Source organism: Halichoeres trimaculatus, unplaced genomic scaffold, assembly GCF_033239565.1.
Source record: "Halichoeres trimaculatus isolate MK-OKI-2021-1 unplaced genomic scaffold, fHalTri1.1 fHalTri1_scaffold_8, whole genome shotgun sequence".
In the NCBI taxonomy this organism is placed as follows: Eukaryota; Metazoa; Chordata; class Actinopteri; order Labriformes; family Labridae; genus Halichoeres; species Halichoeres trimaculatus.
In genome coordinates, this window is record NW_027437186.1 from 8,539,756 (window position 1) to 8,600,385 (window position 60,630).

General features: G+C 41.1%; 4 protein-coding genes across 5 annotated transcripts in view; 2 read left to right on the forward strand and 2 right to left on the reverse strand.

Annotated features, from left to right (window-relative positions):
• Positions 1-3,195: 3,195 nt before the first annotated feature.
• On the reverse strand, positions 3,196-16,167 carry lrrc73 (leucine rich repeat containing 73). The gene is made up of 7 exons (XM_074676546.1): positions 15,862-16,167; positions 14,068-14,368; positions 13,800-13,960; positions 9,902-10,024; positions 9,452-9,552; positions 7,665-7,908; positions 3,196-3,817 (listed from the first exon to the last, which is right to left on the reverse strand). The coding sequence occupies exons 2-7, from the start codon at positions 14,337-14,339 to the stop codon at positions 3,747-3,749; spliced, it is 972 nt and encodes a 323-aa protein (XP_074532647.1). The 5' UTR covers positions 14,340-14,368; positions 15,862-16,167; the 3' UTR covers positions 3,196-3,746.
• A 5,063-nt stretch (positions 16,168-21,230) lies between these two features.
• LOC141795484 (calcium homeostasis modulator protein 2-like) lies at positions 21,231-25,117 on the forward strand. Its single transcript, XM_074676386.1, has 3 exons — positions 21,231-21,346; positions 21,510-22,120; positions 24,095-25,117. The coding sequence occupies exons 2-3, from the start codon at positions 21,569-21,571 to the stop codon at positions 24,506-24,508; spliced, it is 966 nt and encodes a 321-aa protein (XP_074532487.1). The 5' UTR covers positions 21,231-21,346; positions 21,510-21,568; the 3' UTR covers positions 24,509-25,117.
• Positions 25,118-28,983: 3,866 nt separating this feature from the next.
• ncapd3 (non-SMC condensin II complex, subunit D3) lies at positions 28,984-53,805 on the forward strand. 2 transcript variants are annotated; one of them, XM_074676572.1, is made up of 35 exons: positions 28,984-29,102; positions 29,913-30,085; positions 30,361-30,523; positions 30,735-30,907; positions 31,060-31,233; positions 31,314-31,375; positions 31,502-31,589; positions 34,078-34,211; positions 34,453-34,525; positions 34,749-34,874; positions 34,985-35,237; positions 35,348-35,386; positions 36,291-36,383; positions 36,540-36,616; positions 36,704-36,838; positions 38,501-38,721; positions 39,029-39,220; positions 39,314-39,411; positions 40,838-40,947; positions 41,188-41,295; positions 42,403-42,517; positions 43,815-43,910; positions 44,074-44,312; positions 46,124-46,203; positions 47,011-47,148; positions 47,264-47,397; positions 47,635-47,843; positions 49,071-49,181; positions 49,461-49,625; positions 49,750-49,859; positions 50,131-50,195; positions 51,553-51,600; positions 53,262-53,324; positions 53,435-53,483; positions 53,582-53,805. In XM_074676572.1, exons 1-35 carry the CDS (start codon positions 29,003-29,005, stop codon positions 53,637-53,639), a joined length of 4,272 nt encoding a protein of 1,423 aa, XP_074532673.1. In that variant the 5' UTR covers positions 28,984-29,002; the 3' UTR covers positions 53,640-53,805. The 2 variants fall into 2 exon arrangements, with proteins under 2 accessions (XP_074532673.1, XP_074532674.1); XM_074676573.1 differs by having other exon boundaries at positions 36,543-36,616.
• A 2,575-nt stretch (positions 53,806-56,380) lies between these two features.
• Positions 56,381-60,630, reverse strand: part of calhm3 (calcium homeostasis modulator 3) — a 9,613-nt gene continuing 5,363 nt past the window's right edge. Inside the window, exons 2-5 of the mRNA XM_074676350.1 lie at positions 58,928-59,257; positions 57,306-57,433; positions 57,091-57,218; positions 56,381-56,854 (exon numbers count right to left, since the gene is read on the reverse strand). Coding sequence (XP_074532451.1) covers positions 56,405-56,854; positions 57,091-57,218; positions 57,306-57,433; positions 58,928-59,214 — 993 coding nt within the window. The 5' untranslated portion in view covers positions 59,215-59,257 and the 3' untranslated portion in view covers positions 56,381-56,404. The remainder of the gene's footprint in view (positions 56,855-57,090; positions 57,219-57,305; positions 57,434-58,927; positions 59,258-60,630) is intronic.

A 60,630-nucleotide genomic window follows, 5' to 3' on the forward strand; every position in this document is an offset into this window, starting at 1 on the left:
TCTGAAACAGACTTTTGAAGCAGATCAGCTTTAGCCACCATTTTAGAAGTGGTCAATCTCAAAAGGCGTTTCAGAGGATTTGGCAGTACATCCAACCAGCCGTACAACCACAGACCATGTGGAACCACACCAGCCCAGGACCTCCACATCCAGCGTTATCACCTCCAAGTTCATCTGAAAGCAACCACCTGGACAGCTGGACAGCAAAGAATTTCTGCACAGACCTGTCAGGGAAGCTCATCTGCATGCTCATCTTCCTCATCGGGGTCTCGACCTCACTGCAGTTCATTGTAGCAATCAGCTTGAGTGGGTAACAGCACACATTTGACAGCATCTGACACCTTGGAGAAGTGTTCTCTTCACGGATGAATCCTAGTTTTCACTGTATAGGGCAGATGTTATGCAGTGTGTATGGCATAAAGTGGCCCATGATGGTGGTGGTGTTATGGACAACAAACACAGGTGCGGTTTAATGATGGCATTTTAGCAGAGATACAGAGAGATAACCTGACGAGATCCAGAGACCTGTTGTCGTGCCATTCATACACTGGTGTTTTAGAAAACTCTCAATCCAGCCTCCATCTGAAACACTTCATTTTGGCAGTTGACTCTCCACAAACCTCCTCTCCAATTGGTCAAAATTTGAAAGTGCATTGTTTACCTGACATGTGCAAACCTCTCTTTGATAAAATAAAGGAAACAAACTTGCTCTCACATTTTATCAGCTCTGGTAAAATCAGAATACAAATGCAGGTTTAAAGCAAAAATTCAAATCCTTAACCGCTGTGAAGGAGTCAGATCAGTGAGAGGAAACAGTTTTTCTTCACAGTTTGCACAACAAATATTTACAAGGAGTGACACAATTCACTGATGAGTCAGTGAGAAATTGATGAGTCATGAAGAAACCCTAGAGAGAGACGAGGTACCACTTTGTCCACAGAGGGCGCCAAAACAAACTCAAGTTCCTCACAGAAGCTTTGAACTGATTCCTTTCATCACTTTAATAATCGATATATTGATTTGTGGATCTTTGTTTGAAGCTTCGTGCCCCTGACTGACCCCATGGTTTGTCACGCGGTGTGTTCTGAATGTATTACAGCAGTCATTTCACCTTTCTCCGCAGTTTTTCCCTCTGAGCTTCATCCTCATTCAGAGCTCGTCCTCTGGGTCGACAGTCAGCTCATCAAACTGGCAAACCATGACCCAGCTCTGGCCCTCCGCCCGCCACCTGACACCACATCACTACAGGAAGTCAGACAGCCCAGAATAACCTGAAGCCGCAGTCGAGCTCCTGCAGCTTCATCGGGGAGAAGGAGAAGATGGAGTTACAGGGTCTGATCATCAAGCTGCCTCCTCATTTCTATTCAGACTCAAATCACCTGCAGGCTAAAAATATGACTGACATCTGGAAGATGGAGCATTATAGATCTGCATTATCGCTCTGCACACTTCTCCAAATGTGCCTCTGCAGTGGTTACTGCAGCAGTAACAGAAGCACACAGAGGCTCCAATGGGTTTACATTGTTTTTAATTAAGAATGAACAAAACGTGTGATTTGAAGTGTATTCAGGCTGTGCTCAACTGCAGTGCTTCCAGTAGAGGACGCCAGCATGCCTAAGACTCCTCCCTTTTAAGCTGAGCAGTGGATAATAGCTGTTGTCCTCTAGGTGTCTTTGCAGTCTGTTTGCCTCATTGTATGAACTGTCATTATCTATAAGTGAACAAAGATTGCCCTTGTTTTTTTCTGTAATATTGAATCTTCTTGTTATTGGACAGACATAGTAGCAGTAAACTCTACCAAACCATTTGGAAAACGTGCATTTATTACAGTTGCATTGTTAGCAACTGCTAGCCTTAGCCTAAGCTAAAAGGATTCACATCACTCTGATCAGAAAATTGAAATTCAGACAATCTGACATCTCAGAGACACAGATCTACCATGCAAAAAAGTAATATCTGTTGAAATAGAGTTGTTTTTTGAGTGACCTCGCATAGCAGAGTAATAGCTAATGAGGGGGCATTGTACTTTTTGTCTGTGTGGTACCCCTGTAGTGGCTTACCATGTTTTACAGCTCAAAAGAAATCTGTATTTCTCTCTCACTGTTTTAGAAAACCTTTGTTTTGGTCTGTGTCTGAAACACTCAATTTAAGATGCTGTCCCTTTAAGGCTCCCAATCCAAAAACCGCCCCAGTTTCCCTGGTGTCTTCCTTGGTGCCCTTGATGGGTCGGGTTAGTGCCTCCTTGGGTCCTGGGGCCACATCTGGATCCTGTGGCTTTGGGGGGCATGTGGTTGGTCTCGGGTGCCTAGTGGCTCTGGGGGAGCCCTAGGTCATGGTCTCCCTGGGTATGGGCGGCTACTTGGGTATTTGGTGACCACCTGACAGCACGTTTGTATAGACACTCAAGCACCTGTTGAGACTAATTGTTAAGATTCGGTTGGTCCAGTCAGAACATGCTGAGTTGGGCCCTCCTACACACCTTCTCATGTGACTTGCTCCTCCACATCTCACCTCTAGGGGTCCTCCCCCTTTTATCAAGACCCCACATCTCTGGTGTCCCAGGTTTCTTACAACCTCTACTTCCTGTATGGACTTAGATCAGCACAGCACTTGGACTACTATCTTAAACTAACTACAGTTCTTGTTTGTCCTTCTCCCAGTTGTCTTGTCTTGTCCTGTCTATCGTGTTTCCCCTTCTTTCACACTGTGGTGCGGCACGGCCACACGGCCATATATATATATATATATATATATATATATATATATATATATATATATATATATATATATATATATATATATATATATATATATATATATATATATAATTACAGTAAAATGATTCCTCACAGAACATTTGTTCAAATTGTAAATGTAAATTGACAAAATATGATAGAATAAAGCATCAATAGAGCAGCATCTGCTTCAGACACACGGCTTTATACACGTACTTGCGCACATACAGCTGTAACTGTCTCTTTCATTACACAGACACAGTGAGGACCAAAAGCACTATCACAGTAATAACAGTCTGTAGCAAATTTAATTTATTTTTAAAAAAAGTTAATGAAATGTTTTTGTAAAAGTTATGATAGTTTAGATGAGAAACAGCTTTTTTTCAGTAGCAACACTGGGTTTTACCTGATGAAGATGTAATTGAGGCCCGCTGTTGAGTTGGTCAGAAATAAATTGGCCTGAGGACAGACTGAGTCATCGACCCCTGATGTAGAGGTTTGGAAATCTGCACACGTTTAGTCTGAACATCCAGCATTGTTTCTCTATATCCATGTTTGAAACATGTGAGAGCCGAACACCCCTTATTTAATAAATCTCCAGCACAGTCCATCATCTTCACACCATGTGTTATGCCTTCAGCAGAACTTGTTTGCTGACTGTCAGCTAATAATAAATGGGAGTCATCATTTCTTAGAAAGCTGTAAACAGTTTTATTATAAGGACATCAGCAGCAGAACACATAGTCAGAACGTACATTCATCAGAAACACACTAAACACCTGCTGGACAAACACCTGTCTAAAAGTCACTTAGTGTGTTAAGGTTTTGTGCTGACACTCACTCCATCTATGTACAGGTGCTACATCAAACCATGCAGAGCATGTGACGGGCTGCCAGCTATCAGGTGATCTAACAACCAAGAGAGGTGCAGTGCAGAGAAACAAACCAGTTACATTCAAACCAGACAAACCAAAAGAAAGTAAAGTGAGGTGGGTGTGATTGTGGGAGGGGTCACATCTCAGTCTCAGCCAATAAGCTCTCACCTAGACCTGATGTCAGCAAGACCATCTGGGGGCTGGAGTCTGTGGGGTTAAAGAACGACACGTTTAGAGCGTGAACTGACAACAGCAGACCGCCAAGTCTGAATGTTTTCAAATCAGTCTACAACTTCTAATGATCAGTTCTTAGATTCATTTCCTGTCACCAAACACTTTAATTATATATGGTATAAATCAGCCATCAGACAGATAACCCATCACATTTAATGTCCAAGCGTCTACTTTATCTGATAAATCAGCTCGAATGGAGGATTTGACCTTGTGTTGGCAGAGTGATGATCTTGAAATGAACTGACATGTAACCAGAGAGTGTCCGAGGAGCTGGCAGATGGATTACCTGTTGACTTGCTGTTCGTCATGTTCTCTGTCTTTGAACCCGGCTGCTTCTGGCTTTAGTTTCAGATGTGATGTGACTCTTTACACTATCATCTTCACATTTAGATCTCAGCTTTGAGGGAAATGAATCTTAAAACTGAATCAGACACTATTTAATAAACTTTATATCTCTTACAGCAGCTATTCATCTTAAAATGTGGCTTATAAGCTTCACTTTAAGGATTGAGCCCATGCAACAGTCTGATCAACGCACCAGCAGAAAATGCAGACATATTTTTTTTGTCTTGCACTATTTTACCATGTAGTAAAGCAACCACTTTGCTGTGCAAAGCATGCTGGGACACAAGGGGGGTTGGACCAGGTTGTTGGAAACAGTGTTTTAAAGTCCTGTTAAGGATTGTACGACTTGAAATTTGTGTTGCATCCCCAAAGGACTCCTTCTCTCCATCCAGCTCATCAAACACCTGGATACAGTTTTGCACTGTCAGGATGAGAGCACACAGCGCAGCTTTACACAGCACAGAGTGAGGATGCTCATCTCAGCCACTATCAGGTGCAAAACTGAAGCAAACTGCAGAACTCTGTGGGTGTTTTTGTGCTTGAACATCATCAGAGTAACTTCTTTTATGAAACAGATCAGCCATAGTCCATTCTTTGTGAATTCTTCCCTCACTAGTTTCAGACCAGTCACCAGGAAGTGAGTGTTAGAACCTTACAGTTACCCTCAATGAGCTGAGCTCTACTTACTTACAGATAGCGAATAAGATGATACATAGATGATACAGATTGTAATTGAAAGAGCTACATGGATACAGTTTCATAGATTAACCTCTGAGAGACCTTCAACTACAGACTCATTATCCAGACTTTAAGATATTTTAAAAATCTTACAGTTTAAGTGTCATTCCCTTTTTTTCTAATCAACAGGGCACTATGGTTTGATGGTTTGTGCATCAATGTACATTAAAAACAGTCCAAGAAGAAATGCAACCCTCTGTACAGGGCAGGCTTGCTTCATGTAAGAGGTGACAGGAAGAGTGTCTAAGGTTTAGAGACACAGCTCTTTGATGTTAAACTAAATGTAAACCCTGTCTTTGCACAGACACTGTTTATTCTCTGACTAACAAAACAAATAGAGATAGTCTACTCCACACTGATTCAGGAGAGGAGCAGGTGTTGCACCCTGAAGGGGTCCCATTCCATAATAACACATTTATTATTACATAGGGATGGGTACCTTTCACATTTGAAATGACACGGTGCCAAATCCAGGTACCTGGCAATCGGTACCGGTACTCAATGGTACCCATTTTCTGTACTTTTTTTGTGTTAATGTGGTAAAAAATATCAATTTGTTTAATAATAAAGTATATTTTTCTTTCAATTTAACATATTTATTCTTTAATATATAACCTTGCAATGCTGTGTTCATGTCCAGTGTGGAAAATCACCTGCTCTTCCACTAAAAATGGTACCTTTTGATTTTATGTGAATCAGTACCCGGTACCTATAAAAGTACCTAATCCAGTACCCATCCCTATTATTACACTACCCCACTCAGCTACTGAACTTGCACCCAATATTGATTGTTCATTCATTTACTGATGTAATGTGACTATATCATCTGTTGAAAACAGTCTGTGGCCGTGCATGAGCAGAAACAACGACTAATAAGAGCTTTGATAGAAATATAATGGAGTACATGGAAAACTGAAGTCAATCTTTCAAATGTAGAACAGTAAAATTCTCAAGCTTCCCTCAAAATGCAGTACTCAAGTGAAGTACAGTTAATTAAATAATGTACTTGAGTGCAGTGTGGGGACTATTGATGGGGTGTTGATTGTACTGTCATAAGGACATGACTTTTACCAAGGTGTGCATTTGTTTTGGAGAGCAGATTTTCTTTTCAACACTACTTTTCTTTGTTAAAGCCAATTTTTTTCCCAGGATGCAAAGTGACAAGGTAATGTTTTTATTAGTAGTTACGTGGAATTATTGTTTGAAACGTCAAACTCTACAATCAAACTTTGTAAACTCAGTTTGTAGTTTAGTGTTCAGAAAATGAGCAGACTCTCTGATGAGTGTTCCTCACAGCCTGTGTCAGACTTTCAGCCTACAGTGCTGATAATCACTTTTTAAACCGTGGATTATAAACTGACAAATATATGAGTGAGACTTTTTCAAGATCACTTATAAAGTCCCCACAGGCCCTTTAAGTAAATATATTTAATTACTGTCCAAGCTGTGAGCTAATGCTAACCTATGAAGTGACTCAGCTGCTGGGTCTGTGGTGTGTAGTTGGTTATAATTCAGAGTGATAGTGGATGTTTTTCAGATTTTCATCTCCCTCTTTAATTAATGAAGAACACACAGCGCTGTCACTCCACTGATCTTTTTTCAGACACGCTGACAGGATCAGTCAGAATTTGCAGACGTCCTTATAAAACCCTCAGGTAATTGGGATTTGACTTGGACTTCACTGTTCTTTCCTGCTCACATCAAACATTTCCACAGATGGTGAGGTAAAACAAGGTGAAGAGAAACGCATGAATCAGCACCACACCTGACTGAGGTTTCTGCCTCGTCACCGTCTCCGTCTGTGATATTCTCTCTTCCATTCATCAGTCCTCTAATGTGGCCCACACAGGTCTCATTTAGGGTTATCTTTAAGCTTTCACCATCTTTTCCCAGCGCTGTATTAAGCTGCCCCCTCCCTGCACTCTGATAACCCTCTGGACTCTGTGATGGTCCTTCATCCTTCACAGCATCGCTCTGCTCTGGAGCCCGAACAGACCAATGCTGGGAGTTATTGCTACGCACTGAAAAAACAGACTCTAGTCCTTAACACAGCCCTGCTCTGGACCAGAACCTGAACCAGAGAAGGGTTCAGCCCAGTCAGCTGCATGGGTTCACTGAGCAACAACAGAAGAGGTGCATCATAGATTATTGATAGATAGGGATTGGATTACAGATTATACTCGTTACGCACTGGGGTTAGATATAAAACAGTTAAACCAGATTGACACTTAGACCTCTAGGACACAGAGCACACAACATCCTACTGTGGACACATCCAGGCCTACGTGTGGATTATCTGCAACAGAGTGGGCTAATACTGGACACACCAGGATCAAACTGGACTGAGACCCAGTTTAGCTAATGTGAACAAACATTAGTTCAGGTGAAACTAGAACACTGACACCAGAATTAAACTAGACAAGTTGATCCAGTATTTTAAGCCTTACCAGTACAACCAGTGATAAATAGTATCAGTATGTACTATAAACCAGTAGAGCCAGTTTGGTAAATGATACCAACAGAACCAGTGTGGTCATTAGTGGTCATTAGAACCAGTTTCAGCTCATGTTCCAGTGGAGCCTCTATGTTTAACCAGTATCATACAGTGGTGGTTCTGGTTCTGTTGGCCTACTGGTCTGTGCGGTCTAAAGCCACCCTGCTGTCTCTGAGGTAACAGAGCAGAGGGGAGGCTGCTCAGTCTACAGGAGAGGAGGACAGGGGAGGAATCAGCCCTTACTGCTGTGTTGAAGCCAGGCCGGGGGCTGGTATTTGTCTCTGATTTGCTGATACTTGTCTCTGATCGGCATCAGGGCGCTGCTGGCGGGACCAGACAGGAGGGGCGGAGCCTCTCTGTCGTCATCGTCCTCCCCTTCAGAGAGCAGGTCACAGATCTGCTGCTGAAGCTCCGGACTGATGTCGTTCTCTGCCAGGACCAGGATCCGCAGACTGGTCGGGTAGTTCTCCACCATGTCCAGGAAGACCTGAGTACAAACATCACACCAAACCTTACTAAAACACTGAAGAGTGGCTCAGCTGAGCTCCACCATGGCACTATGGATCAAAACTCAGTGTCATTACTCCTGGTGCAGCATGAAAAGAAGGATGACACATCTCTGACTGTTTTAGCCCTGGCTGTCAGGTTTCTGTGATTTTTGGAGCACAATCTTTCATATTTCTCAGATAGCAGGTTTGTTCCCCAGTCAGCAGAAAGTGAGAACTGAACATTTATAATGACATAAAATGACACATCCGCTCTGCAGACTGTATCAGCTCCTCCTGTTTGTTCCTTCGTCTTTACGCTATCTTACTCCCTGTTTTTTATTTCTCTGGTGTTTCTCTGAGCTGTGCCCTCTCCAGATGTGCAGTTAAGAAGACTGGTTGGACCGTTATCACATTTGAACCGCAAACCTTAACATCAACTAGAACTGCTGTTGCTGCTGTTGATGCTATGTTTGCATCCCTGCTCAGCTGGTAGCTCTGAGGCCAAACCCCCGGAGACTCCTGCAGACTCCTCTGGATATTTTAGATGCACAGGGAGGCAGAGAAAGCAAAAAACTAGGAGCCTTACTAAGAAAGCTGGTGATAGAGGTCAGAGACTTTTGGACAAGGAGATATAAGCTGTCTCTCCTCTCTCTTTCATTGTGGACAACATGTGATCTCTTATAAATATGATGGATGAGCTAACAGGAATCAGGCAGAGTGTATGTGAATGCAGTGTGGTGTGTTTTATGGAAAGATAGCTCACAGACTATCTGGAAGACAGGGACTGCATCGGGATCATGTGACATCAGAGCTTTTTGTATCAAGATCATTCCAACTATTCAGCTTATTATTTATTTTATTGATGTTTTATTTTATTTTGTGTATATATTCCTCATTTATTTCTACCACTATGGTATTCTGACTTTATTGTGTGTGTGTGTGAACTTCTCCCCAGGATATATATATTTTTTTTTAATTCTGAATCTCGAAATAATGATAAATACAAAAAGCTAAAGCCCTGATTAAATACATCACCATATTCTGACCTGCCAATAATCCCAATTTCTGCGAGGGTCTCCTGCTTTTTAACCTGTTCTCCCACTAAACCTCCTATTTGTAATTTCTCCTGATTTTCTCCATATTTTTCATGTTGATACCAGCTATAGGCTTGTTTATAAGTACTGTGAAGGATATGTGTCATCCACTTTGGCATTAGCAAGCATGTGCAGATTTCAGCATTGAACGCAAGTTTTTGGCAGATATGCGTCCATCAATGAGCAGCTGTTTAAAGCTGATAAAGTTCAGCATGTGTGACAGTATGAAAACCTTCATGAGACTGATTCATCAACAAACCAGGATTAGAGAGAGGATAAAGATGTATGTTTGGTTTTGTCTGTCAGTGCTGCAGGATGTTAGACCAATGTCTCCCTCTCCTGGACGCTTGGCTAAACCACTGAAAACTGAGACTGATGACACGATGGAAGAAAAAAAACAAAGAGAAAGAAGAAAACAAGAAAAGAATGCTTAAAGTGATTGGTCCACCTGTGCGGACTGGTTGGAAAGTCCAGTTCCCTCAAGATCCAGCACCTCCAGGGTTCTGCTGGATGCCACAGCCACTGCCAACATCCCAGCGATCTGATCACCTGGAAGGTAAGAATCAGAGTCCTTAAATCCAGGGCCCACTTACTCTACAGGTCTACATTTAAGTCCTCTATTAAGTGAATACCCCACTTTAATCCAGATAAATTGTAAAAGATTCCTAAATACAGATTTCTACATTCAGATTACTCGTGCTCCAAATGAGATGATATACTACCTTGTCCTTCCTGTCAGGATTCTAATTTGCACTTTATATCATCCTTTAGTCCCAACATCTCTAAGCTCACACCTAAACATACAAAGCCTTACCCCTAGCGTCAAACTGTAAAGCCACACTATATGTTTTTAATAAATGTGCTCTGCTCATGTCCTGTAGCACAGAGAGGCTCTTACCCAGGGGGTTGTAGTCCAGGTTGAGCACCCGTAGCTGAGAGCTGTGAGCCACAGCGATGGCGAGTCTAGCCCAGCCTTTGGAGCTGATTCCTGGGTTAGCACTCAGAGTGAGCTCCTTCAAACCTAAACACAAAAACACAGAGTGACACTTAAAGGGCTTTAGGCTAGGCTTTATTCCGTCCCTCCGGTGCCCCTGTAGTAGCTTTACATGATTTACAGCTTATAGAAAAAGAAAGCCAGAGGTCTGAGTCACTGCTGAGCTTTCTGGATAAGCCTTTTGAACACTTTGTTTCACTTAACTCTATTCTAGTTAATCCATCTCAAAAACAAAGTTTTAAACCTCTGATTGGAAATCTCCACAAACATGCACATGTATCATCATACACTCTGTGGTGATTTGTATCTGGTATCAAATAAAGAGTTAAATCCACTCTGTGGGTGTGTGCTGGCAGCATGTGGACTGATGAATTCAGGTTGTCTGAGCCTGAAATAACAGAGCCCCACGAGACCGAATGTCCTCTATTGAGTTACTGTCCAGTTCCCTCAGACGTTTCATCAGATCTGCAGCTCAGTTACAGTCTCATCAACATGGACCGATTTAATCAGTTCCTTAAACACGACACTGCACTTTAGAGACGCTGAAGTTGGTGTTATCGTGCAGCGAGGAGACGTGTGTCAGCAGGCAGGTTACAGGAGGTGACAGGTGTACTGCCAGGTAACTGCTGTCACTGAGTGTGTAGAGTGACAGGTGGCTGATTCACTCCTCAGGAACGCTCCTTGCTGTGTTCATGAGTTACTATAGTGATCCTGATGTTTGTGAGGATGATACCAGGTGGTTAATGTGCTGTCAGGGTGTGTGTGTGTCTCACTTTGATGGCAGATGACCTCATTTACTGATCTCTTAAAGAAAGTTCCAGAGGAGAGTTTAAAGCAGATTTATGACCCTGTCCTTGGAAGTCCTTAACTCGTGTCATGTTTTCTAAATGAGAAAGTAAACGCCTCTTAGATGCCCGTAAAAGGATAGGAGACTGCAGGGCTGTGTGCACCGGTAACTAGGGATGGGTACCTTTTATATTTGAAGTGATACGGTACCGATGCCTGGTACCTGGCTATCGGTACCAGTACTCAACGGTACCAATTTTCAGTACTTTTTTTGTGTTTATGTGGTAAAAAATAATAACGAAATTTTTTTTTTTCAATTAAACATATTTGTTCTTCAGTATATAACCTTATACAGCTGTGTTCAGGTCCAGCATGGAAAATCACCTACTCTTCCAATCCCTCACGGTCACAAGGAGGCACAAGGATAGGTACCTAAACATGGTACCTTTTCATTTTTCGTGAATCGGTACTTGGAACTTCTGACAGAATTTGGTTGGTACCTATAAAAGTACCTAGGTACCCATCCCTACCGGTAACCCACAGAGGTCTGAAGCATGTTTCTCAAGTTTTTAACACTTCATTTTGTTTTGACATGTACAATCTGAAAGGCATAGAGAACAAACGTGTAATAAACCACTGTTTTCCAGGAGATCCAGGAGAATCAGAACATGGTAACCAAAGAGATGTCAGGTGAAGTCTTAAACAGTTAGAACATCATGAAGGCAAAGAGAAAAAAAATCACAAGTAATTCACAACAGTAAAGTGAGTCCAAAAAAAAATTTAATTCTGTATTACAGTACTTAATTTATCCACATGGTGGAGCCACTGGACCATGGAGAAGGTGATAGAAACCATGTCCGGCCAGAAATATGTTTCCCACAAGTCTTTAAGGGTCAGCTGGACCACTTACAGCCACTGATTTGATAATCACCCCAAACAAAGATGGTAGCCTCTCTTTGGCACTGTCAGCTGACAGGAATAATCATATTTCACTCAAAAATAATCATAAATCACCATGGATCGCCTTTTTTCTGAAATGGGATCTGGGTAGACTGACAAAAGACAGAGATCTGCTCTGAGGGAACAGAAAATCTCCTGGATGTAATAAAAACAATAAAGAGATTATTATCAGAAAGCTGCTGGTCTCATGGACTGACTGTTTTTCATCTTTAGAGAAAAGTTTAATTATTCTAACCCCTCTCCAAAAATGTAAAGAAGTTGTTAAAGCAGATGCTGCTTAGCTTTTACAAGTTTCTTAGGTCTTGTTTGATGCTCTGAGAGTTTTGTGAGAAGGAGGTCCATGTTTGTTGAGAGGGTCTCATGTAGAGGTTTCAGCAGGTAATTGGTATAAGGTGGTTTCTGTGTTTTAGTGTGTTTTTCTCACCGGTTTTGTGGTGCTGTGGTGGTTAAAAAGATGTTTGAGGTAAGATCTAAATGTTTTTGTGAGCACTTTTCAGTTTTCATCTGGTTTCCAGGACGTTGCGGTTGTTGCGTGTTTAATTAAGTCTCAGCTTGGGTACCGATATATTTGGTTTGTGCATTTCAGTTTATCCCTGACAGCAGCACAAATCTTTCTGGGTTAAACCTCAGTGAGAATTCTGCAGGCTACAAAAACTTTTTCTCATTTCTCAGGACCTGATGTGTCAACACAATATTACACAGCACTTGATGCAGCATGTCAACTAAGTCATGAGAAGAGGATCATGGTGGACCACAGCAACATATGTAAAGTTCGGCAAAGCTTTGTTAAAGATAATACTGACACTGTGAGGGAGGAAGCAGGTTTGTTCTGATATTTACTTCAACATGGAGTTTGAGGGAATTTTCTATCCTGGATGCTCCGATGGTCAATTGTCCATAAAAACACCACAGCTGTAGTAACATCTGGTCACACTCAGGTGCAAAACATTGTTCACACAAGCAAGGCCAGAAAAATGTATACACCAAGAGTTTCCTATGGGGAGTTCCAGTGGAATAAAAACTCTGTTCACTTTAGAGATAAGGGGTGAGAAGAAGTAGAGGAAAGTCTCTGTGCGGTACATAGACAGTGGAAGGAGTTACACCTCTGTGATACTGTATAACTTTCCAGCAGATGAAACTGTTGTTCTGTTAATAACACTGCAAGTGACATATGTTTTGGTTATAGGATGTTTTCTTATTTATATATATATATATATATATATATATATATATATATATATATATATATATATATATATATATATATATATATATATATATATATATATATAAGATATATTATTGCTTTTTTGATATTTTATATATGTTAATCAAGCCAGATTACTGTAATGTTGAACTCTGTATTATTTCTCATCTTATACTGAGGTCTGTTTGAGCAGAATTTCCTAATCTCCATGCGTGGAATAGTTATGGTTTACCAAAAAATGTAGTTGATCCTTAAGTTTCAGTTTCATTCAGTTGATTTTCAGGATTATCAGTAACTGACTATATGTTAGCGTTGCTAGTGTTTCAAACTATAATCAGTGTCACATGAACAATTGTAAACTTAGTTTGATTAATTCTGGGTTTTGTTTGTGTTTACGTTACAGGTTTACAACCTAACAGAGGGTCTAACAGACCGATTTAGAGTGTGGGTAGGTTAGTGTGTGGATGTTTGTTGTATGTGTGTGTGTGCAATAAACGTGAAAAGGTAAAGAAGACTCGAGTTGTATCCACGTACTTGTCCTGATTACCCTTCCAGGAGGGAGTTTATTACTCTTTAGTCAATAGTTTTGTAAAAATCTGGACAGTAACTGTTAAATCCTAAGCTCAGATCAGTAACGTTGTATACTCTGATGTGTTTTTTGTCAAATACTTCTTTCATTTACATAATTTAGTTTATGATTCCCCTTTACATATCCTGATAAGAAAACTAACAAACAACAAAATCATTTCCACAGTTGACAGGTAGCTTTGAGAGTCTATGTTAGTAGTGTTTTTCAGATCCAGAGGAGATAATTGAGAACATGTTGTGATGTGTTCTTCGAGCTGTTACCTGACTTTGCTCCGTCTGGAGGCAGCATCCCACAGATCAGAGCCAGTGCTTCATCTCCCAGCATGCAGTCACCCAGATCCAGACAGACCAACGTTGGGTGGGTGGACAGGGCTGTGTTCAAGGTCACCAGGCCAGCGTCTAACAGTGGGCTGCCATGGAGGCTAGAGAGGGCGGGGACAGTGTTCTTCAAACCAATTCCATCATGACCAACACCTTTACTCTCCTTATTAAAGTTTTAAGCACTCTAGTTAAAAGAAATAGTTCTTACAAGAGGGTCTGCAGGGACCGGTTGGTCTTGAGGGCGTCAGCCAGGTGTCGTGTCCGGTTGATGCTGGAGACGACGCCCAGGTTGAGGTTGAGTTGAGCGATGGAATGTGATTCTGCGACGCTCCGGCAGACACGACCAAAATCACGGTCAGACAGCTGGCAGCCACGGACGGACAGCAGCCGAACGCTGTCCTCCTTCAGACTCTCACAGATATCCTGAACTTCAGCCGCTGACAGCAGCTCCCCCGTGATCTGGATAGAGGCCGGCAGCATCCTGGACCGAACTGAGAGCACTGGAACAACTGGGGACACCAGGAGGGAGAAGACAACCTGTCAGACACTCAACAAACAAATGGAAAAGTCAGGTTACTGAACGATACTATTGGTTTGTTCCAGGTGATGTCACTATCAGAGCTCGATCTCTTTTTGTTCAGCCAACCAACTTTACATGTAAGCACATGGAGGACAGAGCAGGTGTGCTCTGCCCTCCTCAAGCTTTATCATTGCACGTGAGCACATGGCAGGGCAGAGAGCTCCAAGAGAAGAGCCCTCTTCCAAATTCAACCCATTGCATGTAACTACATAAATACTGTTGGCTAGATTGCTCCTGACTGAAATGTTTTTATAGACAGCCTGGTGCATGATCATGCTAACACAGCTTGTTAGTGAGACTTTGAGATAGTTACTAAAAGATCTCTTGCAGGTAATGAAATATGGGTTAGTCACCTGCTAAAGACACACGAGAGTATCTGATGATTAGATAATAACAGGACGTCATCTTCAATAATCCTTACAAAGCCATTTCCCTTATTCATCCTGTCTGCTTCTCTTATCATTCACAATTAATTATTTTATGCCCTCTGCTGCCCCTCTCGTAGCTTTACATGATTTACAGCTTAAAAACAAATAAAACCTATTTTTCTCATATTGTTGTTTCAGAGAACCCCTACTTTAGTCTCTGTCTGTCTCTTTCAGACAAATAGAGACAAACCCCCTTCCTCCTGAGTGGCCAGCCCTCTGGAGGCCTGTGTGGGGCAGAGCTATGGGTAGACCTTGGGTGTTTGAGGCACAGTTAGTGTCATGAACCAGAAGGAAATCCTTGTGGGATGACCTCATTATTTCACCAATTCTTGTGAAGATCTGGTAAGTATTTATTTATTTATGTATCTTAGAACAGATCATTTTGATCAGGTATTTTTAAAACACATGAATAAGTAGAGGTTTTAAAATCTGCATGATGAGTATGAACATCCAGCAGTGCTACTTTGTATCCATGTTTAAAAATGGGTAGGCAGAATACCCCCTCTTTAAGACCAGAGCTTTCTGTTTGGTTTGAGGTAAAGAAAATTAAATAAATGAGAAGACCACAGATCCGTGTCAGTTTAGGGCTTTTCCAGCCCAATCAGTTTATAAAAGGAGTTACAAATCGACCCTTTAAAGCTAAATGTTTGCTTTGCATGTTGACAAAAAAATGACTATGTATTTTTTGTGTATATTAACCACTGCACTGACAATAATTTCATTTCCTCTCTGTGATCAATAGAGTTAGCTCAAGGATAATTTGCTATTCAGTAACTGATTGGTTAACAATAGGTTATTATCTCGTTTGAAGGTTAAAATCAGCTTAAGTTCATTAACTGAAATGTTTCAGACAACTCACACACATCTGTGCTGATCAGTAATCGATTAACCCAAAGTATTTGTGAGCAGGATCAGAGATCGACCAGCTCAACAGATCTATCAGCTGCAGGAGGCTCGGCATTCTGATGCGGTTTTTATAAGAGTATCAATGAACCTGATAGATGATCGATCAGCTCACGCGGGGGGGATCGGCACTTTCACACGGTGATGTCATCATTAGCTGCTCCGGTGCCTCTAATCCCGCCGCAGGCCACGCGCCGGTTGTGATCCACCGCGGCTGACATCAGAGTCGATCGATCCCAGAATCGATAGATCGGGTTTGATCAGCAGCAGATGGGTGGGCTGCAGAGCGGCGAAGCCGGAGGTTGGTGCACGAGAGCCGGACAGTGAAGTCGGTGCTTCGGTCGGCGCTGCTCCGCGAGTCCCGGTGTGTTTCTGCAGGTGACAGTTACTATGAGAACCAGAGAGGAGAGGAGAGGACAGAGCGCTCACTCTGGGTTTTTTTCGTGTGACCAAAGGGTGGGCGTGTGGTACGTCATTGAGGGGGTGTGTCTGTGACCATTGACCATGTATTTTGAAATATAACTAAAACAGCATAATGAAAATAAAGGACACTCCTGCCAGAACAGGGAGAAAACTTTAATTTAAAACGTATTTATAAAAGAAAAAAAAATCAACTCACAAAAGTGCATAATAATGGAAAAAAAGGTTAGTAAATATCTCGCCTGTTAATAAATGTTGCTAAAATGCAATACGAATAATAGAAAAATCTCAGTATGCATGGGATTCATAAAAAATTCTCAATATATTAAGTCAACAAAAAAATCAACGCAAGGGTATAACTTTTATGGGGAAACAAATTGAGCATAAGTAAATACAGAACATATGTCATTATGTACCGATTTGTTTAGATGTATATATATCTAAACAAATCTGTACAGAAATAAAGCCTTTGTATATCAATGAATACTTAAACATGGAAACACAGAAAATGATAAATGATCAAACTGTAACGGCTGTTGCTTTAACTTGATTTTATTTGCTCACAGTAAAGACAGAATAAAGTCATTTCTGTGTGTAGTAGTCTTTTTTTCTATGTGAACAGATACGCGTTAAAGTGATCTAAATAAATATATATTTTTTGTGATAAGTTTGCTTTTTTTTATCAATAAGAGGACATAATAGTAAATTTCTGGTCCCAATATATAACTCCAATTTAAACCAATAAAACAGAAGAATTGTATGTTGAAATGCTGAATCATCATTTTTTTCAACATTATAACCATAGCCGGTATGTAATTTCTTAAATACATCAGAGAGATTAAAGAGCAACGATTAAGGGAATTACACAAATAATTCATATGAATCTAGTGTTGTGTCAAACAGGCCACTTTTGTTTAAAAAAAAAGAAAAAAAAAGGTAGACTCTTGAAATGATCATACACATTCTAACCAGAGTGATACCTCTTCGTTAATAAATAATCTCTGCAGCGTTTGCGTCACATCTCGTTGATCCTAATATTAACCATACTGTGATATGTACCGTCATGCTCAAACAACCGGTAGTTTATACCTGTGCTATTAGTGATAACTTAAACAGATTAGCGATCAAATCTGCGTCTGATTCTTTAGGTCGTGTCCTGCCCCGATCACATCAACTAATCACCTGAGACAACTTCCGGTTCGTCTTTAAAGAATAAGAGCCTGAACCATGTTTTTTTTTTTTTTTTTTTTTTCATTTTGTGTCAAATGTATGACTTTAAATAGCGGTCAAAATACTACTTTAATGATGGAGTCTAAAAGTTATTAGTCTTAAACACTTGGTTGTGCTTAAGATGTCCTTTTAAAGGTTTGTTGAGGGGGAATCAAAGACAATGAAGGTTTAAAATAAACATCATTTCTGGTGAAAAACGTCAAAACTCAATGAAGCTTGAATCATAAAAAAAAACAAAGTTTCTGTTTCCATTGCAGTTTGTATGTGATCTAAATGCCCCAATCCCCACATGGTTGATTATGAAAGGCTTTCGTAATGTTTTTGAAAACTGTTCTGAGAAGTTGCTACAAAATATTTCATTCAGCGAAAACCTTATAAACTGGTTTTCTGAATCCCTCAATGAGATAAATCATCAAGCGGTCATTTTTTTTTGTCTTTCAACATCCCGAAACCTGTTAGGTGAATGTGGCTCTGATTAAGTCTATTTTGACATTTTTTACTGAATAAAAGACATAAACACTTACAGAGATTTCAGTTCTTGCATCTTTGGCTGTTTTTATTTTATTCTTTTAGCATTACCCTGTGCGCTGATGCATGGTGGGGACAGTGGGAGTTTATATGTAATTACTTAGAAAAAAAAAGAAAGAAAGAAAGAAATAGCTCACCTCGGCCACGTCATCGGCAGGCATGAAATATTAGTCTACTGGTTTGCTGATGACACACAACTCTGTACAGAACTGATAGTACTGCCTCTGCGGTCCAGAAGGAAAAGAGTGTGAGTGAATCACAAAAAAACACAGCTGAACGACTTCACAACAGAGGCTTTTTTTTAGTCCCACCAGGTCCAGTCACATTGTATAACCACTGTATCTGTAACCACTGACTCAAACGTCCAACTTCTATCATTTATCACCAACCTAAGTGTGAAAACAGACCTTCACTTGACCTTTGACGCTCACACTAAACATCTGTACCTGGATTTCTATCTGAGTACTGTTTGAGGAAAAGTGTAGCATCAGATTTGGAAAAGTAATTGATCAAATTTTAATTGAAGCTTTTACTGAGATAAGTTGGAAATGTACTTTGCTATAACAATATAACAGCGTTAAATATGGATGGATATATCAAACTACAAAATAAGGCTTAAAAAAGTGTTTTTCAAAAACTACTCTTAGTATTCTGACAACCTGAGAGATCTAGGAAACTTTCTGCAGATAAATTCAACCCAGCTGTGTACATGATCAATCAGGGGAAAAGATGTTGATGAGACTTTTATTATTTCATTATTTTCAACATAGAGTGTTACTCAGTATTGTTAAATATAAAACACAACTTGTTTACTACAGGACTTGCTTACCTCAAACCCCACCAAGATCTCTTTCTCTGCCTCTCTTGGACAAAATTCTGCCACCTGGGGATTTTGACCTCTGCTGCTCTACACTTTTGTGATACCTTGACTGACCAGCAGAGGGCAGCAGAGACTGTTACATCCTGAACATTGTCTCGCAATTCAACATTATCAGCTCTCCACATCCACCATGTGTTACTGTTCAGAAATGAAAATAATAATAATAATAATAATAATAATAATAATAATAATAATAATAATAATAATAATAATAATAATTAACACTCCTGCTTGCTGGTTTTAACTCATTTGTTTCATACACAGCATTTTCAGCTTTTTTTCATGCGCAAAAGTGCTGAAGGTTTGCAAAGTTCATGATTTCACCTTTTCCTGTTGACAATATTACAAAAATCTTAATGTCCAATGGCATCGGTTACAACATCAAGTATTTTGAATAGTATTATATTTCTAAGTTAAATGCAAAACAAACCTTTGAATTGTTGGTTGATGGGGCGAAGAAGAAGTGATGTTACACTGAGCAGGTATCTCTGGTCCTAAAATATATGAAGCCTTTGCAAAAGTGTTAAAACCTGCAGTTCTTTGACTTCACACTTGAGGCTATCTGCAGAAACACCAGAAATCAAATACACACTGATTCAAAAAGATTATTTTGTAAAGCAGAAAAAACATGCCTGATTTAAAATAATAATAATAAAAAAAAGGTTTTGCTCTGAGCAGCTTATTTTGATTCATTAGGCCAAAGGCCTGCCTCTGAACCTCGTTCTGACTCAAACAAAGCTAGGTTGTGTCATCGTTTCTAATATGACCCCACCGGTGATGGGCCTCATTACTTTGTGTCAGAAACAAACAGAGACATCAAAGAGACTACACCCTGATTTTATTCAGTGTGTAGTTTAAAAGACAACAAGATGAGTGAAAGGGATGTTGTCCAAGCTAAAGCATGATGAATACATGAAACAGTCACTGTTTTAAGCAGAGACTGGTTGAGTGAGAATTGGGCCTTTTATGTGCACTGCTGTTATTGTATCCATGCAATAAGACTGCCAACATTAGATTTCAATATGAATGAAAATATTAGGATAAATGCTAATTCGCATGAGAAGTAGGCAGATAGAATAATGCACATGTGGGGTTGCTACCAACTTTGCTTCATATCTGGAGCCCCGTTACCACCAAGCGGTTCAGTTTTGTTTATCTCGGCATGGCACACATTTTACGGCATTTCCACTGACTGCACCACGGACAATTCCCCAAATAACTGAAATGAGTAGTCCCACTTTTGGGGACTCTTCTGTAGGGTGTCAGACTAAACCAATCTGATCCCTGAAGGTGGAGCTACAACACTGCAAACCATTGATTGGTCGAGAGAATCGTGACTTACCATGCGACAGCAGCTGCATTTCTCCTGCTGGCACACAGTCTTTTTGGAAACAAAACTTGTTTGCACTTTGTACCAAAGAGCCACATGGAAATCATAAAGAAGACAAATTGCTGCATGTCTTCCACCATTGCTCTTTGTTTACTGTGTTGCGTTTTTCTTCCTTGTTGGATTTATTAGTGGGGTACACTGTGTCACACTGCTATGGCACCATGCTGTTATTTAACTGATGTGGCTGTCGGCTTCAGGCTTACACTGCCTACCCCCAAGTGGAACTGTTGGCTGTGGGAACACAAACAGGACCAGGCTGTACTGATCCAACCCGTACCAAACCGTACTGACCCAAATCGGACTGCTTGGTGGTATTGAGGCTTTTGTTTTTGCTGTGCAAGATTTTCATGAAATTTGCTGAAATGATGAGGTCATCACATGAGGAAATAGACACCAAGGTCTTCCCATAGCCCCACTCTCAACAGGCTCCAAAAGGGCTGTCCAATCAGAGGGAAGGGGGTTTGTGGAGCAGGGAGGCTTAAAGAGACAGCAGTGTTTTCTACAGCATCTGTGAGTCAAATATAAAGCTTCTACATGGGTACCACAGGGAAAAATAAAGCCTTAAAAAACACAAACCCCCTCGTTAACCCTTACTTATTTCACAAAGCAACAACATGGCACATCATGGCACTGGATCTCGAGGAAATTCAGTGAAAATATTTACTAGAGTCACTTTAAAAACATCCTTCTATAGAAAAATAACAAAGAGAGTGTCTCTGTTGATGCTTGCTGGGTGTTTGTTGGTGAAGTGACCTTTTCATGCAGGATGTCATCTGTGTGTGTCAGTCATTGTGATTTATTTCTGTGAGCAGCTCAGTCCCAGGACTGCCCCTTTTGGTCGCCATGTTGCTCTGTGATCTGCAACACATGTTTTCACTTACAGACTTTTTTTTTCCACTGGGGAGGAAACATGAGGGCAGTTCCTGACTGTGACTCATCGCTGGTGCCCAGACTGAGAGCACACATTCAAAGCTGCTGGTAACAGAGCAGATTTTTCTTCTCAGTGTTCAGTGCTTCTTGTTTTGAGCAGAGATATTTCTCAGAGTTTTGCCGGGGACATCGTTCTTCTGTGTATTTATAATGAGACATCAAGGCTGAGTCACACCCTGGCCCCGGGACAGACAGAGCGTAAGTTTGCATGACTGTGTCTTACAGTCACTCTTTGTGTTCTATCAAGAGATGAAAGTGTTTTTTATTTTTAGCTGTGTAGCAGTCAAAGCAGCATGTTCCTCTGAGACAGAGTTGTCTTCTGAAGCTCTTTGTGTTTCTCTTTGTTTTTTTCTCTGTGCAGCCTGAAGTTTGTGTAGATCCAACCCTCTGCTCTTCAGTGACTCTCAGTGAGGACTCATCATGGCTGCTGCTGCTCTGGTAACAGAGAACTTTAAGTTTGTGTCCCTCTTCTTTAAGAGTAAAGATGTGATGATCTTTAACGGGCTGATCGCTCTGGGCACTGTAGCCAGCCAGACTGCCTACAACGTGTTTGCCTTTCACTGCCCCTGCTCCTCTGGGAGGAACTACCGCTATGGCCTGGCTGCCATCGGTGTTCCTGCACTGGCACTTTTCCTCGTAGGAGTGATGTTGAACAAAAGCACCTGGGACGTGGTGTCTGAATGTCGGCTCAGAAAGTGCCGGAAGTTGTCCGGAGCTGCTGGATTCGCTCTGCTGGGAACCATCTTCGGTCAAGCCCTGGTGGCTCCGCTCACCTGGGTGGTTATCTCTCTGCTGCAGGGCGAGGCGTACACCTGTGCCCTCAGTGAGTTTGTGAACGCCACCACGGTGGAGGGCTTCCCCTTGAACAAGGGGTCAGAGGTCATGGCAAGGTTACCCTGTAAGGGGAGCACTCCAGAGGAGTTACAGGGTTTCTGGGCTGAGATTGAGAGGCGGCTGAAATATGAATCGCAGGTAAATATTTTTTTATTTTTGTGTTGGTTTATTTTTGGACTCAGTTTTATGTCTTTGGTGCAGCCACAACACCCTGGAGTTGTTTCTAATAATGAGAAATATTGAATGAAAGGTAAATGTAGTAGGTCTAAACACATTACTGAGGTACAGGTAAATCATAACAGACATGAACAGAAAAAAAGCACACACCTTTAAAGAAGCCTCCAGAACTCCACCCTCTTCCTGTGTAAGGCTTTAGTTATAACATCCTGGACCAACATGTCCATATGATGAAAGTGTTTGGTTTATTTAATCTGAGTCTTGACAGGGCAGGGAGCCAATTCCGAACTAGTCCTTCAAAAGTCTGCCTGTTGCTACTCTTTCTGGTACTTGTCTACAAAGTCCCACCCCACATGTTATTGATTTCACCTCTTCCTGTCGACAGTGTGGTAAAAATGTTAGTATCAACAGCTTCAGCAAAACAATATCAAATGCATTCTGAAATGTATCATCTTTTTTAAGTTTGATGAAAAAAATGAATAAATAGATAAAAATATTAAATTCTTGGTTGATCTAATGGACAAGAAACTAGTAAGGGACGTTGGAGTAGGCAGGTCCTGAAATATGAAGCCAATGCAAAGGTGCAAAAAACTGCGGTTCATTGAGTGTCCACTTGAGGCTTGCTTCAAAAACCTTAGACCAGGTGACCCCTGCCTTAGACTGTATGATAAGTGGACGTTGTCTCAGTAACGTCAGCCAGGACAAAGTTTTGAAGCAAATTGTTGGCAGGGGCCATATTGGAAATGGAGCGGGCTTTGAGCCTCCACACTAACAGCCGTACAGCTGTAAGACACCCACCTGTCAATCAGCTGAGCTGGGCCTCTGGTTGGACAAAGTCATGATCTTCATATATATATATATATATATATATATATATATATATATATATATATATATATATATATATATATATATATATATATATATATATATATATATATATATATATATATATATATATATATATATATATATAATTGATTATGCTTTAAGAATGGCTTCTTTTGGCTTTGTCTGTGTGTGGTTTTCAGTACTTCCAGAGATCTTAGCGAAATCCTATCATGTGCAAAAAACAAGAAGTGATTTTTTTTTTTTAACCCTAATATTGTGTTCGGGACAAATAAGTCTGTTTTAAAGTTTAGTTGTGTAAAAAGGTAAAATTTACTTCTTTGTACAGGAATGTGGCTTCATTTAATCCTCAGACACAACTGTTTTGACACAACAAAATAAATTTTCTACAATTTAGCAAATTCCAAAGGCCTTATTAAAAACTAAAAGTAATAATAAAAATAGACATTTGTGGTGTTACGGGTCAAAAATGACCTGGCAGAGAATAGTGGCTGTTGCATGCATTTCTGCCCCCCCCCAATTTGCACTTGCTATTCTGAGTAAATAGTTGTTCATATTTGACCCACTAACATTAAAGACGTTGGCAGCTTTCTAACACAGTACAAGGGTCAAGCTATTTTCAGTGATATAAAACATGGATTTACTGGAGCTAATAACCTGAGTCTGTACTAGACTAACACATTTGGTATGAGATTTGTTTCCAAAAAGAAATTATACAAAACATTCCCTGTTACAAAACTGGTTTTGTTCTATTTCCTAAGATCAGGTAAGATTTCTGCCTGTTTGTCACAGCGCATCAATCATTGTTGGGTGACAGCACACTGGTTAAGAGAGTGCTGGGGTTGCGTTTGAAAGTGATGCATTTATGTCAGAAATACTTTTGCATATGATAGTGTACAGGTTAGAAATGAACTGAGTGGTTATTTAATTGAAACCAACTTTGTGTTTGTTGTGAACTTTACATACTCTGCACAGATGGTGGTTGTCAAAACAGGCAGAACAAACAGAGTGTTATTAAACAGTCAGGGCAGAGGTATGTGACTGAGTGCTTCAGACCTCATAACTTCGTGACTGTGCTTCTTTCAGCTCATGGGCTGGCTGCTGGTGGCAGGGATGTCTCTGGCAGTGTTCCTGATGCTGTGCATGAAGCGCTGCTCTTCTCCTCTGGGTTACCAGCAGGAGGACTACTGGGCCCAGTACAGATCTGAAGAGAAGCACCTCTTCCAGCGTACGGCGGCCGTGCATGCCCGCCTCCTGGCTGCCGAGAACATTAAGCGCTTCTTTGGCTTTGTATCTTTGAGCAAAGAAGAACAGGAGGAGATCGCCCAGCATGAGAGCGCCAGTCCCATCTGCAGCACGAACTGGAACAGAGTAACAGGAGTGTACCTGTACAGGGAGAAGAACGGACTTCCTCTGTACAGCAGGCTCAACAAATGGGCCACGTACAGCCTGGAGAACAATGTGGAGGCTATGGACAAAGAGATGGAGGTTTTCCGCTGACACCGACTCTTGACTGTGGAGGACTGAAGCTGTACGCAGAAACACGCACATCTTAACCTAAGAAGAGGAGAGTCACTGAACAAAACAAAGAAAGACACACACTGCAGGGATCACATGTGCTAAACAATGAAGGTCAGGGACAGATACGTCACAGAGAGAATGTGCAAACAATATGGTTAAGACCATCAGATCAGAAACTTCACTTTCATATTTGCTGGTAAAATGAACCCATACATACAGATGTAATCAATGACAGACACAAGCTGGTGCAGAAGTGCAGCACTACATTAACAGCAATACAACAGAAAAGTCCCAGCTGTATGTACACGTTTCAGCTACCTCTGACCCTGATCATGTGACTGTGCTCATGGGTATTTATGATGGCACCGTACAAAGTTGCTCAAGTCTGAGTTGCTTGAGAAAGTATGTTGAAAAGTTACAAACCCAGTGAATGAAATCGTTTCAGTTTTAGGAGCCGTGCTGTGTCTTTTTCTTGGTTTTGTTTGGAGGACTGATGCTGCAAAAATATGAATCATTAAGCCAAAAAACATTTGAAATTTTTGCTATACATCAGGAATTTTGTAGGCATCTTTGTACTTTTTTATAACTTGTGATTATTGCTGTATTGCTGGAGTGCTGAACGAGTCAGAAATATGTCATGCCTTAAAGAACTTGCATGTTTGCGTGTGATAAAAAACATTTCATCCTCGTTTATTGTGTGGACACATTAAAGCTCCTGTGAGGATTTTAAAGCATGTTTCAAACAGATTGACAATGACACTAGTACCTCTTTTCTTGGTAAGTGTTGAATGTCATGCATGTTATCAGAGAGCAGGAGATTTCTTAAAAACATTTTGGGTTAGCGATGTTTTGTCCACAGGGGGCGCTGAAACTGACAAAAAAGGTTCCTCAAGGGAGCTTTAATTCATTTCTTTTCTTTTCTTTTCTATTTGAAAGCCCAACTATTTCTTTGTTCTTTGTTTTGTTACCAAAGAATGTTTGATTTATTCTAATTCTTTGTCATTTTATCGCATTATTACTGTCCCTTCATCTCTGGATGTAATTCATGTTATTTTTTCTTTATTTGATAGGACAGACAAAGAAAGACATGATGAATCACAAAATGTAAAGACATGTTTATTCAAGGACAGAGAAGTGAAAAATAAGACACATGTGTTGGAGAATGGATATAAAGGGATGGCACTGCACAATAATAAATAAATAGATGAAACAAAAAAATAACTACAGACCTTCCTCACCAACAAATTTTTTTAGATGCATTTAAATTGAAAAACAATGGAATAGAAACTAATATAAGTTTAACTGAGGTCAAGGGAAGTGTTTCTTTGGATTTTCATTTCTCTCTGACAAAGAGCTTACTGTTTCACTCTGATGCTGCTCCAAACACAGTTATGTAGTTTGTTTGCAGCAGTTACTGTGCAGTAAAGGAAGTGTAACTCACGTGTGGGAACCCCTGAGGAAGTGGTGCAGCAGCTCATGCAAAAAGACAATAATCACTCCTCACTGTGTCACCGAGCTGTGGTCTCTGTGCGTGACAGTAAAATCAGTCTGCTTTGGTACAGGAACACCCAGAGCTGTGATTAACTGGTAGAAGTAGAAGTAGAAGTAGAAGTTAAAGTAGAAGTAGAAGTATCAGTATTAGTATGTAAATCTACTGAAGTTAAAGTAAAACTGCCTATCTTTGAAATTTCCATTAAGTCCTGAGTACTTCTTCTTAACTCGGGGGTTGTGGAGTGAGGGGGTTGAAAAGCTGTCAGTAAGAGCTGAGCTCCAAATGCAGTCAGAACGTCTCTTCCTGTGCTGATAGTTGAAGTCTGACCAACAGGAGAGCATTAATGTGAGAACAACACAGATTTAGGTTATAGTTCCTTAATATTGGAGAACACTTTATTTATCCCTGAGGGCCAATTAAAGGCGCACAGAGCAGTCAACAAAGATGAGAACAGACAGCACAAACAGACAGACCATATTGCACGTTCAATTTCAAAGTCTACTGTTTTAAATGTTAAAATGTTAAAATCCAAGAAGATAAATCAGTAAAAAAAATGCTCAGATGATAAAATACTATAAAACTGAGATACTGAAATCTTAAAGTGCAAATTAAACACTGTTGATGGTCAGCTTGGGTCTTTTCTTCTCCTACTCACCAAATGACAAAATGTAAAATGTGACAAAATACTAAACTACATTTAAGTAGAAGTCCTGGTTTTAATAACTCCTAAAAAAAAGAACAAGTAAACAAAAAAGCTATTAAAACTAAAAAGAATTACCCTCACCCCTGCTCTTTTGGATCTTAAAGAACAATGACGTAATCTGAACTCCAGAGGACAACAAATACATAAATGAAAAAGTTTCGCCGTCATTTGTCATTTGAATACCAAATGGCATGGATTTAAGAAAGGATCAGTGTGATTATCCAAGAGTGACCTAGCCTGCTCACTAACTCTTTCATTTTCAAGCTTACACTAAAGTGCGCAACATTTTTTGTGCATCTCCATTGTGATTCCTGGTTCTCTGTTATCCATACATTAGAATATGTTTTATCAGTATGCCGTCAGCATTAATATCTCAAAGTGATGAAACATGAGCTTTTACACACACAGCATCCACCTGCAGCTTTAACAGCTCATGTCATCATCACCTATATTATTAATGTTTGTTAATGAGTTTCAACAGTCTGTTTACTGATCTCAGCAGGTGATGGGGCTGGAGAGTTGTTCCCAACAGCCCGTGTCGTATTTCTGATGCCCAGAAAAGATGGCCTGATAAGATGATGTTAAGTTTTTATAAACTGCCACCTGCTGGTTAACAAAACATCAACAAATAGCAAGTCAGAAGCTGAGAAGTTAGAGCTGGTCCTGAAAACATATTTACACTGTTAGTGTGTTTGCACTTTTATTATGTAATTACTTGTTTATTTAACAGCGACAAATGCATGAAACGTAGCCTCACAAGGTAAACAATGTAGATGTCATATGGGTGGCAGTCATGGCTAATATGCAACCCCTGTCCCTGTTCAGACTTATAAGATTAAAGAGAAGTTACAGACTGTTGGGTGTAAAGATACTACATTTATTAAAAATACACAAAAGGATCAATGCAAGCAATAAAATGTAAAACAAAGACAAGAACCAACACAAGTAATGATAAAAAAAAAACAAACGGTTGGACAATAACCGCATTTTCAGATTCACAGATAACTAACTGTTCAGTTTGTGTTCACAGAATTCAGTTTTAGAGGTTTCTCCACCAGTATGTTTTAGTTTCAGGTATCAATGAATTCTATTTTTTTTCTTCTTCTGGTTCCACTGCTTTGTTCATTTATCAGCTGGCAGAATGCCTCTGTTACAAGGTTGTTTAAATATAAAAAAAATAAAAATAAAAAAAATGTTTTAATGAAAAACTTTAAAACTGTCAAAGCTCAGTTAATTATACTTTGGTAGAATGAGACTGTGACACCATTTTGGAGATATATGAGAAATTATTTCCAATGCCTGTTTACATAAAAACCTTAAAGGTGCAACTGTTTTTCATATAATAGGTTCAAATCTGTCAATCCACTCAGTTCACAACTGAAAGGGCAGAAACTGAAAGGAAGGTTTCCTCGCCAGACTGAGGATAGGACATACAGGGCTAAATCTCTTAACAGGTAAGAAAATATCCAACTGGAATAGAATAGAATATTCTCTTACTGATGCCCCATTCGAGAAAAAAGAAGAAGTGCAAAATGCAACAATGAAATATGAACTAGTGATAAAAACCCAAAATTTAGAAGTTTACATCATGCACCCTTCCATAATCCAGAACAAATAAAGCAGCTACAAGAAAAGGAATGATAATGAATACGAAGTAGATGTACACATTTTTTAATATTGGAAGCATTGAGGCTGCATTGATGGTGTGGATCCCGTTGTGTTGGCATGAGGCACTTGACATTGTGAGGTTTTAATGCAGTAGCGCAGTAATGTCATGCAAATTGGACATGGCTATACACCTGTGTGAATGTCATCTATTTTGTATAATTTATGAAGCAAAGTGTTGCGGCAACAAGTCAATAAATAAACACAGTCCAAACACACCTAAAGGGTGGGGACGTTTGCTGAACATGTGCAAAACATAAAAAATTAGTCTGTTTCGTGTGCTGAGCTAACCTGATGTTAGTGCCTGGGATAAACATCATCCTGAGTAATGTGGACACACATCAGAGAATCTGTTTAAATTTTTGAAAGAATGAAGGCTTATTTGAAAGTATGTATTTTTAGGTACAATATGCACCATTGTGTCATTTTAATTTTTAAGGATTTTATTATTCAATGGTTTGATTATTATTCATTTATTTTTATTTCTCTTTCTCATTTATTGATCTTTTTTTACATTGTGGTTCTATACTCCAGACCGATAGATGGCGCATATGCGCCTGAAAGCTTGTTGCCATCCGCCAATCAAATCAACACGAGCGGAGTATGTCTGCGCATGCGCAACGGCTGTGAGCGGGCTGATTTCAAACTAATCCAAAACAACATGGATTTGATATCTGCGCTGCAGTTCCTTAGGCTGAATGAAATCCCATCAGGTAAGATTCATGGACTTCATGTGCGAAGTAAACCTTATTCCCTGTCTGTTAGGGTCACAGGTTTTAGCAGTTCGGATTTATCGGGATTTGTAAACACAGCGTAGCTCCTTATGTGCGTAACTTTCCCGGGTTCTGTACGCCACAGGTTACAGTGCCCAAATACCGCTTCTAAATGCTAGAAAATATCTAGTACTTCACGGTAACGACGTTAAACAAATTAAAGTCGAAAACACACCTCACATCTCATTAATTGTTTGTTTGTGGCGACTAAGATACAGTTGTTGACACCTACGGGCTGGGCAACTCCATAGACAAGAGGGCGTAGTTTTGACACACGAGTCAATGATAGACTGTAGAGGTGTTTGCATGAACCCCGTGAGCCTTTGGGCCTGCTCTATTTATCTATTTAACATGATTTAAAGCTTGGAGTGTTATTCTGTCAAAGGAGCTTAAAAACAGAGCAGCCCTCTGGGTGGTGGTCCAAAGCCAGCTAGGAGCGCGTCATGATTTTTTTTTTTTTTTGAACTCCGGTGGCTTTCATAGGGCAGATTTATACAACCAACCTCATTTTTATTCATATGTTCATTTTATACATATAAATACATCGTTTTAATGGAGAAGGCTACAGCGGCCCAGCGTTGTGAACCAAAAACTACAAAACAAGTAATCTACTATTTGCACTTGAGACATCATCAGATGCAGTACGTTAGATGTTAGCCTCTGATACTACAAATCGTGAGTATTTGATTTTTAAAGCTGAAAACAGTGTTACTTCCTCTCGGCTAATGTAATAACTGTTGTAATTTTCAGCCTGGGTGGATGAGGTCTGGGACTTGGAGTTCACTGAAAGAAAACAGCTCGATGAGGCCTTCGGAGAGGAGCTTGAAATCATTAAAGAAAAAGACTTCAAAAAGCTGTATCAGTGTTTACTGCTGCATTCTGCAGAGGTACAACAGTCTGCAGGCAGAGATGAAGCTTCACAGGTAATAAAGAGTCTCAACATTCTCTCACTGCCCCCCCCCCCCCCCCCCCCCCCCCCCCCCTGTATTTCAAGTTGATAAATGAAGTGCAGCTCTTTCTGTTGGGCCCTAACTTTGAATTCATTGTGCAGATAAGTGTCAGTGCTTTTAAGTGTTACTCTTAAGGTGTATGGGCTTTAAATATGAATATATGTAGATTAAACTAATAATTCATGTTACTGAAATGTGCTGAAACCAAAAGCTGCCTGATAAGTCAGCATCAAACTGTGTTACTGCAGAATGTCTGGGTCACGCTGGGAGACAACGGGGTATCGGTCAAGTGTCTTGTGGCTGTGCTCTCCTCCTTCGTTCTGGCGGCTAAAGCGAAAACAGCCAACGTCCAGGTGAGAGTGAGCGGCCTGCATGCTGCCTCACTTTACCTGCTGCTGCTGGGAATCCCAGGTAAGGAAGTCAGCGAGTGACATGACGCAAAATACCAGTGCCAATAGCTTTAACAAAGCCACAGAGCCAGAACTTCGAAACCGTGGCTTAAAGTTTTAAATTTTTATATTGTTCAGAAAACTGAAAAGTTATCCGCATGTCTAAGATTCCACAGCTTTTTTTGCCGACTGAAGTTCCCTTCGATGTCACAGCACATGTTTTCTCCCTTTAGGAAGCATCGCCAACAAAGTGTTCCACGAGGTTTTGATGGACACGTGCTTAGAGTTGACCTCTCACTGCTGGCCGCAAGACTGTGGGAAGAAGCGCAAGAAAGACGGCCTGAAGAGTTCGCAGACTGATGGAAAACGTGCCAAACCCCAGAGGAAAGACACTTCAGAGGGACAGGTACCTCTTAAAAAGAAATATTTGAGTTATCTTTCACCGAGACTGCTCCAGATTCTCGCCTGCTGTGTTCAAACATCAGCTTACCCTGACAGACGGAGGAAAAACATGAGCTGCATACCTTTTAGTTGAATTATTTATTCTTTCATCCTCAGATGGAAGTGGATGGAGCTGAGGAAGAGGAGGAGGATGAAGAGAGGCTGCATTTCTCCAGCCAGGACTTGATGAGGATCAGAGATGGAGTGGTTTATCTAGTTCAAAGCCTCCTCAGACTCCTGCAGACGTTTTCTCTCAAGGACAGGCAACAGAGTGTCACCAACTTTGCACAGGTAACACGCACACACACACACACCTTGTCACACCATGCTGCAGTGTCCCCGTGTTTTAACCTGTTGTATTTTCTCTGCAGATCTTCAGCAGTTTGCTTTCTTTTGAGCCTGTCGTTGGAGAGCCAACCTTTGCTGCTGATCAGTGAGTTTCCTTTTGCAGTGTTGACCAAACAGAAAATTTGATATTGGGGTGTTGCAGACTCTGACTTGTTGTTAAGCATCGTAAAAAATGATGTTACTAAGCTGACATTTGTTGTCCCTCCTGCAGAGATATCACCGAGCTGAGGAGTGTTCCTGAGATGGCTTTCTACGGCTTGCAGCTGCTCTGCTCACCTCAACATGGAGATCAGAAAGAGGTAAAATCCAATAATGACTCTTTACAGTGAGCCAGCAGTGTGCATGCTCTACTAGGGTGTCCGCGGGGTCTTAAAAAGTATTAAAAGTTGATAAATCAGTTGTGGGAAAATTAAGGCCCTTAAAAGTATTAAAAAGTGTTGAGCTTAATGTTATGAGGTATTACATTTTATTGGTATTCAAGCTTTGACTCCAAACATATCCATGAATATTTATTTTTTCTCCTTGCGACTGTTACAAACTAACCTGACCAGACAGTTCCATATATCGGAAATAGTCCATCTGGTTTGAAAATATTTTCAGGGTCTGAACCTTCAAAAGTAACCCCACCTGGGCCCTGTTCTACGAAGTAGGATTACTGCCTAGCGAGGCAGCTTTGAGGATAGGTTCAGGATTCCCTGTTCTACGACACGGGATCACTCCTCAGCGAGGTGAGTCTCCATGGCAACACACGCTGAACGGCTAACCTGCTTCGGGGCAGGTTAGGTTCCAGATTGAACTCGCGAACTATAAAAACCCCGCCCACTGACCAATGAGCCCTCACGAAAAAATGTCTTGTCCGTTCTTAGAGGATCCCGTGGACATCGGAGCTCGCACTGTCCGAGGAGCACTCTGACGCGCGAGAATTTTCAGGGACCGCACCGACCCACTCTCTTTTTCGGATGACCACCTTTATGAAAGTTACCGGTTTTCCAGGGAGGGGTTGGTAGTACATGACACTTTCTACAGGTAGTTAAAGGGAATGAAGAACTCTCATTGCCGTAATAAGATCTTCAATGCCAACACTTCTGTTCCATGACAATATTTTATCGCCCGTATTAAAATTGAGACAGGAATTCATGGAGGGCTCATGTGGGCTACATATCACACAAAAAGTGTAAACACATTAGGAATGAACAAATGAATAAATTCATCTAAGAAATAAATTAGGTATGGTGCATGTTACAGTAAAAGTGCATGGTGAACAGAGCTATTTCAGGATGATAATGGCACAAAAGATTTTTTTTGCACTACACTTGCGCATTTAGACTGTCAGCAATTTTCTGCCAGCACTCCTTCCGTGCTTTAGCAGCGACAGTGTTGCTTTTAACCTTAATTACATGTTTCAGCTCGTCATACTTCCTCGTGATCACCTCCTGCTCCTCCTGTGTGAAGTATGAGGTCCTTCTCTCTCCGGCCTGCTCTGACACTCCAGACTGCTCCATGTTCGCGATTGGTCAGATGCAGCGGGCTCCGCCTTATGTGCGTGCACGCGCTCATTGCCTAGCTGGATCCACTTATGAGGTTGATAACCAGCGTTGTAAAACCGTGTAGCGAGATCACCGGCTACCGCGCTCAGTTCAGCGAGGCAGCTCCAAGGCTATCTCGCTAGACTGAACTTGCTTCGTAGAACAGGGCCTGGTGATTGGACGATCATTCTGCTCATCACACTCATCACAGACCAGTGTGAGGATCTAAAAAAAACTTTAGCATCTCAAAATATTTCTCTCTAGAACATAAGAGTTTCTCAAGCCTCCTGAGAAAATTTCTCAACCTTTTGATGACTTGGGATCTTGGATTCTTAGGATTTAGAGAAAGCTTCCTCCAGCTTCCCCTGATCTCAGTTGTTTTCGAACAAAATTGTCTTTGTTCAAATCACCTTTTTACCGGATACAACGCTATGAGATAAGGTATTTATCAATACACTTACGTAGCACTGTTGTTTTAGGTGTGAAGCAAGCAAAGTTGTAATTTGTGAGGCGCGGCGTAGGCTAATGTGACAACAAATGCACATATCCTAAATTTTGACAATGATGAAATGATTTTTTTTTTTCTGCAAGTTGGCCTTAAATAACTGCTGTTACTTTTTGTGGAAATGGGAATGTCAATTAACCTGCCTTTAGTTTCATTTATTCTTTTAAGCTTTATTCCCTCTCAGCTTACCTAATTTATGTTGAAATGTGAACTACAACTGTCAAAGATCAGTTGCTAACAGCAGCTTAAAGTCGGGATAAGGTCTTAAGACTTTTTGAAAGGTTTTGAAAAAAGTCTTAAAAAAGGTATTGAATTTAACCTCAGGATTTCAGCATATACCCTGTCTATGGTCTGCCTTGTTTACATATTTCACTAAATACAAAACATGCCCAGCTGCTGGGATCTGTAACATGTTCTGTCATTGTGTCGACCTTCATAGTCATCTCAAATCTCATGTCTTCCCAAAGTCAAATGTTAAAGTTGCAGACTGTAAAGTGCTGGCTATAGCAGCAATGCTCATCAGGAAATACACAAGACATTCAGATGTGAGAAAATACTGACACTCCCATAAATCATTGTCCAAACCAAACTCAAGATTTGATTCAAAATAAACATGATATGCTGCAAACATTTCCCCCAACTTTCACTGTCTCACTTCTTCCTGACTCCTGAAGGTGGCGCTCATTACATTTACTCTATGGGGTCATTTTTATATCACATGGCATAGTTGTGACTCAAAGCGCTGTCTCTTTTCAGTCCCTGTGCAGGGTTTTCCACAGGCTTCTCTACGTCGTCCTGATGATGAAGAAAAGCAGAGGGGGGAAGCCCTCGCTCCTCGTACCCAGCCAGGCCGTCCTCGCCACCAGAAACCAGGCCATCAGTTTCGTCTGGTAAACAGACTTCATCACGTCTGAAGCAGAGCTGTAGAGTTTCTTTTCTAACCCTGAGTATGGTTTATAGAGCAATGTAATCTAGTAGAAGTTATTTTAACAAAGAGCCCTTGACTGTCTCTCAGGACTTAAGACTTAAAAATGGATTTTGGCTTCTTGTGAGCCACATTTACCTTAAAAGTCCAGAAAAATATCTCATTTCAAGAAATAAAATTATGTTTGTGTTGTTCTGTGGTTGCAGTCATCTGGTGGAGGAGCTGAAGGAGCTGGCTCAGCCTTTTCTCCAAATCCTTCTGCAGCATATCTGCTACCAGGTGAATCTCCTCAGCAGTGACACAGCTCCAATAAAAACATGACGTCTGCTGTTTTCTGTGAAGTTCAGAGATTTAATGAACCAGCCTCTCACTGAGGATTCGATTTTTTGTCATTAATATAACTGATGATTGTGTGAGTGGACTTGATGACTGATTAGACTCTGTTTTCAGTGGATGAACTGATTTCTCTTTAAGAAATGTTTCTCCCTCTGTGGATGTTTAGATGGTGGAGAAGAGTGAGTTTCGCAGCCACGGGGCCCAAGCTGTGGGTATGTTGACGTCTCAGATGGCGAGTAAAGACTACGCCTGCTTCGTCAAGTGGCTGTTTAACCTCTCAAGACACTCAAAGGTAACACGGCCTCAGTGTCCCCTCCTTAGATGTGAATCAATCGATAATTTAATCAATCTTTAATGCTGTCTCAAGACATCAAGACCTGCTCCTTCTGTTGGCTTCTGCAGATGGTGCATCGGCTCTTCTCTGTGGATGTCGTGATGACTTTGCTGGAGCAGCCGGAGAGGAGGTCTGAGGATTGTCAGGATCCAGAGCTGGCTTGCTTCCTTCCTCACGAGTTTCTGATCCAAAATGTGCTTTTCGCTCGACGGATGGACGACTCCCCGACAGTCCAAGGCCACGCTCTGTCCTGCCTGGCACAGTGTCTGGAGCTGCCCTCACTCAATGTCACCCGGGCCGTCCACAACCTCTTCTCTACCAGTGAGAAAACACACATACACACACGCTATGTCTGGAGCTGCTTGCAGAATTGGAAAAATGTTCTTATAGAAATTATTACACTAAAGCGCCTCTTTGCTTTCTCTGTTCAGCTGGAACACAGACAGTGATGGAAAGCCAATTCCCAGAAGGTAAACTTTGAATCTTTTATTGTGAATGTTGATCTCAGATGTTTTTAATTTCAGTGTTGGGAGGCAGATGTCTGTGCTCAGAGTGAAGAAACATTCAGGGCTGACATGTGGTGAGAAAGATAAAACTAGAGGTGTCCCAGTCCGATATTAATATCGGATATCGGTCCGATATCAGCAAAAAACAAATATCGGTATCGGTATCGTATCGGAAGGCATCTAAAATCTACGATATAAGCAGTCCATTCCAGACTCCGCTTCTGCTGTTTTCATTTGATGTATTTGGTTATTTTCTGGGTTTTCTAATTTATTCTTTATTTTATTCAATTACTAGTATTTTTTTTGTTTAATATTAAAATTTCTGTTACCCATTGGTTAATAATAAATGGGTCAGTTTTTCCTCATACCTACTGTTGCTGACTACTGTTCTTTGTTTGAATAATATCACTTAATTAAGCCTTTTCTAGCATGACTGACATACTACAGAATAAGTAACAAAAGTATGCATGTTTAATGCTGATATCGTATCGGATTAATATCGGTATCGGCCAATACTCAATGATGCAGTATGGGTATCGTATTGGAAGTGAAAATGTAATATCGGGACATCCCTAGATAAAACCCCAGAAAACAGTCTTAATTGAGCCTTGAAGGTGAGGAGGAGAATCTTATAGTCAGTGTGGTATTTGATTGGTAGCCAGTGCAGATGGTGAAGAAGAGGAGTGATGTGATTTGCAGAGGGGGTTCTGGTGATGATCCAGGCAGCTGAGTTCTGGACCAGTTGGACTTTATATGGAAGCTTGAGTGTTAGACCAGAAAGAAGGGAATTACAGAAGTCTCCAGAACAACCACCTGGCTTCCCTTGTAGCAAGTGTTTGTGTTAAAGCTGTTTTGACATGTGTTTCAGAGAGCCACAGCTCCCAGCAGACTCAGAAAACCTACCGCTCTCTGCCATTCAGGACCGTGGAGATCAGCGGCACCGTCAGCACCAGCTGTGACGGTGAGACAAACCCACCTCAGGGTGGCATTTAAGCTGTTTGACTTGCATGAATATTAGGTACTAAGCAGAATTCAGTAAATAGACGAACAGGCTTATAGACTTTAACTTTCGCATTGATAAATTAACCAAATAAACATTGATAATGTTTATTTGAAGCAGCAAAAGAGAACGTGGCACTTCTTCTACGACGTGTGAAAGACCCAAAGACGAACGTGAGGAAATCAGCCCTGCAGGTATTTAGAAAGGGTTTGTGATAGAAGTTTGAAAAGCATTTGTCAAACAGAATCTCCTTCAGCTCTGTTCTCTGCTGCTCTTCACAGGCTTTGTTGGGTCTTCTGAAACACAACGTGATCCCAACCAGCCAGGAAAACCTGTCTACACTGTCAGAGCGCTGCAGAGACCCGGCTGTGTCTGTGAAGAAGAAGGCCCTGCAGTGTCTAGGAGAGCTGCTCGCTGTGAGTCTCAGGCTATGCCCACACGTAGCCGGGTATTTTCAAAAACGAGTATCCCCCCCCTTGTTCGATTAAAACTTTCGTCCACACACAGGGGCTAAATCCGCCGGTGAGTGCCGTTCCAAGCCAAACCTATATTTTGCAGTGTTTTCCTGACGTAAAACCCATGCCAGCCAATCAGGATGAGCCCCCGTCATTCAGCTGTGACGTTTCAGAACCGAAAACTCCGTTAACTGCGTCCAAACAAAACCATGACACCGGAGTTTTCCAAAATCTTCACTTTGGCCGGTTTTCAGAAAACATTGTTTTTAGTGACGTAAAACTGCTGTTTTGTGTGGACGTCAGGCCTAAACGTATAAAAATACATGCGGTTTCCCAAATACCCGGCTATGTGTGGACATGGCCTCAAAAAGGCGCTCTGTAAAGCAGGAAACCGGCACCAAGAGACGTTAAGACAAAGGGATTAAAGTTCTCTGTCTCTGGATGGATTTTCGTCAGTTTGAAAAAGAGGAGGGAGATACATTAAATGTGATTCTGTTTTGACAATCCAACAAAATCATGTTGTAAACCAAAAAAGCCAGCCAGAGCCTTGCTATTAGCCAATCAGAAACAGAGGACTGGTTTACCTCTGGCCCTCAGGGAAGGATCTGAAGTAACTTGTCAGACCTCCACCAGCAGCATCAGTGGAGGCGGTGGTTGGTGGGTACACCTGGCCCGTGCTGGAGGTGGCGTCCACCACCATCCGCACCTGCTGTCTGTCCCACTGTGTGGCTGGAGTCCCAAGATGTGACAGCAAGTTCGCTCAAACAGTAGCAAGAAACTCATGCAACTTGCCGCCCGCCCTCTTACCCACACCACGGTCACCATACAATACCAACTTTATTTATGAAGCACTTTTAAAAACAACCACAACTGTAAACAAAGTGCGGTACAGGTAGATTAAATTAGAAAGATTAAAACAGATCAGGAAAAACAGACACATAAATAAAACATGGTAAAAACAACTGAAAGTAAATAAAAGGGAATAAAAGAAAATAAAAGAGAATAAGGCCGGGCAAAAAAAACAAGTCTCGCCGAGGTTAAAGGCCAAAGAATGAAAATGGGCAAAACAACAGCTGTCCAGCAGCTCCTGGCGTGCACGCTCACCCCCGCCTCTTGCTGCGCTGGCTCCGTGTCTGCTCGGGTGCACAGTTTTCGCTGTACTGAGTCAAGCCCTGCAAAACCACCAGTTTTATTGAATAGGTCAACATGTTTAATTTAAAAGCAAACAACAATAAATAAACCGCTCAAAATCACCTTGATCCTGTACAATGTTAATGGTCTTGAATATTTAAATGGTGTAGATCAAAGTTTTCTTACAACTGAAATGCTGGAGAAACTGAATGGCTAATGCAGAATTTAACTTTTTAACCTAAAAGCTCTGGGGAAACAATTGCAGAAAAGGGGCAATTCTTAAAGGCTGGTGCAGCCTATCACGAGTGAATATGACGAGGCCTGAAAAAATGTTTTGTTTTGCTTTGATCCCTGCAGGCCAGCAGTTTATTTGCAACAATGTCAACGTCAAACTGAAACAGATGAGACAAAACATATTTATGTTATTCTGTGTTTCAAATTCCTGACTTTCCCAAACACTGAAGCCTCTCTGTAACCTCCTCCGGCCACCAGGGGAAACCAGAATGCAGCGTGGTGCAGAAGGCCTGGCTGCAGGGCGTCTTACCAGCGGTGATGGACTCTGAGAGCTCAGTACAGGACAAAGCCCTGGAGGCTCTGGACCAGATGCTTCTCAAGCATGTCAAATCTTACTCTGCTGGCCAACACCTGGACGCCAGTCAGAAGCTGACCTGGGCCCTGCTAGACCTGCTCTGTCATGATTGCCAGAACCTCAGGTTGGACCAAATAATCCAGTTCATGTTGTTTTATTGTTTCTTTTTTACCCCCAAAAAGTCTAGAAGTGTCAACAAAAACTGCTGCAGAAAAATTCCCTGAGAAAAACCAGCAGGAACCTGCAGACTTTATGACACCACATCCCTAATTTTAGAGGAAGCTCACTGAACACTGAGGGTCTAATCCTGACATAACCTGCACAAAATATGGAGTAACAGCGACCACTTTGAACCTGCTTAAAAAGACTTTTTGAAAAGTGTAATTTCCCCGTTGCGACCACCTTTGATCACTTTCATCCTCTCCCTCCAGACGGTATTTTAGCAAGGCTTTCACCATCTGGTCCAAGCAGAACATGTTCACTCCGACGTTCGTCACCAACCTGATCTCTCACACGGAGTCAGATCACGCTGACGGAGCCTGGCTGCTGCTCTCTAAGGTGTCCGCCTCGTCTTCAAAGCTCCCCTACGATCGTATCCTGGAGGCCTGGGACAAAATGATCAAGTGAGAGGGACACAAGCGGCAGCTACGCTGAGCTCCTGTTTCATTTCCTGATAATATTTAAGAAAAGATGTTCATTCCCTTTTTTGCTCATAGCTCAGAAACTGTTCCTGTGGCGACCTGCTGTCACATCCTGTGTGTGGTCGGGAACATCGCTGCTCATCTGAACGACCACACCAAAGACATGATGGTTGGTAAGTAATCATGGTGCAGAATAAGTCTGAAACTTTTTCGATCTTTACCTTTTGCCTTAAGTTTTGTTTATGCTCTCCAGTGATCACTGTGTCGACCGACGATGGGGTTTTAAAAGTTTTAGAAGCACTGAGTTTTCAACAGTGAAGTATGAAAATTTGAATCAATCCAAAATTTACCAGAATAAAGTTTTGCAGGAAAAAAAAACTGTAAATTTGTGATAACTCTGATTCTGATGAGAATAAAGTCAAAGCTTTAAGCTCTAATTCAAATACATTGATACGATTGATTTCACATCTTTCCTCTTTAAATATAGATATAATTTTTAATCGTCCTTTTAAAATTAGTGTTTATTTTTGTTTATTTTATTTAACCCTTATTAATATTGAATTGAGCTAAAAAAAACTATTTTTCAAGAGAGACCTGGCAAAGACAGGCAGCAGCAAAAAACAGAGTTACAGACAGAAATACAAAGAGAGACAAGCAAAGCATGACATTGTGGATTTAAAACTGCAACTGATTAAGCCCATCATCAGGTCAGGATGGGGTTTGTGGCAGGACTGACCAGGGATGGGTACTGTTCACATTTTAAATGATACGCTACCAATGCCCCGTACCTGGCAATCAGTATCCTTACCCAACGGTACCAGTTTTTCATACTTTTTTTTTATCCATGTGTGGTAATAAATGTTAATTTTAACAATATAATCTAAAACTTTTTCAATTTATCATATTTATTTTTTATTATATAACCTTGCAATGTTGTGTTTATGTCCAACCCTGAAAATCTCTCTCACAGTCACAAGGATGCGTTAAGGCAGTGGTTTTCAAACCAGGGGCCATGTCCCCTGGGGCTGCCGCAAGGGGGCACCAGGAGGGCCTTAGAAAATTGGATAGAAGGGAAAAAAATAGAATCCTAATATAATTATCCTTTATTTGCATTTAGTTTTAATTTTAATGACTATTTTTCCTGAAAAAACAACATGTAAAGTGCCGTATTCATTGTACTCTCAAGTTTCCGATTGTACCTAATCACACTTTGTATGACAGCTGCAACTTCGGTGTGACAATATCATGATCTGTGTTGACCTGGCAGTTTGCACCTGTTAATAAACTATCTAAAAAACTGAACTTTGAGGCTTTACCCCTGTCTAACTACTGAATACATGTAAGAAAGAGTAAAGAGGAGTGTCCCACCTTGGCTGACAGAGCCCTGAAAAGCCCTCTCCCTTGTGCAACAACCTACTGGTGCACTGATTCACGCAGCCAGCAAACAGTTTCATCAGTGTGTAACTGTGTCTGCTTCATTAGCATGTAGCACGTCCAGAATTACAGAATACAGAGAAGAATCCTCTCATTATCACTTTTAATAGATGAATAAAGAAGTTTTGAAAGTCTGTTCCTTCTCTTCTCTCTGTCTGTCTTCAGGGGATTTGATGTCCTGGTTAAAGACCTTCACGTTGTCTCTGGAGGTCATCAATGCAGCTGTGGAGACTCTCCATCAGATGGGTCACAATACAGACATCAAAAAGACTCAGGTTGAACATCTTTCCTTCTCCTCACTCCACAGCTGCTGATCTTTATCCAAGCAGTCTCATCATAATAACCTCTTAAGAATGTGTTGAAATGATAAACCTGTTGTAATCACCTGTCAAATTTGGGAAACAGCTGTTTTTAGACAATGTGCTAAAAAGACAAATCGAAATGTCGTTTTTTATTTTTACTGTATTTAGATTTTAGTGCTGAACATACAGTAAAATCATTTCTCTTTGTTTCAGGCTTTTCTGAACCAGCACTGTGGTGAGCTGGTCTCTGTCAGCGAGGCGTACTTAGCCAGTATCATCCTGAAGGGAAAGGGAACCCAGAACCTGAACGAAGAGCTCATGGTGAGAACAAACCTACAACTCCTTCAGCCCAGTGAATGTTGAGTCAGCTCCTCTGTGATCTGGTGCTGCTGTTGGCTGAATGACATGTGCCTGTTTAACGTCACCAGGTCACATATAGGATCCAAAATCCCAGCATTTGTATATCTGTGGTCAGTGCCTAACTTTAACTTAATGTTGACTTTGACCAAAGAGTGTAGGATTTTTTTTAGTGGCTAAAATGTTTGATCAATAGTTAAAAGACAAGTGAAGTCGGCTTTGCTGATGTGTTAACTACAGGCAGATAATGGGGCTGATTTTTGTCCTGATCTCCCCGTCACGTTTATAGCTAGCAAAGGCCCGATTGTCTGGTGTCTGCAAGCAGCATCGGGTGTGATTTTCTTGTGGTGTGGGGTATGTTGAGAGTGATTTTGTCCAGTTGTAGCCACTCGGAAGGCCTCAAAAGGAGGATGAAATCGTCAATGATAAACATGTTAAATATTTGTGACTAAAAATCCTATTGTGTGTGGGGAACTCAGAAATCTATCTGCAATACTTGTGACGACTTTTATTTGACTACATTCCAGCACTTTCCATGACTTTTTCCATGATTGTTTTTATTTTTTGGTGTGTTTTTTTTTCTTTTTTTTTTCTGAGAGCAAGAGGCTGAAAACCAACATCTTTGCTCTTTTCCGTTTGTCCGTCTTGTTTGTTTACACCGAAGTCACATTTTACCAAGTGAGATTTGGAATATGGAGCGCAAGAAGCTGATACTTTGCTGAAGAATCATCAGTGTGTGGTTTGCTATGAGGTGCAGACCACACACTGCAAGATCAGAAGAGAAAGATCTTGTGCGATCTGTCTTTTGTTATCATCAAGTGTGTGCTCTCTACATGTGTGAAGGTTTGAAGAATTGTGTAATGTGTGCCAGCCTTACTCCTTAAATTGACCCTGCCCTGGGTAGCACCTTCCTCAGGTCATGGATCTTGTGGGGACAAAGTAACAACAGCTGAAAATTACTGATAGGAGCTTTAAGTTCACCCACTGCTGAGACTGACTGACTTTGAGACATCACTCTTTAAACTTGACAAGATAACCAAGACCATGAGCTGAAAGTGTTTCCTTCTCCAGATTAAACACCTCCACACTCTGGGTGTGGCGTCACTCCACTGTCCTGCAAAGGTCGGCAAAAGGACGGTGCTGCTGGTGGAGTCAGTCCTCACGGCGCAGTCTGACAGGGTGACAGGTAGGAGGAGCAAACCTCTGAGACTCACAACAGCTGGATTCAAAGACCTAGAATCTCTTTTTTTAAACACTATGTTTTTATATTTTTGATTTCCCCATCTAAAAGAAAGCTCTCTAAAAAGAAAAGCTGTTTCGCTGTTTAGAGATGAAGTATCAATGTGATCTCAGTGTGTGTTACATTCAGCTTACATTGGACATTTATCAGTATTTATCATGATAGTTCAAGAGTCTTTGTGTTCTGGATCATATATTAGAGGTGGATTTAAAGTAACAATGCTGGATGTTCACATTTTATGTGTGAGGATTTATGAACTGTTATGTATTCATATGTCATTGAAATCCCTGAATCTGTCGGTAAATTGATCTAAAAATAGCACAAGCTCTTTGCCACATAAGGATCTCCATATTGGTTCATGGCATGTTAGTGGGGCGGGCCTCAAACACCAAGGTCTGCAGATAGCTTCAAACCTGACAGGCCTCCAGAGTGCAGGGCAATCAGAGGGAAGGGGTTAAAGGAGCAGGGAGCTTTAAAGAGACTAGGGCTGCAGCTATCGAATATTTTAGTATTCGAGTACCGTGTTCTACTGAAAATACCATCGTTTAATTGAGTAATCAGATAAAATACATTTTTGTTTGGTTCAAGAGCAGTTATTTTTCAAATGAAATTTTTCTCTTTAAGAAATAGAATTTTCTGATACAGCGTGTCAATAAGAGCACTTGCTTTGGTAGCTCCAAAATTTGTAAACACACTTTAACACATTTTTTGTGCCTTGTACATCTCATCAAATGTTGCGGACCCAAATGGCACCCGTTTCGTAGAATGACCCATTAGTCTCCAAACTCCAGAAAAGAAGCTAGATTTGTTGCTAGTTGCTATTTTGTATAAGAGGTAGCTTGAGGGGTCTGAAAACTCTCTTATTATGGCCTCAGCTCTATTTGAAATACCACTCTTTGATCTTTTTTAAGATTAAACGCTTCCTCGAGGCAGAGAAAATTACTCGAGTATTTTTTGTAATTGAGTACCTTGAATCATTCGAGGAATCGTTTCAGCTCTGAAAGAGACAGCAGCTAAAATGTTTGGAGTGGTTTTATTTCCTGGAAATGGTTTAAGGTGTATTTTATGACTTTGAGCTGTGTGATTAAATTAAGGTTGATTTTATTTTCTTCTGTGGTTCAATGTGAGGTAACATTAAAAGCCTTTTAAGTTTCAATAGTAAAATACTACATCTGAAACCATACCTCTAAAACATTGTTAAAAATAAGTTGAAATGTCTAATATTTATGTTTTCCTCTGACAGAGCTACAGGAGGAGCTGCCGGCTTCGCAGCCTCTGTCTCAGTTCAGAGAAAACTCTCTGCCCACCAGAATCAGAGCACACGGAGTCATCACCTTAGGTAAGCTGTCAGTCTTTTAGTTTACATCCATTTGTATTTGCTTTCTGTTTCATCTTACATCAAGTTTCAGGTTCAAACTTAAAAAGCAGCTGGCTTTGGGTCAAAGTTCTGCTTCACTTCTGGTTTAACGCCCCCTCCCTCTGTGTCCGTCTGTCTGCTTCAGGTAAGCTCTGTCTGCAGCACGAGGAACTGGTCCAGAAATACCTGCCCGTGTTTGCCAGAGAGCTGGAGGTTGGAACAGAAGTTGCTGTGCGCAACAACGTGGTGGTGGTCATGTGTGATCTGTGTGTTCGATACACCAACATCGTGGATCACTACATCCCCAACATCTCTGCCTGTCTGCGCGACAGTGAAGCTGTGGTCAGGGAGCAGACTCTCATCATGCTGACCAACCTGCTCCAGGTAAGAACTCATCAACACAACCCACATTCAGCTCCAGGTGATCCAGAAGGTGGGCTGATGCCAAGTATTTCTCACTTTAAACGCTAAAGACTGCAGCTTCTGTGTACGGGGTGTGTGCATCAACTGGGGTGAAAATTAATGTGACTAACTCCGGCCATTTTCAGCGCATCTTGAACCATCTTTCAAGACCCAAATAATCTTGTTTTCTATGACTATGTAAACACCAAAGCTGCCTAAGAAGATTGGACTCTGTTCTTTTATGTCTGTCTTCATGTTCTTGATCCAAAAAACAGACAAAACGTACTTTTTTTATTCTGTTTATCTCGGGCGCTCCATCCTTTGATCCTCTCCATGATCTCTGTCGTTTTTTGTCAACATTGCGACGCTCTTTTTCTCTGAACTACTGGGACACATCCTCAGTGTGAGCGTGAGCTGCCTGAACTTTTCTGACTTGCAGCATCTCACTATGGCTACGTTCAGACTGCAGCCCTTAATGCTCAATTCCGATTTATTGCTCAAATCCGATTTTTGTGTTTAGCTGTTCAGATAACACCTGTAAATGTGACCTGACTGCAGACTGTGATGTGAACAGCTCACGCTTCAGAAGTGACACGCATGCTCAGTTTAACATTAATGACATCTGGCACAGCACGGTGTAATGAGGAGCAACAAACACAGAGCAAAACTGTGCTTCACAATGCTGGAAAGTTTGTTTCCATAACGCAAAACCTGATGTTACAGCAGCTCACCTTGAGTGAGCTCTTATTAAAGTAATTATGGCTATATTTCATTTCTTATAAACCTTAAGGCGGACGCTGTCTCCTGCACCGGGGTCTCTGCTGACCCTGCTACATCTCAGAGCTGTAGTGCGCTGAACAGGTGAACAAAGAGGCAAAAACTTAGTTTTGTCATCTGTTCTGATGTTTCGTAGTTTGTCTGAGGGCAGATCAGACAGGAGCAGACGGATCTCTGACTGACGCTGTCTGTTAGGAAAGTACAGCAGCGTGCAAATACGCACGGATGAGAGGAACAGCAGTGGATCATCGGTGTCTCTGCGTCCTGTAAACTGTTAGTTTATCCTGCTTAGTCCATTCAAAAAGTATGCGCAGTTTTAATAAACGAAGTTTGTTAGATATCATAATACAAACGTAGGATTCATTCACTTTTATCCTTTATTGTGTGTGTAATGGAGACGCCAGTCGATCGCCCCAGCGCTCTCTCACTTTTTCTCATCACTCATCCTTTTATGCATTGTTTAATCAAGCTTGTAGCTGGATGAATAACTAAAACTCTTTATTTAAAAAAAGCATACACTTTTTAATAATCATGTCTATATTAACCTCTAATTATGTTCTGTCCATGAAGTGACTTTGAAAACATTTGTCCTGAGGTAAACTGTTGCTGTAGAATGTCGTCAAAGTCGCATTAAATGCGACCTAGCTGTTCAGACCACGGTCGCATTAAAAAAAATCAGATATGTATCTGATTTAGTTCCACATTTGAAAGTGGCCTGAATCTGATTTGAAAAGGTCAGATTCAATGTGACTTGTGCTGTTCACACTGTCAGAAACAAATCAGATACAGGTCACATCTGAGCCAAAAAATCTGATTCAGGCCACTTTTCACTGCAGTGTGAACGCAGCCTATGTCTCTGTCATCTCACATCTTCTCCTCATATTCATGCTGATCTCTCATCCAAAGAGCACACGCTCTCACCCACAGTAGTTCACGATTACCACTTTGGTAATCCACATTGAAAACTGGATTGGTCTCCACCTAACTGAATTCTTTTGTTTTTTGTTATATTTTAGGAAGAGTTTGTAAAATGGAAGGGCTCCCTCTTCTTTCGGTTCATGGTGGCCTTGGTGGACCCGGATCCTGCCATCGCCAGGTACATGAGGCTCTGTGTGTGTGTGTGTGATAGATCCTGATAACCCAATGCAGATAGAAAATGTTTAATCTATTTACCACTTTTCTTTTGAAGACCTCCAACATGACCGAACAAGGATAACAATGGTATCAGTGGAGACAGATTAATTTAGGAAACACGTCAATTTTATGGTGTTCGTAACACTTTCTGTCCCTCCCACAATGATGTTCCTACAGCATCCGTCACAATTACATGCAAATATTTTTATGAAAATTAATATAAGATTTGGTAATACTTTATTAATTCCAATGGCGGAAATTATTTTGTTGCAGCTTACAGCGAGTAAATTAATAGTGCCTTAAAACGACTTCTGTCCCAGCTAATAGCTACTTCTCTAACTGAGGAGTCTGCAACACTGGGCCTGTTTTTGGGGTTAGGAGCTGAAAAGTTTGGACACAAATTGAAAAAATTCACATAAACCCATTGTACAATCATAATACAGTTCAGAATTTGGTAAACCAGCAGTGAAAGCATGCTGAGGGGTTCCCACACCCAGCCCATGACTCAGAGATGGCTGTTGGAGACCAGTGACCCCTACAGTGGAAAAACACAATCCAAAAACAGACAAAACAAGAAAGAGCCAAAAATAATTTATGAGCAGATAAGACTAGACTACCAACATGCCAATATTTCTGTGATTTCTATGAAACTGGCACTGCCGTTATCCGCTGTAATAAAGTACGGGTAAAGTAAAAACCCACCTTGGAATGAACTTAAATCTGGTACTACTCTGAATGAAACCTGAGTGTCCTCTGCTTCCTGTCTCAGTCTGTGCGAATACTGCCTGCTCCACCGGCTGCTGAAGAAAAACCCCGAAATGTTCAGTCAACACTTCATCGAGTCCATCTTCCACTTCAACTCCTACAACAAACACAAGGCCTACAACAAGTTTCCTCAAACTGAGAGGTTGGTTTCTGGAAAGCATTCCCACCATCTTCATGGCTTCAGAAAAAAAAACACAGTTTCTGAAACCAACACTGAAACAGCCCACCTTATTTGACTCATTTTTGGATCTATGCAGAGAAAGAGTTCAGTTCTCCCTGAAAGGAGACAAGCACCGTGAGAAGCGTTTCCGGATCTACCGCTTTCTGTTGGAGAACTGCACAGACGCCCAGCGCTTCAACATCTTCAACAAAGTCAACCAGACAGTCTTGGGTGAGTGGGCTGAAAGTCAAAACCAGGCTAGAAATCAGTCAAACGTGGATAATAAGGCCATTTTTTTTCTTTCTGTTTGATTTAACTGAAAGAAAACAATCAGGACGAAGAAGTGGGCTCTTAAAAACAGAATCCTCTCAGCTCCTGTACACGTTGTCTTTGGATCCTGGACTGTTACCAAGCAAAAACTTAAGCCCGTGGTAAATCCAGTATAACCTCTTATCTCTTGTATCCCAGCATGCTTTGCAGATGCAGAGCTGCCTCTGGATGCAGATGGAGCTGAAATCCTGTCAGAGACCTTCAACGTTTTGAGTCTGAAGGAAATGAAGCTGCAGGCCGTATCTGCTCCAGCAGGAGGCCATGCAGAGGAGGAGCCGGAGGAGGAGAACATGGCTCACATGGCAAAGACGGTCCTGCAGGCCGCACAGAAGAAGGTGGTGTCACAGGTGAGCCAAACGACTGCGTTGTTAGTGTTAGTAGAGTCAGGGTGACAGGCTCCAGTCCCACAACCCTAAAAGGGAAAAGCTGTACAGATAATGGATGGATGGTGTCTTTGTAAAATGAGGACTCAGGGCTTTTTTATAGATAAAACTTGTTTATTCACACCTTCTAAGCCAAACTTTAGTTGATACTAAGTCTGATGCTCCTAGCGTTAGCCTGGGTGCTATTATTCTTAAGACAAACACATTGATTGTTGTTGAAATATTATTCACACACTGCTGACAACATAAAACAAGGTCACTCTGGAAACCCTCATACATGCGCTTTAACCAACTTCTGACTTCATTTTGATTTCAATTTGTCAGCAGTACATCCTCAACCTTAAAAAGGGGGTATGGTGTTTTTTTCAAGTCTTAACATTTTTCCTCTAGTACTCTGTAGTAGCTTCACATTACAGCTCAAAAAATGTGTTTGTCTCTCACTAGTGTTTTAGAAAAAAAACACCTTTATTTCAGTCTCTGACACACTTTGTTTTAGCTGCTGTCTCTTTAAGGCCCACTCCACAAACCCCCTTCTCTCTGATTGGCCAGCCTATTTAGGTCAGTTTACCTTCAAATTCAGGGATTTCTACAACATATGGGGTTTTAAAATGTGCATATGTAGTTTGAATATCCAGCATTGTTACTTTATATCTTTTTTTTAAAATATGGGAATGGAGAATACCCCTCTTTAACTATAACCAAGTATATTTTATCATTTCATAGACAAAATTATTTCTTAATGATTTGCAATGGGAGCTTATCTAGACAAACCACAACAAAACAAGACGGTAAGACCAGATGTCGCACAAGATTTAGCTCTTTGTTTTCATTAAGTTTTTTTATCAGCAACATATCTATAAAAAGTTGTTTGACTTGAACCCCTCCAACACTGTAAACCCCAAAGTTCAGATTACTCAATTGGATTAAACTATGAAAACCATTAACCATTAGGCACACACTGCAAAAGCAGTTGGTACAAGACCCTGTGCCATGGAGCACAGACCACCAGACAGTGCCGTGGGGCTTAATTATTTTTCAAGTAAGCTCAACTTATCTGGGTTTACAGTGTGCGAACCAAGATCCAATAACTGTGACATGTTACTGAGTATCATCTCAGGATGCAGAAGCGATACAAGCCAGTGTTTCGGTACGAGGAGTAAAGTACTCTCTGGTTCCTGTTTTGATCCACAGGTCCAGAAGAAGGTCTTCATAGAGCACACGGTTCCTCTCATCATCAGCCTGAAGACCCTGCTCGAGCAGAAGCGCTCTCCTGTCCTCAGAGACCTTATGACTTACCTCCAGGTGAGAACTTAGCACTGACATGTGAATGAACATGTTTTCATATCAGTGATCAAGTCGTGCACAGGATTTATTGTGTCATAAAGGATAATCAAAGGTAGAATACTGTCAGTTTTCACTGCGAGGACTACGGCTCTGCGGTTTCATGAGTGTAAATGGACCCACAGCATTTAATCCAATACAAACTCAGTGACGTGATTCTGCATGAGAGCCTTTCAGGCAGCATCCCGTCCTGTTGGTGTCTTTGAGTCATGCATCACCTGAATCCGTTGTGTTCATCAGGTGACGATGCAGGACTACCGCAACGAGGTGAAAGAGTTTTTTGCTGGAGACGAGCAGCTGGCGGCTGAGGTGGAGTTTGCTCTGAAGACGGCAGAAAAAGAGAAAGAGGATGAACAAATGGACAACTCCAGCCTGGGAGGAGAAGCCAGGACTCCAACTGCACAGGTCAGAACTCACACAGAATAGACACATTAGGAAGTTTTACACACTGTTACACTGCTGTTTTCTAACAGTGGAAGAGGTGCAGGCTGGGACTTTGAGTGTCTGAATGATTCTGCTCTCTCTTCAGCCTTCAGTCCACGTCACTCCAGTCAAATCCAGGCTCCTCCACCTCAACTTTACTACACCTCAGCCTCCTCGGCCAAACCCAGGGTCTGCTCGGCTCGTTCACACTGACAGGTAAGTTTCTGTCTCAGCAGATGACTGTGATTAGAAATTATTGTGAATATTAGCAGCAGAGGTATTATTATGTTTTTTGTCAGTCTTTGAGGCAAAACTCAGGATTTCAATGATTCAGCAAGTTAATGGTAACACTGCAAAAAGTAAAATCTAAACAAGTTTTTATTTACTTTTTTATTTTGATTCTTTATGTCATTTTAAGTAAAAAAAAGTCTTATTAGACCTAACATAAGTCATATTCACCTGACCTGAAAAATGTGTGTTTCCCCAGGCGAGTGGGCAGGTCCAGAGAGAAGGAAAATGTCCAGTCTAAGTCGATTACTCTGGAGAAAACAGGTACGTGTCGAGGATTTAAAGAAAAAAAAAAAAGCACTGACTTCCCACTGATGGAGTTTAGATTAGTCTGATCAAACCAGTAGCCTGTGACCTAAAGTTGGACATACACTGAGTGATTGTCGACTCTTTTGAGATGATTTGCCTCTCATACGTCTATTTTTTGGATCGAGCCGAATTTCAGCTCAATCGTGTGTCGTGCTTCGTGTGGTATACGTGGGGTAACAAGGAGAGATTAACACCTCACAATGAGCTCCCAACCACAAATCCGCTGATCACAAGAAAATCTAACATGTTTGAAATCCTGATCGCTCTTCATGAAGCAATCGCACCATAGAAGCAGCACCACGAGCCGACTTGCCTCAACCTCTCGCACGAAGCATGTGCGATCTCTGAAGTGACGTCTAAAGTTGGGAGAAGTTGTTCTAAAGTTCAATTTAGCTGTCGCTGTGTACCCCCTGTCCTCCCTGAAAAATTGAGAGACCATATTTACCACGTCTGCCCAGCCGATTTCTTGCCTATATGCGTCTTCTTTTCTTTTGTTGTCGTTTCTTCTCCCAGAATGGCACAAGTTTTCAAGGCATTTGTTTTTGTTTAGCATCTTCGGTGTACGGCTCCCGCTTCTGGTTTTTTTCTTCTTCTCCTTTTTACGTAGCAGAGCTGGACACAAGAGTCCAGTTTCCGAAACGCCATAGAAGAAGGAGGATACAAGAGTCCGATGGATGGGCATCTAGTGTGAGCAGTAAAGTCTCATCAGAGCATCGGGTCATAAAGTGTGAGAAAACGATTGGTGGGCTGCGAACTTTTGAACTCAGTGATCTAGTCGTGTAGTTTGAGATGGAACTGAGTGAAACGATTGAAAATATCGTTCAGTGTATGCCCGGCTGAAGAGAAAAACTCCACAAGTCTTCATACATGCATCCCTGTGAAGCGTTTTCACAAAATGGTCTGTCCAAACTCTGTTTCTAAGCTTTTTTATGCCTTCTGAAAGGGTTTATGCTCTGAAGGGTTTTTAAAAATGATAATACTGGTAAAAAAACAACTTTTTCAAAGATGATCTTAGAAGGTTTTATATTTATATGTTTATAATCAGCAGAGCTTCTTAATTTACAAATTCTCTCCATGTTTTTAAATTCTTCTGATTTTGAGAATTAAACTATAAAAAAAGCTTTCCTAAATGTTTGATTTATAGATTACATCAGTGTGAAGTTGAAACAGAATTCCTCAGTATCATTCCTGACCTGATTTTGATGAACACTTTTTTACAACTTATACAATCTGATCATTTTTATATCAGACATATAGCCAGTAGTAAAAATGGTCTCTTGATTGTTAACTGCCTTCTGTGCTTTGCTTTCAGTGATGTCCAAAGGAGCTGTAAATAACCGAGCCATCAGCACACCAAAGGGTAAGAGATCAATAAATGTTTGAACCCCAACAATGCAAAAAGAGGAAATTAAAAAAATCAAATGGCAGGGGCAGTCATAAATGCACTGGTGTGCATTTTTGTCTTTGCACATTTTACCGTAGATGTTTACCACAGAGTTAGTTCTCCCTCTGACCAATAGGTTGCGACGTTGTGCATTTGACACGATCCTTGGTATGTGTAGAATACAAATCCATTGGCATTAGTGGGGTACAAAGGTCATCTCAGCTGCATCAGGACCTGAATCATTAGGCCACAATAAGGGTATGTCGATACACTTTGATCACGAGACATTACCCAATATTACTACAACGCTTGATACTATATTGCTAATTAAACTCAAATGGCAGACTTTTTTACTGAACAGAGTCAAAAAAACAATGTAGGTGCATTTTGTAGTATTTTATAACTTGCATCCTTGCATGACAAAGTATGACTTTTTAACTCTTGGACTTCTGTCCGCAAATGAAATTAACTATTCTTTTTTTTTATTTTAAGTGCAAGCAATTTATGTGAAAAACTGAAACTAAAGTACTACTTTGTCAATACAGACTGCAATAAAAGTGCAGAGACTGACCATTTTTATGTCTCGCATTATTGTTGTTTTGGTGTTCATTCATAGAAAACAACATTCTGTGTATAACCCAGGTCACTATTTTACATACTTTGTAAATGTTTGGGGAAGTGAAGTGAACTCACTAAAAAAAAACTGAAGAACTTGAAATATTTTTTTTCTCTTTTTTATTTTATTTTCCTTACACTATATTCCAAACAATATATTTTGAAAACCTCAATTACTGTCTGTTGTGCCTTATTAAGTATTGCCACCTTATTCATTCCCTCTCTTTGAGTTTAGATCTTCTGATTTCATTAGCCTTCTCTTCTTGTGTTATCCTTAAGTTTATGATAAAGTAAGCCTTAGCGGTAAACATAGGTTACATGTGGGTCTTGAAAGATCGTTCAAGATGCTCTGAAAGTGGCTGGCAGTGAATGAGTTTAGCTCAGTGCTTGTACTAGCCGCCATGTGGAGCTGCCGATAGCACTACATATCGCCAGCTGCTACGTTTGCTTGATGTCATGTTTCAAACTATACTGATTAACACCTTACCTCTGCGCATTGTATCCAGTAAAAAGTTGTCTTGAACAAAGAAAATTTGTTTCAATCTGATCTCCATTTAATTCCAAAACAAATATAAGACTCACAAAAAGACTCCAGGTCACAAGGTGGCGAGGGAGTCCAATTAAAACAGATCCTCTTCATAGCATCCTTAAAAAATCCAGTGACTTTCAAAATGAAATAAACCAGATCCTGTTGACTAGACTGCAACAAAAAGTGCCAGGTGAGGAGTCCACTGACTTCAGGAGCCCGATGGGAACAACACTGATAAGGAGAGGCAGTTTAACCACTGAGCCAAACCAGCAGTGCTCCACAAATCTACACTTCATTCCCACTGAGAGAAACATGTCCCCCTTCATGACTTTAACCTCTGAGTAACTGATCTCTTCATGCTTATCCAGCTGCTGCTCCCTCACTGACTCAGGAGCCAGTGATATTTCATCTCAGATGGTTCAGATAATTTTTTTTTTAGTTTTCTATGTTAACATAAACATTTAAAACCACCTTTATCATCTCTGTAATCCAGGTTTCAGTGTCAACTTCACGTTCGATGAAGGGATCAGCGCCATCTTCAGTGACCAAGGAACAAGTAGGAGTTCAGATACATTTCTCTCTTTTCAGGCAGATGATGACCAAACAAGCTTTGTTTCCCATGCAGTAGATCCACCAGGTTCATGTTCTTGTACTTTATCTTGACAGGTCTTTCAGGGGAGATGAGTGTCCTGCACTTAAGGTCAAATGAGCAGCGGTAAGTGATGTGTCTGTCGTCACACCCACTTAGAGTTTGGGGTGTGTGTGGTGAGGTGTCTGCAGCGAGGTTTGATTTTTCACTCTTGCCTGTTTCAGAACTCCTGAGGTGAGGCAGTGGGACGTGCAGTCTCCTCTCCGCCCAAAGAGAAAATGATCTCAACTCAAGTCGATGCTTCATTTCTTGTTTTACTGTTTTTCTGTCTGCAGAGTTAAAGACTCGAAAAAACTCTTACAGCTGTTACCCTTTGATCTCTGTTGTCATGTTTTCCTTCACATGTCTCTGATGTGTTTGTGCCTCTGCTCTTCTTCTGTCTGATATTAAACTTGTACATATTCATATGATCAGAATCACTCCTGAGGTGTTTTCCTTTCAGCTCCATTACTTCTGATACGGAATCAAGTCAACATTGTAGTTTTTTTCCAACACATCAGTACATCTAGATGCTGTGTATACTGCACAACAAATCAGAGTATTTGGGTTATATATGAGGAAAGCATTAATCACATAAGATGAGACGTGTCATACATAACATGTGTGCAGAGGGAAAACAAAGTAGGGTGGAAATGTTTCAGGGTGAAGCTTAAAAAGCCTGTTTAGCGTTTCATGCGACTGTCTTGTTGTACTTTAGTACATAGCACTGTCACTTTTGGCCTACATAACCAGGATTCCTTCTAACTGAGCTTAAAGAGGGGGTATCCTGCTCTTCCATATTTTAAACATGGATACAAGGGGGCGACAGTGGCTCAGTCCATAGGGACTTAGTTTAGCAATCAGATGGTTGGATAATTGGAATTTACCACACACCTTCGCTGGAGCGTCCCTTTGGTTTTTCCTTCCATTTTTTTTCCTTTTTTGTAGATTCACACGTTGCATGTTGGGTATTTATAGCCATGGCAAGACAGTGAAGGATACACCTGTGTATCCTTGGTCAATTAGCCACATGCTAACCAAACGGAGGACATATGCCTCCAGAGGACATGAATATGGGAACAGCACTTGGGCAGCGACTGATGATGTGGGTGCCTGCCCACGCCCACATCAGGCCAAGGCAAGGCAAGGTACCTGGGCTTTGGGAAACAGCCAGTGTGTGTTTCTGTACAAAAGTGCTCTTTGTTAGGGGGGGGGGGGGGGGGGGATCAATATACGATATATCAGAATTTTTGGGTTGAAAATATTAAAATCAGTATTCTTTGTCAAGAAATCATCTTTTTTTTTTTTTTTTTCAAATTCAAATTCTTCATTTCAGTCTTCATTTATAAACTGGATTGGAAAAAAGTTACCACTTTTCTCCAGCAGAGGGTGAAATGTTTCTCTCTGACTCGTGATGTGCATTTTATGGGAAAACATGGCTCCTGATGTAGTCTGTAGACATTATCATCATCATTTAATTTTTTCACATGGTCTGGTGTTACAAAATAAAAAATCATGAATATCGAAGAATCACAATTGAAATTGAATTGACACCACAAAAACTGTAATAGAATTAAAATGAGAGAACAGCACATTGTCCCAGACCTTTGTGCATGCTTGTGTATATGCATGATTCAGAGTGTAAAAAACAGAAGGGGATTAATAGAGTATATCTTAATCTTCAAGTAACAACACTGGATGTTTAAACTAAACCTGTGCAGATTTTCAAATCCTTCATGTTCATATTTTGTGTAAAATTCCTGAAACTGTCTTCACAAGACTTCGTCATGACTTAACAATTCTTTTCATGTTGGAGTTTGGGCCTTGAACACCAAGGTCTGCCCATAGATCCGCCCCCAACAAGCCTCCAGAGGGCTGGCCAATCAGAGTGAAGGGGGTGGGGGGAGTAGGGCCAGCTGTCACACTACTCCAATATAAACCAGACTTAAGGCAAGCACATGGCTCACTTACGTTACCATAAAGCGTCTGTTTACATGACGTGTGATCCCATCAGTCAGCACAAAGAGACACAGATAACACTGCTACAAATTTAGAGACTTTTTGGCTGATGTTAAGTTATTTGGGTCTGACACAGCCCTCTAACTATCCCGCTATTGATTAAAATAATTGTATGTCATGGATCACACCTCAAGTCCGTGTACTTGTGCTCGTGTAAAGTGACCCGTGCTGAAGCCCACCTCTCCAAAGTCTGACAGGTCAGAGAAGAGCTCAAGCACAGCACACTTCAGGTCACACTGGCCAAACGAACCGGACTATGAGGTTGAAGGGTGCTTAAGCACGGTACGGTTTGCTAGTGTGACTGCGCCCTGAACTAAGTGTTTTAAACAGAGGCTGAAATAAGTTATGTGAAACACCAAAGTGAGAAAAATAGAGATTTTTCTCATGTGACTCTATCACAGGGGCACCTCAGAGTTTGTCATCTTGTAACATCAAATCAAAAGACCCAACTTTAAGTTCTGAGGATCCTTCACGTTCATCTGTCTGAATCTGACTAGTCCAGAAATACATGAGCAATGATGCAATGAAAAAGTCTCTTTGCTTCAAACACGTGAGTTTTAGTCTCTCTGACATCACTGGTTTGTTATATAACGATGGAGGTCTTTTACTCCTGGAGAACAGGTGCTCTGAGGAGCAAACTCTGTGAAGCTCATTTGACTCAGTCAGGGTTCAGGCCAGTGGTTTTGCATACAGGTTGTTGACATGCAGCTCAAACACAGATTGGAAACATGCAAATGGATGTTTGGACCGAATGACGTTACAGAGTTCTCTAAAGTCTGTTAAGGTTTCTGTGAAGATAAAAACCCATTCTGACACTAAGTGTTCATGATTTGTGGACTCTTTCACATTCAACCAGTGGTTTAAGCCTTTATGGGCAACAAGTGTGGGCTTCTCCCAAACATCAGTTCTGCTTGAGGAGCTTATAACCTGAAGACAGATACAACCCAGACGGGGACCGTGATTCATCCTGAAGCTCCACTCTCCTGTCTTCAGACATCAGAGAATAAAGTCCTCCCGCCCCCGTCCTCCCAGGTGACACACGGCCTGGGTCTGTGTGCTATCCTGGTGACATCCAGCTCAGGTTTACTGTAGTACCACTTGTTCAGCAGCTGGTTCACCTGCTCCTGCTTTGATATCCCATGAAGCCTCTCTTCCTCCTCCTCCTCCCATTCCTCTGTGGCATTTGTGATGAAGGCTGGGTATGGCAGTCTTAACACGGCGTCTTCCCTCATGTCCTCAAAGAACTGCACCACGCACTTCCGAGCAAAGTCTCGAGCGTGCAGTACGCAGGTTTCATCAAAGAGCTTCTGTTCCACGTCCAGGTAGTTGCTCCAGTAGCGTGTTTGCAGGAAGGTGCCGTGGTCATCGAAACAGGGCTTGACGAGGCGTGCCATGGCTCCCAGAACGATGAGGAAGAGGAGGATGGACCAGCCAATTGCCTGGGCAGGGTGAGGGACGTTAGAAACACAAAGACGTTCATAGATATGACTGATCCTGTGACTGAGACAAGACAAGCCACAAAACAAAGAGCAAACAAAGAGTCTCCATGATTTTAGTCAACTATGGGCCATAGCTGGGTACTTTCGGTCAAACCCCTTGTTTACTCTCTGACACTCTTCATAGGTGGTGTAGCTGTGTATAAATGTGTTTGCAAAGTGAAGATATAACGGCTTACCTGTGAGTAGCAGCGAACATAACGAGAGACTGCTTTGCGGAAAGAGCTGTTTGTGAAGACGGCGTCCTCCTTACATGAAACTTTGGCCAAGATCTTGATCAAATCTATGCCTGTGCTGTTGGGCAATCCTGAAGAAAAAAAACATGGTTCATATCATAGATAGACGATTAATGCCCAAACAGCACAGCCTGTGTTTCTGTGTTTTTCAAAGATACCTGAGAAGAGCGCAGGGTCCACACTAGCACTGAAGGCACAGACAAAGATTTTTCCATCCAGCAGAGTGACTAATATCCACACCATGGGAGCCAGCAGGGCCCTCTGCAGCATGGCTGAGAACAGGTACCTGTACAGAGACAAAGGATGAGTCTATGGGGCTCAGGAGAAACTCCAGATGTGTTCACACAGGTGCAGTTTGATCCCCAGCACCTAATCCTTTCTCAGGTTGGTCCTTCAGGTCAGTTACTGCTCAGAGAAACACAGATTTGATAAAGCTAAATCCACTTTCCAGGGACGGAGCTAGAGAATCACTCATTTAATGAAAATGACTGACCGTTGTACCAGTGTTACTGTTTTTGATTTCAAAAGAAATTTGGTGGCTTTTTGCATCTCTAATATTTGATAGTTTTTTGGGGGGTCAGGGGGTGTTCGACCACGGTCAAGTATAAGAAAAAAAAAAACCTCTGCAGTTTTTCCCAAAACCATTCTCTTGTCTCGTCTATATAACGTGAGGCTGAGTGTGTTATTACTCTGTTTATTTATTTTTCCCAGCAGGCTAAGATGATTGCCAAACTTTGCTCATTTTACTAAGTCAGGCTTACTAATACTAACAAAATGAAGGAGAATTTTTTTAAAAATCCACTACAAAAGAAGATAAGGGCGCTGATAAAAAAAGAAAAAAAAAAAGAAACGAGAAACAAACGTCTACGTTTTTTTGTATTATTACTATTTTTCTCAGAAAAATGTCAGAATTCTGACATTTTCCCCCCAAATTCTGAGATTAAAGTCGTGTCTCTGACCTTACTCTCAGAATTCTGACTTTAAACTCAGAAGTTTGAGAAAAAAAGTAAGAATTCTGACTTTTTTCTTGAAAAAGAAATAAGATACAAACAAATGTGGACATATTTATTTTAAAAAAATTCTGACAAATCTCAGAATGCTAACTATTTTTCTAAAAATAAATAGTAATAAAAACTGACACTTTTTTTTCAGTGGCCCTTATCCTTACATGTTATCCACAACACAATGCTTCTTTTAAATCCAATAACAAAAAAAAAACATAAAGAAAAGTTTTGGGTAGGTTTGGTAAAATGTGGGTGGTCCTGGGACCCTGGGTTCACCCATCACGCTGCCCCTGCCTCTTTCCAACCCCAGTCAGCTCAAATGTGAGAATAAACCTGATTCTGATCAGAACAAGCCGTCCTGCAATCTGGACACACTTCATAGTGAACTCTCTGAACTCACAGCAGGCTGTGACTTGATGTAGGGAGCATCTACAAAGGTCAAAATAAAAACAAGTAGGAAATTATAGGAATATTGAGGAACTTCAACATAAATGTGTGTTGTTCTCACCTTAAAGCTCTCCTGTTGGTCAGACTTCAACTATCAGCACAGGAAGAGACGTTCTGACTGTGTTTAGACCTCAGATCTTACTGACATCTTTCAACCCCCTCACTCCACACCCCATGATTTAAAAGCAAGCACCCAGGACTTTAGGGAGATTTTAAATGTCACCAAAGCATGATTCACACAGCAGGATTTAAAAAACCTTAAATGATTCCAAAATTGGGTTGTACTACATACATGAGGATTGTCTGTACAGGGTTAATCTTCGACTCACTTCACCACAGCAGGATTTTTGGATCTGTTCCCGATGGGTCTCATCCACTCGTCCATCATGACGCCTGTGTGTCGGTTTACCAGGACCCCGAGGAAGAAGAGTATGATGGGTGGGACTATCAACACGCCAAGAGAGTACAGTTTGTTGTACTGCGGGAGGCAGGGGCAGTTAAAGTCGAAGCTGGTGTACAGCTTCACGCTGACCAGGGCCAGGATGATACAGATACCGTTAGAGATGGACTCAGAGTTGGACTGGAAGTACTGCAGGACCAACTTCAGACGCTCCATAGTCTAGGAGAAGATCCAGCTGCTGCAGAGACTTTTCTTCAACCTGTGAGAGAGCACAGATCAATCAGGGATAATTTTTAGAAAATCTGTGAGTGAACCATAACTCAGCTCTAAGCTCAAACAGCTCTCCTCACCTTTAATCGTCTCTGAAGAGAAGTTTATAACCCACAGTTTGTAAACAGGCTGAGCTCTGGAGGAGGGACAGCAGAGCAGAGTGAGCCCTGCAGTGATCCACAGTCTGAGAACTCACACACACACACACACACACACACACACACACACACACACACACACACACACACACACACACACACACACAAACACACCTGACCAGGTGACAGGGCCACACCCTGCCCACTGTTACAGCAGAGCTCACATGAAAGGTTCACAGAGAGAAAAGAGAGAAGGCAGGGCCCTGAAACCACAGGGACTGAAAGTCTGCTTCAAAGCATCCAGGCTCTCACTTTTAGAGGATCAGGCTGTGGTTTTCAAAGAGTTAAATTAACTTTGTTAAAAAAAGGCCAGAAAATCAGAAATCAGACTGACGGCTTTTATAAATTACTATTGTGTTTAAAGAATAGTCATATTATCAGAGGAGATATATTTTTGGGTCAAAGGCTGGAGATTAAAATGCATGACTTTACAAAAATGGGAGGGGTGAGTTGAATCTGATTTTTTTTTTTTTTTAATCTGGAGGTCACTTTCAACCAGAAACTGCCTCCAGTGTGTGTGTGTGTGTGTCCCTGCTGCAATGGTAGTAAAGGCCAGCTCTACCCCTCAGCCCTTGGTCTACCCCTAAAAACTGGGCATTACCAGTGAAGGCGTGTCTCAATTCTCTGTAAGGTTTAGGGAAAGAGCTACACAAGATTCACAAGAAAAACCAGGACCTCACTTGAAGGGTATGACAATTTCCCATATCATCTACATTTATATCAAATACCCAATCTTTTTTTTGATTTGTCCACATAAATATTAGCCATGTTTTGAATTGTTGGTTGTATTTTGAAATTGCTTGCCCTAATGATCCAGATAACACTGTGCCAGCTACAGCTAATAGTAGCTACACTGATGTCAGACACATTCACAGCAAACAGACTTTACTACAATGAACTGCATTTCATGAATGATTAAACAGATAAGCTGCATTCAAGAGACACATTAGCTACATTAGCTGTGATAAGCTAACGTCAAAGTATTCAGAAGCTACATAACATAACATAATAGAGCTTCCGAATACTCTGTTTACTTTTCATAGCTTAGCTGTCTCATCACTCATGTAATGCAGTACAGCACAGTGACGTCTGTCTGCTGTGAATTTGTCATTCTAATCTGACATCAGTTTATCATCACTTTGTAAAAATGTGTTTTGTTTGGAAGTGAATAAACAGTGGGAATCAGTTTCATGCCAGGGATAGT

Excerpts from the sequence above, each read along its gene's own strand:
- lrrc73 (XM_074676546.1), bottom strand. The coding sequence starts at position 14,339 with ATGCTGCCGGCCTCTATCCAGATCACGGGGGAGCTGCTGTCAGCGGCT. Across the intron at positions 10,025-13,799 it reads TCCAGACGGAGCAAAGTCAG|GTTTGAAGGAGCTCACTCTG; the intron begins GTAACAGCTCGA and ends TTTTGTGTTTAG. Across the intron at positions 7,909-9,451 it reads TTTCCAACCAGTCCGCACAG|GTCTTCCTGGACATGGTGGA; the intron begins GTGGACCAATCA and ends GTTTGTACTCAG.
- LOC141795484 (XM_074676386.1), top strand. The coding sequence starts at position 21,569 with ATGGCTGCTGCTGCTCTGGTAACAGAGAACTTTAAGTTTGTGTCCCTC. Across the intron at positions 22,121-24,094 it reads GGCTGAAATATGAATCGCAG|CTCATGGGCTGGCTGCTGGT; the intron begins GTAAATATTTTT and ends TGCTTCTTTCAG.
- ncapd3 (XM_074676572.1), top strand. The coding sequence starts at position 29,003 with ATGCGCAACGGCTGTGAGCGGGCTGATTTCAAACTAATCCAAAACAAC. Across the intron at positions 40,948-41,187 it reads CAGACATCAAAAAGACTCAG|GCTTTTCTGAACCAGCACTG; the intron begins GTTGAACATCTT and ends TCTTTGTTTCAG. Across the intron at positions 41,296-42,402 it reads ACCTGAACGAAGAGCTCATG|ATTAAACACCTCCACACTCT; the intron begins GTGAGAACAAAC and ends TTCCTTCTCCAG.